Source organism: Pecten maximus, chromosome 6, assembly GCF_902652985.1.
Source record: "Pecten maximus chromosome 6, xPecMax1.1, whole genome shotgun sequence".
Lineage (NCBI taxonomy): Eukaryota > Metazoa > Mollusca > Bivalvia > Pectinida > Pectinidae > Pecten > Pecten maximus.
The window spans coordinates 3,967,062-4,026,774 of NC_047020.1; the positions used below are offsets into that span (position 1 = coordinate 3,967,062).

General features: G+C 35.6%; 4 protein-coding genes across 5 annotated transcripts in view; 2 read left to right on the top strand and 2 right to left on the bottom strand.

Moving 5' to 3' along the window:
* LOC117328762 (transforming growth factor-beta-induced protein ig-h3-like) overlaps positions 1-3,452 on the bottom strand; it is a 6,522-nt gene extending 3,070 nt beyond the window's left edge. Inside the window, exons 1-2 of the mRNA XM_033886289.1 lie at positions 3,160-3,452; positions 591-805 (exon numbers count right to left, since the gene is read on the bottom strand). Of these exons, the coding sequence (XP_033742180.1) occupies positions 591-805; positions 3,160-3,313 (369 nt within the window). The 5' untranslated portion in view covers positions 3,314-3,452. The remainder of the gene's footprint in view (positions 1-590; positions 806-3,159) is intronic.
* A 5,735-nt stretch (positions 3,453-9,187) lies between these two features.
* On the bottom strand, positions 9,188-20,564 carry LOC117328765 (protein PIH1D3-like). 2 transcript variants are annotated; one of them, XM_033886292.1, is made up of 7 exons: positions 20,437-20,564; positions 19,814-19,974; positions 19,293-19,374; positions 19,006-19,099; positions 18,245-18,341; positions 15,343-15,428; positions 9,188-10,096 (listed from the first exon to the last, which is right to left on the bottom strand). In XM_033886292.1, exons 2-7 carry the CDS (start codon positions 19,904-19,906, stop codon positions 9,970-9,972), a joined length of 579 nt encoding a protein of 192 aa, XP_033742183.1. In that variant the 5' UTR covers positions 19,907-19,974; positions 20,437-20,564; the 3' UTR covers positions 9,188-9,969. The 2 variants fall into 2 exon arrangements, with proteins under 2 accessions (XP_033742183.1, XP_033742184.1); XM_033886293.1 differs by having other exon boundaries at positions 19,814-19,990; positions 20,437-20,555.
* Positions 20,565-23,836: 3,272 nt separating this feature from the next.
* LOC117328763 (heat shock protein 70 A1-like) lies at positions 23,837-26,175 on the top strand. Its single transcript, XM_033886290.1, has one exon. The coding sequence runs from the start codon at positions 24,009-24,011 to the stop codon at positions 25,908-25,910; it is 1,902 nt and encodes a 633-aa protein (XP_033742181.1). The 5' UTR covers positions 23,837-24,008; the 3' UTR covers positions 25,911-26,175.
* A 5,080-nt stretch (positions 26,176-31,255) lies between these two features.
* On the top strand, positions 31,256-55,526 carry LOC117328764 (leucine-rich repeat-containing protein 74B-like). Its single transcript, XM_033886291.1, has 12 exons — positions 31,256-32,255; positions 40,139-40,329; positions 42,272-42,379; positions 43,205-43,295; positions 44,421-44,470; positions 48,834-48,915; positions 50,310-50,395; positions 51,757-51,951; positions 52,234-52,329; positions 53,004-53,276; positions 53,672-53,757; positions 54,189-55,526. The coding sequence occupies exons 1-12, from the start codon at positions 32,057-32,059 to the stop codon at positions 54,406-54,408; spliced, it is 1,677 nt and encodes a 558-aa protein (XP_033742182.1). The 5' UTR covers positions 31,256-32,056; the 3' UTR covers positions 54,409-55,526.
* The last annotated feature ends 4,187 nt before the right edge of the window (positions 55,527-59,713 follow it).

Here is a 59,713-nt window from a genome sequence, read left to right on the forward strand (position 1 = left end):
TGATGTCAGTTGTTGTGCTTGAATGATGTCAGTTGTTGTGTTTGAATGATGTCAGTTATTGTGAAATGAATGATGTCAGTTATTGTGTTATGAATGATGTCAGTTATTGTGTTATGAATGATGTCAGTCATTGTGTTATGGATAATGTCAGTTATTGTGTAATGAATGATGTCAGTTATTGTGTTATGGATGATGTCAGTTATTGTGTTATGGATGATGTCAGTTATTGTGTTATGGATGATGTCAGTTATTGTGTAATGGATGACGTCAGTTATTGTGTTATGAACGATGTCAGTTATTGTGTAATGCAATATTTAATTGATAATTCGGCTATCCCACTCCTAGCTTATGTTATTTTGGTTTCTATTTTCCCTTTAGTATTAAAAAAAGAATGGACATATGTAGATATTATTATTTGTAATATACCCATTCGGATACTTGTTAACGTACCGTCAGGGAGAGCGGTATTGACGCCTGGCTGGTTTGGGAGATATGTTTTTGTAACTTACCCCGTTCGGATACTTGTCATCGTACAGACAGGGAGAGTATTGACGCCTGGCTGGTTTGGGATATATGTTTTTGTAACTTACCCCGTTGGGATACTTGTTGACGTAGATTGTTCTGTTGTTGAGGGAAGTGACGGTCATGCCATTGGTGAGGAGTGGTGCGATCAGGATACCATTTGTCACGTGGTATAGAAGAAGGTTGGAAAGTGCTGTCGTGTCAACCCCCTGTAGGTTACTGAGCAGAGCGGGGGGCAGCTTATTAAAGGCATCATTGGTTGGGGCGAACATGGTGAGCGTACCTAAAAATGTACAGTTGGTATAGTGATTCTGACGGATAACAAAGTTCCGTAGTGGTAAAGTGCATTTTTTTTTGTTAAATTGTAGAGGTACATTGTATAGTGTTCAAATCAGGTACTACCTCGCCTGTCTTTGATCTATTTCTACCATCATACAAACATATCATTTATCTAGGTTTATAGACTAACTTCTCTCAATCTGTGTCGTAATGAAATGGTGCACTATAATTTTAGAAATTGGGGACGTAAATAAAACAAAAACTATAATTCTATAAGAATAGATATTTGGATTTATGTGACAGGAATTGTTTGTTTCTCAAAATTAATCACAATTACGGTAAACAATGGATTCAGGACACCATCAATTTAATTAGAATATCGGACACATCTGACACGTCGTTATATACATGTACTCTTCCGTAAACCAAAACTGAGTTGATGTGGTTTGTACTATGTTATCTATGTATACAATACGCTTATATAACTGTCAGGTACGTTACCTTTAATCAAGGTTAATTGTCGACTGGTATTTTATTTAATAAGATATATTACTAAATGTGCATAAAATGTCATATCACTGTATGAAGTATGGGATGTTGTCGCCAGATCCTGACGGGAACATTAAATCCAACTTTCACGTTTTTCTCCCTTTTTATTTACTACATTGTATTTGATTAGTTGATCGAATTCCAACTGATGTTTTCACATTCGACTATATTGTCATTATGATACGATGTTGTGTTTTATCATGTCTATACTGTTATGTAACGACAATCTATATATATATAGGTGTCAGATTTATATAAGTGTCTTAACACTTGTTTGTGATTCCTTTTTGAATAATTTAAATGTTGTATATATATTGTTAAATGTAAATTGACAAATAAAACACAGTTTAAACTAACTATCGTAGTATAATGTTGTCATATTGTCTTCTAGTCGACACGAACTTTACTTTTGTAGCAGTTTAAACAATTGTTACATTATCGGTTATGTAAACACAATCACAAAGCTTATTGTAATAATTTATTTTATTTTTGTTACATTAGCACCGTTATTACATTAAGAGTTGTAACAGAACAAGTTCCTAGTTACACAAAATCTGACACCCAACTGTATCTCATACAGACTGATACATATACACCGTGAAGAACGTAAACAACGATATTTCGTCTCCACTCGCATCATCAATGTGCCTTAGCTTGAGCAAATCGCGAACTCTTCGCTGAAACCAACACCCCACAACGATAGATTAGTTATTGCTGAACATGAAGAATTAATTAAAATTAGATTAGCTATCGATATCTCTCTCCGTGATAGGATAGAAAAAGTTCATGCTCGTACGTATCTCTCGCCATATTCACGCTTCGCGCTCCCTCCGAGTGCGTCGCCGCGCCCCCTAATGCAAGGGGACACAAGTCCTGCGCCCTCCAAGTCAGTTAACCTTCTCCATGGTGATAGAAGTGAAAATGGAAACATTTCGGGGTCTATATGCTATTTTATACACGTAAAATACTCTGAAATGTAAAGTTCCATCGTGTAGAACTGCGGACGGGGAGTTAATCTTGATTCTGATACGACAAAAAATAGACAACCAAATACAAGAACAAAACAACAGGAAAGTGCCAACTATTTCGGTCGACGAGAGGAGCGGAGGTCAATACTGTCAGATTTTGTCACACAGACACGATTGTCGAGATAAGGATTGGACACGAAATATGCCTGAGAGTTTTAATGAAACAACAAATATAGGATTTGTATTGTAAAGACGGAGTTGATATTTATAACGAAATATGTCTGTCAGGAATCATCCGTAGTGTTCCATTGTAGTACTGGCTTCCTCTGAAAATCCTGTGGATTATCTGGGGTCCAGTTAGGGAGACTAAAAGGATTCATGTCAACTATAAGTAAATGTCGGGCATCTTCAGAACATTTTCAGGGGTTACAGTTAAAATACCTATGTATTCATACCAAAGTTCCAGGGTCGTCGGAATCTGTTTTAAGGTGTAGAGGGGTGTCATTTACCAAATATAAATCCATAAAACGTCTCAAAGCTGGGTAAAGGTAGGAAAGGTCCAAAAATACAGAACCTGAAATAAACTGTCAGGCCTTTGTGCAAAAAAGTGTCATGATATCGTGGGCATTATCTATATTTTGAGGTACAGAATTTGAGAATAAAAATACTCTAGGAGAGACAAGTAGATGACTAAACCCAATTTTCTTCTTAAAATGATCACCAACTAGTTTTAGGGCGGAATGTGGGGGTCTGACATCTGATTATTGTGTTGACGGGATATAGATCCACACTTTAACACGATTTTCAGTGTAAGCTTACATATAAAGTTAAAATAGCTTACCGGCGCCGTTGAGTGCAGGACTGAGATTGGCTTGGTTTAGAAGTCCCTCGAGAATACTGAACTCACTGTGACCCTGGATGTACTGGAACAAAGTCCTGTTCTCGGCACACAAGACAATGGCCAGTTGAGAAAGGAAGAAGATGAAAAACTTCATATTGATGCTTAACGACAGTTGTTTCAGTAACTTGGATGCCTCAAAGGGTTCTGTCGCCTGTCACGGTCAAGGTGTTATACCTTATTGGACGAATATGGGAAAAAACAGGTGCTCCTTACATGCAATAGTCGGTCAGACACGTATTATGATTATAAACGGTCGAAACTGCTGATAAACCCACAGGAAGTGTATGAGTACCGAATACAAGAATTTCATAGCTTACGTGGTGGTTACCTACATATGTAAGTGTTCTGTTTTCACACAGATGTCGGGTTTCTAATTATGACAATGAATTGATGTCAAAAAATGAATTATGTTCACGTTAATATAGATTACATAAAGAGAGATCCCAGAGAGATCTTAGCGTCTACCCTTGAATGTTTTTAACTGGTTCTATGTAGGACTGATATTTTCTACTTTCTCATTCTGTCCTCTTAATAATATGATTATAAGGAAAACCTTCATACGAAATCTAAGAAAGATCTAAGAAGTACATGTACTAAGAACTTTCTGAGATATGGAGATTACAAACCAAAACCGTCAAAATTCAAAGTGGCTTCCTGGACATCTTGTTTTCTTGATCAGAATCAAAATTACATAAGCACAACAAGGGACCAAGGGGAAACCTAAATGTGAAGTTTGAAAAATTTCCCTCCAGTACTTTTGAAGAAATAGCGATTACAATCTTCAATTGTCAAAATCAAAGATGGCCGGCGGTCGACAATTTTTGGTTTTTCCAATAAGATCAAAACTGAAGTGGGCACAATGGACAAGGGAAACATACATGTGAAGTATGAGACAGCGATTATAAACTTCAGATGTTTAAAAAATCCAGGATGGCCCCATGTCGGCCATTTTCCTTTCCCGATCAGACTCAAATCTAATGGGCACAACTAGGGAACAAGGGGAACCTACATATACATTTTGAAAAAAATACCTACGGACTGACGACAGACCACGGATGTAGGGAGATTTGGGTAGCTCACCATCATAAGATGATATGCCAAAAACTACCCATTTATAGATCAACGTTATATGATTTGACAAACTTAATTTGTAGTACAATTAAAAAGTACAGTATAGTGTAGAATATCATGTTGAACAAAATGAGTCCTAGACTTCGGTGATGTACAACAAACAGTCTGGTGGACTCTTGTGGGACAAGATGGACACCATACAGCCAGGACTCGAGTGGAAATAAATGGACACCATACAGTCTAGACTCGAGTGGAAATAAATGGACACCACACAGTATAGACTCGAGTGGGACAAGATAGACACCACACAGTATAGACTCGAGTGGGACAAGATAGACACCACACAGTCTGGACTCGAGTGGAAATAAATGGACACCATACAGTCTGGACTCGAGTGGGACAAGACGGACATACCTCAGTTTAGACTCGAGTGAGACAAGACGGACACCATACAGTCTGGACTCTAGTGGAACTAAATGGACACCACACAGTCTGGACTCTAGTGGAACTAAATGGACACCCTGCAGTCTGGACTCTAGTGGGAAAGACGGACACCACATCATTCTTTATTCCTCAAATCTGAGAGTACAAAAGGAAGAAAAGAAAATGAAATTAAATTGAAATGGACATAATAACATTGAATTAAAACGTTAAATGCACATTGTGATTAAGAATCACATCTGACCTGTTCCATTTGACTCATTATGAGTAGCATATCTAATTTCACATCACATCGGCGCGAATTTCAGTCGATTTCTTTAGTAGGTATACGCACAGTCTTTGGTAAACTCTTCAGTTAAATTCAAAATCTTCCCTTTGAATATGGTCTGAAGCAGGAGCTCTTCTGACAGGTTAGAGATTATCAGATAAGGCTGCACGCCATAATAATCAACCACTTTTGTTAAAAATGCATCTCTTAGCGTAAAGGTATGGGTACAGTCTGTAACAAAATGTCTTAAAGTGTCATAAAACAGTTCACTACGCAGCTTACATATAGCATGTTTTTTTCCCCCACAGGAACACATGTAAGCATTTTGTATATAAATAGCACTGTTCTTTTGTCGATACCAGATGTTTTAAGCATGTCATACGGTTTGCTATAAGTGCAATGGACAGACCGAAATCGAATGAAATCATTGTCTCTGTTCATTCTCTCTGACAATATTTGATCCTCATTTATAGCAATAGCTCCGTTTACAAACAGTTTCCATTGAATCTTTGATGTGAAATCCGCGTTTCGAATATAACACTGAATTAAGTCTATTAACCCATACTTAATTAAGATTGACAAGATGTCGGGGATAAATCCCATTTGATTTGTTTCTTGGCCATCTATATATCTGAACAGACAACGGATGAATTTTCCTTTCGGAACGCTGTCGGGTGTGCATTCAATATTACAGCATAAAAAGTAAAATTTCCTCTTTTCAATTTCGCACTGAATCCTGCGTATTCCAATCATACTTTCGCACAAGTCGGATCGATTAGATGGTCTCAGATTTAGAATAAAATTAATTGCATAATGCTGAAATGTTTCTAGCTTTCGAATGTCGGATTTAGTTAGGTTATTCCATAGTTCACATCCATATAACTTTCTTGTAAATGCTGACGGGTGTAAGCAGTTAAGTGTATACGGTTCACATACGTGTGATGGAATGTAGCATATTGCGGCCTTTTTACATACGTTGTCAACGGCGTCGGAGTTTAAGTTTGGAGGACAGGAGTACTCCTAGGTGTATATCCTCGTCTACAGTTTGAATTGGATTGTTGTTGATTATCCAATCTATACATTTGCAGACGGTACGAAAGGTAAGTATTTTGCATTTTGATGTATTAAACTAGAAGTTCCACCTTTCAGAGTAGCTTTGTGCGACGTCTAACAATGTCTGCAGGGCTTTCGGACTAGTAGTGTAACAAGAGCAACATCATCAGCTAAACATGGATTACCACATGCAATAGATTGAACTTTTGCCCCAACTTTAGTCGACTCCAATTTGACGAGAATATCATTAATGTGAAGTAAGTATGGGAATGTTGAGATGATTCCTCCTTGTCTGACTGACCTTTGAACTTTGACCAAACGTGATTGAGCATTGTAAACTACAGCATTATATACATGTATGTCCTGATATGCATTGCGTAGCATTCTAAATATACAGCCGGTCACTCCAATATTATAAAGTTTGTTAAATATACCGTTGTGTTGTACAGTGTCCAAGGCTTTATATGTATCTAAGAAGGCCACATAAACTTTGCTGTTTTGTTCTATGTTTTCATATATACATTCTCGAAGACTGAAGGATGCCGTTGTACAACTAAAACCTTTCTGGAAACCTTGTTGCTGCTTAGAAGGATATTCGTTTAAGAATTACTCTTTTCATAACCTTGTACAGTACTGACAATAAGGAAATCGGTCTGTAATTGTTCGGGTCATTCATTTTCTTAAAATACTCCTTTCCACATTTTCGGAATACGTTCCGCGATTCGAACGGAGTTCAGCAACTTTTATATAATTTCAATGACAGCTGTCCCTCCAAAGCAAATATGTTCGATATATAGTTATCATATCAGCCCCGGGGGCTTTTCTGTTTCATCTGCCTAATTGCTGCTTCAATTTCCTCAAAAGTAAATACGTTATAACAAGGTCTTCTTGCATTTCGAATTGCAACTTATAGTCATCAATGATAATGCTACATGTATCTGCATATAAATTTTCGTATAAGTCAGCAAACCTTTCAACAATGCTTTGCGGGTCACGCGCGATTGTTTTACCGTGCATAAGTTCTGTACAAGCATCTGGTGTTTTGTTCTTCCGATTTCGCATAATTCTCAAAAATAGTCGGATGTCCACATCCACCTTCTCATCTAGCTCACTTTTAACCTCATCCAAATATTTGTCATGTGGTACTTAATGCATATTTCGAAAGACATTTTTTTTGCGTTTTGTAGTCCCTGTATGAAGCATACTGTAGCCCGCGAGGTCTGTTCTCATTAACCCAATTAGTTCTATATGTTAGGGCTGTATTATGTGCTGTTTCCAGCTTCCGTGACCAGTATCAGATACTCTCTAAAACGCTTTGGGAGTGGTTTCGTCGGAGGCCAATATCAGGCATAGAACTAACTGCTCATGTAACGCATCAGTACCAAATTGTGTCGACTTATCAAATTCCCGAATGTTGTGTAGCCTATTTGCCAATGGTAGCCGATATGAAATTAAATGCTCCATGGTTGCTTTATTCCACGCAGAATGAGCGATGTTATTTTCTGGTTGTACTTCGTGATTTGGAATGTTGAAATCAAACACGCACACGATTGGAAGGTGATCTGAAGCAATCTCAATATCGGCATTGTCTGTGATGTTACTATAGGATATATTGTCAAGCGTAGTTTCATTAACAAGAACATAATCTAGAGTAGTTTGGCAAGGTCTAAATGTATACCTCGTTCCTTTACATGATGTTTGATTGTTTACCACACAGAAGTTCAACTCATTTATGACTTCAAGGCATTTCCTCTCTGCTTCTCCAAGGATACGCGCGTTAAAGTCACCAGCTACTACAATTTTCCCTCTTGATGAGTAAAAGGTAAGTATGTCGTAGAGATACTGCATAGTGTCTTTATACTCTTTAATGTTATTATCACTTTGCATATAGACTCCGAAAATGTAAATAGTCTGTTCAGAGACTGTTGTCAATTTCACGGCAACAACACGACTGTTAACTACTTCTACCGAGCAGATGCTGTACTGTAATAATTTCTTTACCAGAAAAGCAACACCGGCCTTACCAGTAGATAAATCTGTTAGTACCATTCATTCGTTCGCTAGGCAGGACGGTCCCGTTAGGAATTTGAGCCATATACGATGGAGCTCCAGGGGTTTTATCGTCACGATGGCCACACACAACATCCGAATAGGACTTCAGGCGGGCGTCAGTTTAATTGGCGAGCTTTGATAATTCATTGTGTAGTTCTACAATAATATCGGTAATATTTCTGTTGTCTTTTTTCATTTCCTTCATTAATTTGAGCATTCGACACTCTCTCACTTGACTGTCTTTTAAGTGCATTCTCTACCACTTTCAAGCGTTCACATACTGAACGGATTAGACTGCTGTTTTCATTTTCAGTGCCAACATGTTTAATTTGGTAGCCTGACAACCGGAACTGACTGCTTTCGTTGCGAGGTGTACCATAGAGTTGACTACTTGGAAGTATCCCATTGGAAGCCCCTACACTAGGTGTTGTGCCTTTACTGAATACAGAGTCTTTCTCGGAGCTATCACCATCAATAAAGGCTGGAATCATATAACAGTCTTAGGCATATTTTATGTAACTTGGGCATGCAGACTCGAGTGGAACTAAATGGACACCATACAGTTTGAACTCGAGTGGGACAAGACGGACATCATACAGTCTGGACTCGAGTGGGACAAGACAGACTCTAGACAGTATGGACTCGAGTGGGACAAGGCGGACACCACAGTCTGGACTCGAGTGGGACAAGACGGACACCATACAGTCTGGACTCGAGTGGGACAAGACGGACACCAGACAGTCTGGACTCGAGTGGGACAAGACGGACACCAGACAGTCTGGACTCGAGTGGGACAAGACGGACACCAGACAGTCTGGACTCGAGTGGGACAAGACGGACACCAGACAGTCTGGACTCGAGTGGGACAAGACGGACACCATACAGTCTGGACTCGAGTGGGACAAGACGGACACCAGACAGTCTGGACTCAAGTGGAACAAAACAGACACCATACAGTGTGGACACTATTTGGACTCCAGATAAAGAAGAAACAATCAGGTTGTTCAATATTTATATGTCATAAGGAATTGACATGGTACCAAGTAATTTGAATAAAACAAGTTATAACATAAGACATCCACATTGACTTTATCAATATTTAATATAACACAACAAAACATTGTACAACATGAGTTGGAATGTGGTAATTTACCATGGACAGTCATATTGTTGTCAAAACATGTATCAGTTAATGTGATAAAATAAAAAAATAAGTTACAGTATTATAAATTCTATCTGTTAAACAAATGTAAATGTCTTTAGCATTTAATTCAGTATAGCTCTACAATGAAACATATTCAAATGGACGGATAGATTGATATGCAATATACACACCACTTTGTAGAATGTTACTTGATCAATATACAGTATCACAATGACGATTTTTTCATTAGATGAGATAAATATATCAGTGTGAATGTGAACACAACGCAAAATATTAAATGATGAAGTAAAATATTTATCTGATATTGACAAGTGATTTCAATTTATTGACCTACTGATCAGCTAAAACACTGTATTTAGTGTATTCTAATAATGAAAACTCTGCTGGTCTTGAATTTGTCAATTTTAACTACAGAATTTGTCATTATATCGGAGCAGCCACAGAAGATCCAGTAGACCCTTGACAAAATGTTTTGACTCTCGAAATGAGTATATCTAGGGTCAATTGAATGTGCAGCCACCAAACCAGATAACAGGTATCTGGATAGAAAAGGATTTCCTTGTCAAATTTATCCTAATCTCTGTGAAATTTAATTTTTCTATGACATAATTTTTGATTCAACAAATAAATTGAAGACCTTCATGTGTTCTGGTGTACACCTTGGACGCCCCAATTGTGTTTTGCATCCCTTAGCCAGGGATCAGAAGTTCATGAAGTCTAGATCCCGCCTCATTCTGAGCGTGACCGACAACTCACTCTTATCTGCATCCCATTTGGCTTTACCAGACTCATGGTCCACTGGGTGAGGCAGGTGGAGCCCCAGCTTCCTGTCAACATAAACAACAGTACATTGGGACCTGAGGACAGGATACTCTATAAATGTATATTTAAACGTGAAATATTAAACAAATCAGTTAATACTGGACATATTTAATTTATATGAAGTATGTAGATAACAAGACAACATGCTATTTGGCTAATTATGTCCTTACAAAGGTCCAGGAACTTAGAGGTTCTATAATCCAGAAACTATGGCCCCTTAACAAGCAGTTTTAGGGTCCTACAATCCAGGCATGATAAGTTCAAGGGTTCTATAGACCCTAAACAAGCAGTTTTAGGGTCCTACAATCCAGGCATGAAGAGTTCAAGGGTTCTATGGACCATTTACTTAACAGTTTTAGGGTCCTACAATCCAGGCATGATAAGTTCAAGGGTTCTATAGACCCTAAACAAGCAGTTTTAGGGTCCTACAATCCAGGAATGAAGAGTTCAAGGGCTCTATGTCCCATAAACTAGCAGTTTTAGGGTCATACGATCCAGGAATGAAGAGTTCAAGGGTTCTATGGACCATTAACTTACAGTGTTAGGGTCCTATAATCCAGGAATGGAGAGTTCAAGGGTTCTATGGACCATTAACTTACAGTTTTAGGGTCCTACAATCCAGGAATGAAGAGTTCAAGGGTGCTATGGACCATTTACTTAACAGTTTTAGGGTCCTACAATCCAGGAATGAAGAGTTCAAGGGTTCTATGGACCATTAACTTACAGTTTTAGGGTCCTACAATCCAGGAATGATGAGTTCAAGGGTTCTATGGACCATTAACTTACAGTTTTAGGGTCCTATAATCCAGGAATGGAGAGTTCAAGGGTTCTATGGACCATTAACTTACAGTTTTAGGGTCCTACAATCCAGGAATGAAGAGTTCAAGGGTTCTATGGACCATTTACTTAACAGTTTTAGGGTCCTACAATCCAGGAATGAAGAGTTCAAGGGTTCTAAGGACCATTAACTGACAGTTTTAGGGTCCTACAATCCAGGAATGAAGAGTTCAAGGGTTCTATGGACCATTTACTTACAGTTTTAGGGTCCTACAATCCAGGAATGAAGAGTTCAAGGGTTCTATGGACCATTAACTTACAGTGTTAGGGTCCTACAATCCAGGAATGAAGAGTTCCAGGGTTCTATGGACCATTAACTTAAGAGTTTTAGGGTCCTACAATCCAGGAATGAAGAGTTCAAGGGTTCTATGGACCATTAACTTACAGTTTTAGGGTCCTACAATCCAGGAACTCAGAGTTCAAGGGTTCTATGGACCATTAACTTACAATGTTAGGGTCCTACAATTCAGGAATGAAGAGTTCAAGGGTTCTATGGACCATTAACTTATAGTTTTAGGGTCCTACAATCCAGGAATGAAGAGTTCAAGGGTTCTATGGACCATTAACTTAACAGTTTTAGGGTCCTACAATCCAGGAATGAAGAGTTCCAGGGTTCTATGGAGCATTAACTTACAGTTTTAGGGTCCTACAATCCAGGAACTCAGAGTTCAAGGGTTCTATGGACCATTAACTTACAGTTTTAGGGTCCTACAATCCAGGAATGAAGAGTTCAAGGGTTCTATGGACCATTAACTTACAGTTTTATGGTCCTACAATCCAGGAATGAAGAGTTCCAGGGTTCTATGGACCATTAACTTACAGTTTTAGGGTCCTACAATCCAGGAATGAAGAGTTCAAGGGTTCTATGGATCATTAACTTACAGTTTTAGGGTCCTACAATCCAGAAATGAAGAGTTCAAGGGTTCTGTGGACCTTAACTTACAGTTTTAGGGTCCTACAATCCAGGAATGAAGAGTTCCAGGGTTCTATGGACCATTAACTTACAGTGTTAGGGTCCTACAATCCAGGAATGAAGAGTTCAAGGGTTCTATGGATTTCAACTAACAGTTTTGGGGTTCTACAATCAAGGAACATAGAGTTTCAGGGTTCTATGGACCATTTAATTAACAGTTTTAGGGTCCTACAATCCAGGAATGAAGAGTTCAAGGGTTCTATGGACCATTTAATTAACAGTTTTAGGGTCCTACAATCCAGGAATGAAGAGTTCAAGGGTTCTATGGACCATTAACTTATAGTTTTAGGGTCCTACAATCCAGGAATGAAGAGTTCAAGGGTTCTATGGACCATTTACTTAACAGTTTTAGGGTCCTACAATCCAGGAATGAAGAGTTCAAGGGTTCTATGGACCATTAACTTACAGTTTTAGGGTCCTACAATCCAGGAATGAAGAGTTCAAGGGTTCTATGGACCATTAACTTATAGTTTTAGGGTCCTACAATCCAGGAATGAAGAGTTCAAGGGTTCTATGGACCATTAACTTATAGTTTTAGGGTCCTACAATCCAGGAATGAAGAGTTCAAGGGTTCTATGGACCATTTACTTAACAGTTTTAGGGTCCTACAATCCAGGAATGAAGAGTTCAAGGGTTCTATGGACCATTAACTTATAGTTTTAGGGTCCTACAATCCAGGAATGAAGAGTTCAAGGGTTCTATGGACCATTAACTTACAGTTTTAGGGTCCTACAATCCAGGAACTCAGAGTTCAAGGGTTCTATGGACCATTTAATTAACAGTTTTAGGGTCCTACAATCCAGGAATGAAGAGTTCAAGGGTTCTATGGACCACTAACTAACAGTTTTAGGGTCCTAAAATCCAGGAATGAAGAGTTCAAGGGTTCTATGGACCATTAACTTATAGTTTTAGGGTCCTACAATCCAGGAATGAAGAGTTCAAGGGTTCTATGGACCATTAACTTACAGTTTTAGGGCCATTCAATCCAGGAATGAAGAGGTCAAGGGTTCTATGGACCATTAACAGTTTTAGGGTCCTACAATCCAGGAATGAAGAGTTCAAGGGTTCTATGGACCCTTAACTTACAGTTTTGGGGTCCTACAATCTAGGAATGAAGAGTTCAAGGGTTCTATGGACCATTAACTTACAGTGTTAGGGTCCTACAATCCAGGAATGAAGAGTTCCAGGGTTCTATGGACCGTTAACTTATAGTTTTAGGGTCCTACAATCCAGGAACTCAGAGTTCAAGGGTTCTATGGACCATTAACTTACAATGTTAGGGTCCTACAATTCAGGAATGAAGAGTTCAAGGGTTCTATGGACCATTTACTTACAGTTTTATGGTCCTACAATCCAGGAATGAAGAGTTCCAGGGTTCTATGGAGCATTAACTTACAGTTTTAGGGTCCTACAATCAGGAATGAAGAGTTCAAGGGTTCTATGGATCATTAACTTAGAGTTTTAGGGTCCTACAATCCAGAAATGAAGAGTTCAAGGGTTCTGTGGACCTTAACTTACAGTTTTAGGGTCCTACAATCCAGGAATGAAGAGTTCCAGGGTTCTATGGACCATTAACTTATAGTTTTAGGGTCCTACAATCCAGGAATGAAGAGTTCAGGGGTTCTATGGACCATTAACTTATAGTTTTATGGTCCTACAATCCAGGAATGAAGAGTTCAAGGGTTCCATGGACCATTAACTTACAGTTTTAGGGTCCTACAATCCAGGAATGAAGAGTTCAAGGGTTCTATGGATTTCAACTAACAGTTTTGGGGTTCTACAATCAAGGAACATAGAGTTTCAGGGTTCTATGGACCATTTAATTAACAGTTTTAGGGTCCTACAATCCAGGAATGAAGAGTTCAAGGGTTCTATGGACCATTTACTTAACAGTTTTAGGGTCCTACAATCCAGGAATGAAGAGTTCAAGGGTTCTATGGACCATTAACTTACAGTTTTAGGGTCCTACAATCCAGGAATAAAGAGTTCAAGGGTTCTATGGACCGTTAACTTACAGTTTTAGGGTCCTACAATCCAGGAATGAAGAGTTCCAGGGTTCAATGGACCATTAACTTACAGTTTTAGGGTCCAACAATCCAGGAATGAAGAGTTCAAGGGTTCTATGGACCATTAACTTACAGTTTTAGGGTCCTACAATCCAGGAATGAAGAGTTCAAGGGTTCTATGGACCGTTAACTTACAGTTTTAGGGTCCTACAATCCAGGAATGAAGAGTTCAAGGGTTCTATGGACCATTAACTTACAGTTTTAGGGTCCTACAATCCAGGAATGGAGAGTTCAAGGGTTCTATGGACCATTAACTTACAGTTTTAGGGTCCTACAATCCAGGAATGGAGAGTTCAAGGGTTCTATGGACCATTAACTTACAGTTTTAGGGTCCTACAATCCAGGAATGGAGAGTTCAAGGGTTCTATGGACCGTTAACTTATAGTTTTAGGGTCCTACAATCCAGGAATGGAGAGTTCAAGGGTTCTATGGACCATTAACTTATAGTTTTAGGGTCCTACAATCCAGGAATGGAGAGTTCAAGGGTTCTATGGACCGTTAACTTATAGTTTTAGGGTCCTACAATCCAGGAATGGAGAGTTCAAGGGTTCTATGGACCATTAACTTACAGTTTTGGGGTCCTACAATCTAGGAATAAAGAGTTCAAGGGTTCTATGGACCATTAACTTAACAGTTTTAGGGTCCTACAATCCAGGAATGAAGAGTTCAAGGGTTCTATGGACCGTTAACTTATAGTTTTAGGGTCCAACAATCCAGGAATGAAGAGTTCCAGGGTTCTATGGACCATTAACTTACAGTTTTAGGGTCCTACAATCTAGGAATGATGAGTTCAAGGGTTCTATGGACCATTTACTTACAGTTTTAGGGTCCTACAATCCAGGAATGAAGAGTTCAAGGGTTCTATGGACCATTAACCTACAGTTTTGGGGTCCTACAATCTAGGAATGAAGAGTTCAAGGGTTCTATGGACCATTAACTAACAGTTTTAGGGTGCTACAATCCAGGAATGAAGAGTTCAAGGGTTCTATGGACCATTAACTTACAGTTTTAGGGTCACACAATCCAGGAATGAAGAGTTCAAGGGTTCTATGGACCATTAACTTATAGTTTTATGGTCCTACAATCCAGGAATGAAGAGTTCAAGGGTTCTATGGACCATCAACTTATAGTTTTATGGTCCTACAATCCAGGAATGAAGAGTTCAAGGGTTCTATGGACCATTAATATAGTTTTGGGGTCCTACAATCCAGGAATGGAGAGTTCAAGGGTTCTATGGACCATTAACTAACAGTTTTAGGGTCCTACAATCCAGGAATGAAGAGTTCAGGGGTTCTATGGACCATTTACTTAACAGTTTTAGGGTCCTACAATCCAGGAATGAAGAGTTCAAGGGTTCTATGGACCGTTAACTTACAGTTTTGGAGTCCTACAATCCAGGAACTTTGACTTCACATCTAGGGTCATGTCCGATATCTTTGTGTCGGGTAACTTAACCTTTACCTGAAATAAATACAGTGAGAATAACATATGGAGACAATTAGAGTAGAGATTGTACTGTTATATTAAGATATCAATAACAAATGTGTGTGACTTTACTCTTCCACTTGATGTGTATTTAATCATATCATTTCACATTAGCACAAAGAACATCAGGCAGCCAGGTGGCATAGTTGATAAATCACTTGTCTTTCATCGAGACCGAGTGAGTTTGATTCTCTATGCTATTCTGAAGTGAAAACGTTTGGGTAGTTTGTGGGTTTTCTATCAGTTACCTAGCAACATATGTTCTGTAACTGTTACAAAGTAAATTAATGAGTTTTTATTTGAGAGCAGTCATACATAACCTTGTATCAGTCACTCATTTACTGTATACATAGGACTACATAAGACTGTATATCTGGTACTGTATTTATCAGATTTCTGGGTCTGTATTTAACAGACCTACACGCTTAATATACCTGAAGACATACACTAACATTAGACTCGTCGGATTCCTGAGTCTGTATTTAACAGACCTACACGTGTAATATACCTGAAGACATACAAGACATTAGACTCTGCCTTCCTCTCTACAAACACGCCATCCAGAATATACAAGTGACTACAAAACCTTGTAGATCACAAACAGAAACTATAGCCCATCTATTATGGGAGTGTCTAGAAGTACAAACATTACTGGATAATCTAGATTCATTAATGGAAGCTTTGATAATCCTATTTTCAGTAAATAAAAAAAATAAAAAATCTTTTTGGCCTCCATCAGAATTCCCTTTCCAGTAATTGAGTAGATAATGAAATCATCATCAATATAAAGCAATATGTTTATAGAATGTGATTTCTACACAACTCACTAAATATAAACTCTCTCTTAAACATAACAAAGGACAACTACCTGGTCCAAAAATACATTGCTATAGGTAAGGCTGAAAATGCTAAACATAAATTTTGAATAAATCTAAGAAATGGGACAGACTAATGGTATAGCTATATTGTTCCATTACATTATTATAATTATTCTTTTATTTCAATTTTAACATTTAAATCAGTTATTTGAATGTTAAATTGCTTCCTTTATTGAATATGGAATCTGTGATAGTCCTCATAGCCGATTTATTTCTTGTTTTGAAGGAATAAAAACACAACTTTTATATTGTAGATGTATACAGTCACCCTGTGTTCAACCACCTCACCCTAACCTATCTAAACTTTTATATTGTACATGTATACAGTCACCCTGTGGTCCACCACCTCACCCTAACCTATCTAAACTTTTATATTGTACATGTATACAGTCACCCTGTGTTCCACCACCTCACCCTAACCTATCTAAACTTTTATATTGTACATGTATACAGTCACCCTGTGTTCCACCACCTCACCCTAACCTATCTAAACTTTTATATTGTACATATATACAGTCACCCTGTGGTCCACCACCTCACCCTAACCTATCTAAACTTTTATATTGTACATGTATACAGTCACCCTGTGGTCCACCACCTCACCCTAACCTATCTAAACTTTTATATTGTACATGTATACAGTCACCCTGTGGTCCACCACCTCACCCTAACCTATCTTAACTTTTATATTGTACATGTATACAGTCACCCTGTGGTCCACCACCTCACCCTAACCTATCTAAACTTTTATATTGTACATATATACAGTCACCCTGTGTCCCACCACCTCACCCTAACCTATCTAAACTTTTATATTGTACATGTATACAGTCACCCTGTGGTCCACCACCTCACCCTAACCGATTTAAACTTTTATATTGTACATGTATACAGTCACCCTGTGGTCCACCACCTCACCCTAACCTATCTAAACTTTTATATTGTACATGTATACAGTCACCCTGTGCTTCACCACCTCACCCTAACCTATTTAAACTTTCTTCCCCTCTGTCTTTATTTCTCTCCCTTTCATAGTCAATGAAAATAAGAATAGAAAGGTTATATCTACAATTGATATATATACTGTAGTATATTTAAGCATTGAACTGCTTTCAGTTGGAAGTTATGGGCTGATGAATGCCAACTGGACAAAGGCAAATTTAATGAAGCGCACTAGCCCTTCATGTTGAATTTGCCTTTGTCCAGTTGGCATCCATCAGCCCATAACTTCCAACTAAAAGCAGTTCAATGCTTATATTTACATTTGACAACGATTTTTAAAGACTATATCCAGGAATTTTGCTTCTACGATGAATGAACAAATTGTTATCGTCAAAGACGGAACAGCCTTTTCAACAGCCATCTTTCGTTATCGCTGACGTGACAATTATGACGTCACTATATTAATTACGTCATAATAATGATTTGGAAGTTATGGACTCATAACTTCCAAGTGAGCTTATAGTTAAAGTAAAGTTATATAGTGAGGCTGCAGTGTAAATGTAAATATTAATTATAAAACATTTTTTTCTGGTATATTTTGTATGTGTGTATGGAGTGATGTGTCTAGGTGGATAATAAAATAATGACATGTATATAGTACAGTAATTAGAGAACATCAATTTCTTAGCTTAATGTGTGTGCATATGTGATGGGGAGTGTGTGAGTTTGTGTATGTGATTGATAATATAGTAATTAATAACTGTAAAGTCGATGCATAGTGTCTCTGAGAATAAATATTTATATATCTATCTGTAACTGACAGGTTTAGATGTGCATGTGTGAACTGTAAATATGAGCAAGTCATATCATATATAACTGAATGAAAAGTGAATTAAAAAAAAAATTAAAATTGTTATTCTAATTTGAGAAGACATGTTAATAATGTGAAATCAGCGTGTTGAGTGGACGTACCACCATGTCCTCACAGCTGGCTGTAGCTGGGTTCTTATTTCCCATCTGTAGAAACATGTCCTCCGACGTCACTGCCTGCTTGTACAGGATATCATACCTGTAGTTAACATAGTGAAAAATAGTTTTAAATTTTGTGGGCAAACTGACCGACTGTAAATCATGTAACACATTAATTATAAGGTAAACCTGCAGAGCTGGATTCTGTCTGTTATAACACAATATAAGTGGTGCTACTTCCATGATAAAATGTGTACCTGGTACAGCTATGTATCAGCAATGTGATGATGATAATATACCAGGGCGAAGACCCAAGACAACATGGTTTTGACCTTGGGGTTAAAAGGGAAATGTATTATCTTTAACATGTTTTGACCATTCAGATTTTTGATTAGTGGTGAGTTTTCCTCTAAAGTGTCTTAAAGTCAAAAGTCAAGTGGAAGCATTTGTTACTAGTGCTAGTATGCTTCACATTGGTCATTGGTCTGATGGAGGTGACAGTGTAGTCATCGAAACTCCGTACTCTTAAATATCATATCAGTGTGTCATATAACTTCTATCATATACAATGAGGTGCCAACCTGAGGTCAGGTCGGCTCCCCCCCCCTCTTTTTTTTGATGGCGGAAGTTCTGATGTTTGTCTACTGATATCAAAGTTTTAAAAGGTTGATAATTATATAAATCATCAGAAACCTTAGGAATTATACCTGACAGAATGATTTCAATATACACTAGTGTTAGTGTACAGGACAAACTATACCTACTCTGGTTGTGGCCGAGGGTCGTAGAGCGATTCAAATTCGGCCCCCTCACCAATCTCTTCCTCTGTCCAGATATCTTTAGTGTTAGTTTTAGTGGCTGCAATTGAGAAATGAAAGCTGTTCAGTTTTTTAATATATTGAGTAAGATTTGAATGAGTAGTAAAACTCAGGATTATCTAATTTACATTAAGAGTTTATCATATAATAATATATTCTAAAAATAGTTTATATCATAATTTCATTTCATTTACGGTATAAAATATACACCTAATGTTAAAATTGGTACGGACCCTGTTTTTGCTCACTACTACTTCCATCATTCTTTTTTGGCCCAATTTCTCCTGGACCCATTTTAGAAAACTGTGTGTTAGGCTGAAAAACAAACAAAACAGATTAGTGTCAAAAAGATTTCAGGTCACAATAATGAAGACAGATAATCCCTATCAACACAGCCACTATCGCCATTTTAAGATATTGTATATCTATAGACAGAGAGCAATCTAAAAGTTTTATACATAACATTTACAATGTATATCAGACATAAGTACAAAGTACTCATTACTAATTTCAGATTTATTCCATGTTATTTTTTATTTCAATATTTATTATCATATATTTTCAATTACGTCTTTATACATATATACATGTATATATAGAAAATACAGATTTGTATCTTCTACATTGTAGCTTCTCTAGATCTTATTCTAATGAAACAATCAAGGTTGCTACATTTCTGTCATATGAAAAGTCCAAAACAACATTTTCTGTGACTTTATTTTACTTATTTAAAAATTTACATATTTATACAAACCGCTTCATCGTCCAGATCACTGTCAGAGTCTGCATTTTCTGGAGGTTTGAGTATCTCAGCTAAAGCTGATACCATATTCCCTGTTAAAGCCATTCTGACCTAAAATATCACTCTGTACTTGGTCGGTATCACTCTCTGATCTACACCTGAATCAAAGGCATCTGGAATTCAAGATAACTATTACTTTTATTTTAAATACACTGTACTCCTCTGATGATAATGGTTAAATACATGCATATTCATATACATTGTACATGTGTATCTTGAAGAATTAAAATATCTGTACATAGTGATATTTAAACTGAGTTTATCACCCTCGAAATTATTTTATATAAAACGTTGTATATAACTGTTGTGTGTTATATCACAGGCACTTGTATCTGGTAATTAACACCAGAGTTAAATTCTGACATTGGTCATTAGCAAGCGAAGTGGTTTCAAACTAGATAGGTCCCTATTGAAAATCAAGCGAGTCTACTCGAAATGCACTTTCATATCATGGGTTGGCATGCGGATAAAAAATGTGTGATTTGTGCATCGAGCAGGCCATATTTCTTAGCTCGACATATATGAATAGATGATATCTTATATATGTGTTCTAAGGAAAAAATTTGCATACTTACAATACTCATTAAATTGCCTAGATATTTCTCGATCGTTCCATTTATTTCAAGAATGCTTCACTGTTTTCAGTTGGCAGGTTCCTACATGTCGATGTAAACTTCCGGTGACGCGTGCGCACTGATATCTAATATCTATTAAGGTGTACTGTATCAAGATTATTTCAGGATATTCTATCAGTTCACTACAATTTAAGTTGACATAAATGCACACATCCAATAAATTCCACTCTACTTTATGGAGCACATACTTATCATATACTTCCAATTATGGACTATATATTGTAAGATACCGAGTATAATCTTTGGAATATTTCATTTTAATTAATTTAATTATTGAAGAAAAATACCAAATCACTTGACTAAATTTACTGAAATATGGTAAAGACAGAATAAACGATTATATTGAAGCTTTTTGTAAAGTAACTGTGTATGTAAATTATTAAAATGTCTGCGGTTTGTTTTAAATGGTACATCATGGTGTAATTGTCTACGGTTTGATTTGTACATGTATAATTGTCTACTGTTTAATGTGTACATGTATAATTGTCTACTGTTTAATTTGTACATGTATAATTGTCTACTGTTTAATGTGTACATGTATAACTGTCTACGGTATGATTTGTATATGTATAACTGTCTACTGTTTAATTTGTACATGTATAATTGTCTACTGTTTGATTTGTACATGTATAATTGTCTAGTGTTTAATTTGTACATGTATAATTGTCTACTGTTTGATTTGTACATGTATAACTGTCTACGGTATGATTTGTACATGTATAATTGTCTACTGTTTGATTTGTACATGTATAACTGTCTACGGTATGATTTGTACATGTATAATTGTCTACTGTTTAATGTGTACATGTATAATTGTCTACGGTATGATTTGTACATGTATAATTGTCTACTGTTTAATGTGTACATGTATAATTGTCTACTGTTTGATTTGTACATGTATAATTGTCTACTGTTTAATTTGTACATGTATAATTGTCTACTGTTTGATTTGTACATGTATAATTGTCTACTGTTTGATTTGTACATGTATAATTGTCTACTGTTTGATTTGTACATGTATAATTGTCTACTGTTTAATGTGTACATGTATAATTGTCTACTGTTTGATTTGTACATGTATAATTGTCTACGGTTTGATTTGTACATGTATAATTGTCTACGGTTTGATTTGTACATGTATAATTGTCTACTGTTTAATTTGTACATGTATAATTGTCTACTGTTTGATTTGTACATGTATAATTGTCTACGGTTTGATTTGTACATGTATAATTGTCTACTGTTTGATTTGTACATGTATAACTGTCTACGGTATGATTTGTACATGTATAACTGTCTACGGTTTGATTTGTACATTTATAATTGTCTACTGTTTGATTTGTACATGTATAATTGTCTACTGTTTGATTTGTACATGTATAATTGTCTACGGTTTGATTTGTACATGTATAATTGTCTACTGTTTGATAAGTACATGTATAATTGTCTACTGTTTGATTTGTACATGTATAATTGTCTACTGTTTGATTTGTACATGTATAATTGTCTACTGTTTGATGTGTACAAGTATAACTGTCTACTGTTTGATTTGTACATGTATAATTGTCTACGGTTTGATTTGTACATGTATAATTGTCTACTGTTTGATAAGTACATGTATAATTGTCTACTGTTTGATTTGTACATGTATAATTGTCTACTGTTTGATGTGTACAAGTATAACTGTCTACTGTTTGATTTGTACATGTATAATTGTCTACTGTTTAATGTGTACATGTATAATTGTCTAGTGTTTAATTTGTACATGTATAATTGTCTACTGTTTAATTTGTACATGTATAATTGTCTACGGTTTGATTTGTACATTTATAATTGTCTACTGTTTGATTTGTACATGTATAATTGTCTACGGTTTAATGTGTACATGTATAATTGTCTACTATTTAATTTGTACATGTATAATTGTCTACGGTTTGATTTGTACATGTATAATTGTCTTCTGTTTGATTTGTACATGTATAATTGTCTACGGTTTGATTTGTACATGTAGAATTGTCTACGGTTTAATGTGTACATGTATAATTGTCTACTATTTAATTTGTACATGTATAATTGTCTACTGTTTAATTTGTACATGTATAATTGTCTTCTGTTTGATTTGTACATGTATAATTGTCTACGGTTTGATAAGTACATGTATAATTGTCTTCTGTTTGATTTGTACATGTATAATTGTCTACGGTTTGATTTGTACATGTATAATTGTCTACTGTTTAATGTGTACATGTATAATTGTCTACTGTTTAATTTGTACATGTATAATTGTCTACTGTTTAATTTGTACATGTATAATTGCCTACAGGTGGATAAATCAGTAGACTTAATCTGAATTTTTTTCTTTTTTGAATTATTCCTTTTTCTTAACGCTTGTTTTTTCGTGAATCTCAAATTGAAATACTGTTTTACCCACTAAATTTTCGCCAGATCAAGTCTATACGTTATCCGATGTGTACACCCAGTTTTGGTGTAAGGAATATCCGAGACAAAAGGCAAGCCAACTTAGCATTTAATCAAGGAGCAACATGTCTACCTATAGTTTCAGAAAGTGATATATCTTAAAAAACATAATGAGATATCTAATATACTATTCTATATAAGACGCATGTATATGAAATATGAGATATTTTAAGATATAGCCTATATGAGATATGTTATACAGTGTAATTTATACTATAATGTATATAAGATAGATTATTTATAGAAATTTAACTGGATTCTAAAGAGCAATGCCTATCCCTATTTTCATAAAGTAATATTACATATGTTATATATATATACATATGGGACATCTTATACATATACTTGTATATAGAAATTAAACTGGATTCTATATTGAAAATCTGATTTGTTATAATAGATATCTCAAATACTATAAACGATATAAGATATCTTATTAACTTAATGAAATACAGGATCAAACATGCTCCTGCATGAATGTTAAGTTGGCCTGTCATAGAAACGTCTTTTCATTAATATCATTTGGTGGCGTCATATGTATGTCAAATTACATGATTTCATACGCTTAGTTATGTAACGCGTGCTCATTCTAATATGTTTGATATGTATCTAATTATGCGGGATATGTACATGCATCTATACATTCTCCAAATAACTCCAACTTAACTACATCATTTGTAGCACATGTTACTTAAGTAGCTTGGATTAAAGGTGTTAAAAAATGAGCTCATGTGCTGTCTAGAACCATCTCAAATAAATGAATGGATTTGTGAGTCACATCAGGCCTGGAGAACATAAAACATCCACATAACATTGAATCTGGAAAATCGCCGAAGGTGGCGCGCGCTAGAACATACTAGAACGTGAGAGATGGACCTGCATAGTTGTACAGCGTGCGTAGGTGCCCAGGGATGTATATAGCTTCCGGGACGGCTTCACTACAATCAGAATTCGCACTGGCGAATAACATACACAAACACGCACGTGACACAGACGGTCTAGTGTTCAGCCCGATACGTTCGTAGTAAGACACCATGGCTGCTCCAGCTATAGGGATTGATTTGGGTACCACCTATTCTTGTGTGGCCGTTTTTCAGCATGGAAAAGTGGAGATTATCGCTAACGAGCAAGGCAACCGGACAACACCTAGTTATGTAGCCTTTACGGATACCGAACGGTTGATTGGGGATGCTGCTAAAAACCAAGTAGCCATGAACCCTAGTAACTCGGTTTTTGACGCAAAGAGACTCATAGGGAGGAAGTTTGACGACGCTTCCGTTCAATCGGACATGAAAAACTGGCCATTTAAAATTATCAACAAGAACGGTACACCTTTAATCCAGGTGCAATTTAAAGGTGAGACCAAGATATTCAGCGCAGAGGAAATAAGTTCAATGGTGTTGACGAAAATGAAGGAAACAGCAGAAGCGTACCTTGGCAAGAAGGTAAAGGATGCTGTCATTACCGTCCCGGCTTACTTTAATGACTCTCAGCGCCAGGCGACAAAGGACGCCGGTGCTATTACTGGTCTGAACGTGCTTCGAATCATTAATGAACCTACGGCTGCCGCTCTGGCTTATGGTCTCGATAAAAACCTGAGCGGGGAGAAAAATGTCCTCATTTATGATCTTGGAGGTGGTACTTTCGATGTTTCTATACTGACCATTGACGAGGGCTCCATGTTTGAAGTCCGCTCTACAGCCGGAGATACTCATCTTGGCGGCGAAGACTTTGACAACAGGTTAGTGACATTCTTCATTAACGAATTTAAACGCAAACACCACAAAGACATGAGCAACAATCCCCGTGCCATCCGTCGTTTGAGAACGGCATGCGAGAGAGCAAAGCGTACGCTCTCTAGCAGTTCGGAAGCAAGTGTAGAAATCGACTCGATGTTTGAAGGAATTGACTTCTATACTAAGATTTCTCGCGCCAGATTTGAGGAGCTTTGTTCGGACTTATTCAGAACTACCATTGACCCTGTTGAACGAGCACTGATCGATGCCAAGCTCGACAAGAGTAAAATCCATGATATCGTTCTGGTAGGTGGCTCAACTCGTATCCCTAAGATTCAAAAGTTGCTGCAAGATTTCATGAATGGCAAAGAACTGAATAAATCGATCAATCCGGACGAGGCGGTGGCCTATGGAGCGGCTGTCCAGGCGGCCGTCCTCTCGGGTGATACCAGCAGCGCCATCAAGGACGTGTTGTTGGTGGACGTAGCGCCATTGTCCTTAGGTATCGAAACAGCTGGGGGTGTTATGACCAACCTCATCGAACGAAACAGTCGGATTCCGTGTAAAACATCAAAGACATTCACAACTTACGCGGATAACCAGCCAGGGGTCCACATACAAGTATATGAGGGCGAGAGGGCTATGACCAAGGATAACAACCTCCTTGGAAAGTTTGACCTTGACGGTATCCCTCCCGCCCCACGTGGTGTGCCCCAGATTGACGTCACCTTTGACATTGACGCAAACGGTATCCTAAACGTGTCGGCTGAGGACAAGAGTACCGGAAAATCGAACAAAATCACCATCACTAACGACAAAGGCCGACTTAGTAAGGCACAAATCGACCGAATGGTATCTGAAGCTGAGCAATATCGTGAGGCAGACGAGAAACAGAGGCAAGCAGTGGCCTCTAGGAACGCTCTGGAGAACTATGTGTTCAGTGTGAGAATGGCAATCAACGAAACAGCCGGGGACAAACTGACACAGGAGGAGAAAACCACAGCCCTAGATAAGTGTGAAGACACACTCAAGTGGCTGGAGGCCAATATGCTGGCGGAGAAGGAAGAATACGACTACAAAATGAAGGAGGTTCAAGGTGTGTGCTCTCCTATGATGAGCAAACTCCATGGTGGAGGTCAAGGTCAAGCCCAAGGTCAAGGCGGTAAAAGTAGTGGTCCGACAGTGGAGGAAATGGACTAATTAAAACTATACAAGTTAAGTATGGGTTTTCAAAGTGCTCGTATCGCATTTAAATCAGTTTTTCTATCGGCGCTGTATTTATGCTCGAATAATTTATCTATGTTACCTTAGCTATTATTGCATCTGTTTGTTATATAATGCGTGAACTGACGTAAAATGTTACTAAAACAGCTTTAATCGTGACAGTTGTTAAGGCAAATTCAGTCATTGCTCAGCAAATTTTATTCGTGTTGTCAATAAAAATACTGTTAAAACAAGCCCCGTTTGTACTAGTTTTGTTCTTTTTAGAAGTAAGTTATCGATACTCACAAAAGGAACAGCTTTAATAAAGAAATTAAACCTACCTGTAAAAAGTACTTTGTCCTTCTAGGGATAACCCATACATGGTGCTTGGTCAAAAGTGGGATAATACAAAAAAAGCTTAAACAAAAATCATGATTTACCTCTATGTTGAAATGTACAGACGTTTATTTACACTGTTCTATGTGGAGTTGTACAGACGTTTATTTACACTGTTCTATGTCGAGTTGTACAGACGTTTATTAACACTGTTCTATGTCGAGTTGTACAGACGTTTATTTACACTGTTCTATGTCGAGTTGTACAGACGTTTATTTTCACTGTTCTATGTCGAGTTGTACAGACGTTTATTTACACAGTTTTATGTCGAGTTGTACAGACGTGTATTTAAACTGTTCTATGTCGAGTTGTACAGACGTTTATTTACACTGTTCTATGTGGAGTTGTACAGACGTTTATTTACACTGTTCTATGTGGAGTTGTACAGACGTTTATTTACACTGTTCTATGTCGAGTTGTACAGACGTTTATTTACACTGTTCTATGTCGAGTTGTACAGACGTTTATTTACACTGTTCTATGTCGAGTTGTACAGACGTGTATTTACACTGTTCTATGTCGAGTTGTACAGACGTTTATTTACGCTGTTCTATGTCGAGTTGTACAGACGTTTATTAACACTGTTCTATGTCGAGTTGTACAGACGTTTATTTACACTGTTCTATGTCGAGTTGTACTGACGTTTATTTACACTGTTCTATGTTGAGTTGTACAGACGTTTATTTACACTGTTCTATGTCGAGTTGTACAGACATTTATTTACAATGTTCTATGTCGAGTTGTACAGACGTTTATGTACGCTGTTCTATGTCGAGTTGTACAGACGTTTATTTACACTGTTCTATGCCGAGTTGTATAGACGTTTATTTACACTGTTCTATGTCGAGTTGTACAGACGTGTATTTACACTGTTCTATGTCGAGTTGTACAGACGTGTATTTACACTGTTCTATGTCGAGTTTTACAGACGTTTATTTACACTGTTCTATGTCGAGTTGTACAGACGTGTATTTACACTGTTCTATGTCGAGTTGTACAGACGTTTATTTACACTGTTCTATGTCGAGTTGTACAGACGTGTATTTACACTGTTCTATGTCGAGTTGTACAGACGTTTATTTACGCTGTTCTATGTCGAGTTGTACAGACGTTTATTAACACTGTTCTATGTCGAGTTGTACAGACGTTTATTTACACTGTTCTATGTCGAGTTGTACTGACGTTTATTTACACTGTTCTATGTTGAGTTGTACAGACGTTTATTTACACTGTTCTATGTCGAGTTGTACAGACATTTATTTACAATGTTCTATGTCGAGTTGTACAGACGTTTATGTACGCTGTTCTATGTCGAGTTGTACAGACGTTTATTTACACTGTTCTATGCCGAGTTGTATAGACGTTTATTTACACTGTTCTATGTCGAGTTGTACAGACGTGTATTTACACTGTTCTATGTCGAGTTGTACAGACGTTTATTTACACTGTTCTATGTCGAGTTTTACAGACGTTTATTTACACTGTTCTATGTCGAGTTGTACAGACGTGTATTTACACTGTTCTATGTCGAGTTGTACAGACGTTTATTTACACTGTTCTATGTGGAGTTGTACAGACGTGTATTTACACTGTTCTATGTCGAGTTGTACAGACGTGTATTTACACTGTTCTATGTCGAGTTGTACAGACGTTTATTTAAACTGTTCTATGTCATTTAATGCTATAAACTATAGCCAGGCGCATAGGAATGGTGAAAAACATGGTCGGTTGGAAAGCCAATTGATGATATCACTTGTTTAGTAAGAAAATTACTTTACGATATCACGCGGTTAGAAAACTACATTATAATATCACTTGGTCAGTTAGAAAACTACATTATACTATCACTTGGTCTGTTAGAAAACTACATTATAATAACACGTGGTTAGTTAGAAAACTAAATTATAATAACACGTGGTTAGTTAGAAAACTAAATTATAATAACACGTGGTTAGTTAGAAAACTAAATTATAATATCACGTGGTTTGTTAGAAAACTAAATTATAATATCATGTGGTTAGTTAGAAAACTATATAAATATATATATAATATCACATGGAATGCGATGAAATATTCCGACGTACAGTATATCTGTATATCTGCCTGTCTATCATAGCTTGCCTTATATTTCATCTCTGAACTGTTTTCCAGAGAATTCCAGAGACACCCACGCATGTTGAACGCCGAATCGCGATCACTTTTTTATTTACCATAGCACCAAATATTTCGATTCAACCAATTTGAAATAACTTTAGAAATGTCTACAGATACACTATAGTAGCTACCACATATAAATGTACAGTAAGAAGCCTTGTACTAGGTGTCGGGCCACACGATCGTGACTTTGATAGGTGTGTTCCCGACACCTGTAATTATTCTCACTCTGAGATCACAGGCCTTGTTCTAGTCGGTACATCATCATGATTTATCTCCGAAACCCTCTGTAGATATGTAGATATCGCTGTAAGGGCCACCAGTAGCATTCTGTATTTCCGACATATTACTTCGGCGAATAACTTGTTCTGAGAAACATACTTGAAAGAAAGATATTAATAATGATAATCATAAATATTAACACGAAACTTTAACGAACATGTTCGATGATGGGGATTTAATCTGACTGATTGTCACGGAAGAGTATGTGAATCCGGAAAAATCTGACTTTCCGGACATTTATGGTTGCTATCCTTTAAACTGTTTTACTCATTACTCCGGAACTTTGTAGTGTTTTAATCAATGGACTTCTGCTGTGATATATACATATGTATATAGCTTATCTATATAGACTTGGCAGTTAAAGACCGTACAACAAAAGATATGAATTTCAGTTATGATCTACGAAATATTTCTATGACATGTTTAATCCGACATATTTAAAAAGCATCATATACGAAAAGCAGCACGTTATTCCTGTACACGTGTAGAACATACCAGATGAAATCGTGAAGCATTTTATTTACTGTAGCTGTAACTAATGGTAGAGTGCCGCAGGGTTGATGTAGTCTGAAGCTATGTCCGCCATGGCAAAGAGCCAAGAGACAAAAAGTTTCTAGAAAATAAAAAATAAAACTGGATTCTGCCCAATTACACGAACTGCTTTGTTAGAGAATGGCTGTTTGTTTTGAGGTGGAGTAAGGTACATTTCACTCTTTTTGATGAGTCAGCCCGGCGCCCGTTACAAACTGTGTCATGCTGATTTGATGCTGAGGGTCCATTTTACAATGTACGCCATATTTTGAAGAACTACGGCCCATATAAATATGTTATATGATACATATTATATATACATATTATCAACCTACGGGCCATATAAATATAATAATTATGTGATACATATTATATATACACGAATTATCAACCTACGAGCTATACTTATATGGTATACAATACATATCATTTATAATATACAACTGTACAGTATCAATCTGAGGGCTATATAACTATATCATACGATACATATCATATATGATATACATCACAACCTAAGGGCTATATAACTATACCATACGATACATATCATATATAATATACATTACCAACCTAAGGGCTATATAACTATACCATACGATACATATCATATATAATATACATTACCAACCTAAGGGCTATATAACTATACCATACGATACATATCATATATAATATACATTACCAGCCTAAGGGCTATATAACTATATTATATACATTACCAGCCTAAGGGCTATATAACTATATTATATACATTACCAACCTAAGGGCTATATAACTATATAATATACATTACCAGCCTAAGGGCTATATAACTATATCATACGGTACATATCATATATAATATACATTACCAACCTAAGGGCTATATAACTATATTATATACATTACCAATCTAAGGGCTATATAACTATATCATACGATACATATCATATATAATATACATTACCAACCTAAGGGCTATATAACTATATTATATACATTACCAATCTAAGGGCTATATTACTATATCATACGATACATATCATATATAATATACATTACCAACCTAAGGGCTATATAACTATACCATACGATACATATCATATATAATATACATTACCAACCTAAGGGCTATATAACTATATTATATACATTACCAATCTAAGGGCTATATAACTATATCATACGATACATATCATATATAATATACATTACCAACCTAAGGGCTATATAACTATATTATATACATTACCAATCTAAGGGCTATATAACTATATCATACGATACATATCATATATAATATACATTACCTACCTAAGGGCTATATAACTATACCATACGATACATATCATATATAATATACATTACCAACCTAAGGGCTATATAACTATATCATACGATACATATCATATATAATATACATTACCAACCTAAGGGCTATATAACTATATAATATACATTACCAACCTAAGGGCTATATAACTATATAATATACATTACCAACCTAAGGGCTATATAACTATATCATACGATACATATCATACTGTAGCAGGTAGCAGTATACCGTAATATCACGTGATGACTTGATTCTCGGCCAGAACAACGGCTCAGCTAAATTGAAAAGTACAGCTAGGGAAATGTGTGGGTAAATGAGGATGTTAAGGAAGGTAGACATATTGGAGTAGTTGTACGTAGGATGTTGCTTGATGGCAATTATGAAAAACTTCTAGGGATGCAATAATTCATCTTACTAAAAAGGGATGACGTCTTAGTCGGCTTCCTCAGGTTTTTTGGTAGATACATGTACAATAAAAAAAAAAAAAAAAATGTATATACGTCTGGCAAAGCAAAAGATTCCGGGCTCGATTCCATGCGGCGGATTTTTTGTTTTGTGTTTTTTTGTTTTGTGTTTTTGTTTTTTGTTTTTGTTTTTGTTTTTAGTTGTTTTTTTTTTTGTTTTTTTTGGGGGGGGGGGGGGGGGGGGGGGGGAATGCCAACATAAATACATGTAGTAAGAATACTGGATGTAGCGACAAAAAAACGTTTTTATTCCTTTTATTTGTTTATCCCCCGTGAACAGCCAGGGTCATTTTGTGGCGGGGTCTCCTTGTGGTAGTTGTTGGTTACTTCATTCACAAACATTGGTGATACCGATGGATAATGGTAAAATCAGGATCTAGAGAACGACTTATTTCCTTGAGGAAGGAGGGGGATCTGGAGAATTTCAGATCTTCGACAGTCTGTGGTCGATCCCAAGCAGAGGCTTGATAATATAATGGCTTTAATTTCATTGGTGGGTAGGGGCTCATATATACATGACATTCATAATCAGAGAGGTACATACAGGGATATGGGAACTGAAAATCTTGTTCACTTTTATGCACACATAATTAGAGGTACATTTGGGGGTATGGGAACTTGGATTCTGGTTCACAGTTTATACACACATAATCAGAGAGGAACATTTGAGGGTATGGGAACTGGGTGTCTGTTCTCTTTGATACAGATATAATCAGAGAGGTACATGTGTAATGCCATACTAGTTAGACAATGTACATTATCCAAAAATCAATACGGATTTTCAGGTGCAGCGCACCATTCTATTGACCTTTGACCGCATACCTGACATATAAACATCTCCAATGGAATGTCAAGACTGTAATGCAATCATCAATACCATTCGAAAATCTCACTGTGGAATCTTAAGCCTGTGAATATTTTCTTTGTTCGGGAAGGTAAAATTCAGAATTAGCTACGGAGGCTGACTATTAAAATGGCAAAAACATCAAATACTTGACATGGGCTGGACAACACCGAAAATGGACAAAATGAAATCCCTTGTGATGAAGAAGGGCAAGAGGGATGACGTTATCAAACAGGAGAAAGGGTTCTCATTGCCGAGGCTTAAAACCAGTGACAAGTTCCACGTAGCTTTCACGCGCTCGGACACAGAATTCCTAACAGTAGCGGTAAAGAAAAGAACATCACAGAACATCGGTAGGTTTTGGTCTTTACACAGAACATCGGTAGGTTTTGGTCTTTATCATATATCATTGGTAAATTTCGGTCTTAATCTGTAACAGTATGTAATATTATATGTGACATAATAGTATCTTACAATGTACCACCAATAATTTAAGTATTATCTTATAATGTACCACCAATAATCTAAGTATTATCTTACAATGTACCAACAATAATCTTGGTAGTATCTTACAATATACCACCAATAATCTTAGTAGTATCTTACAATGTACCACCAATACTCTAAGTTGTATCTTACAATGTACCACCAATAATCTAAGAACATTTTGTATTCTCTTACAATGTACCACCAATAATCTAAGTATTATCTTACAATGTACCACCAATAATCTAAGTATTATCTTACAATATACCACCAATAATCTTAGTTGTATCTTACAATGTACCACCAATAATCTAAGTAGTATCTTACAATGTACCACCAATAATCTAAGTAGTATCTTACAATGTACCACCAATAATCTAAGTATTATCTTACAATGTACCACCAATAATCGAAGTATCTGACAATGTACCACCAATAATCTGTGTTGTATCTTACAATGTACCACCAATAATCTGTGTTGTATCTTACAATGTACCACCAATAATCTAAGTTGTATCTTACAATGTACCACCAATAATCTAAGTAGTATCTTACAATGTACCACCAATAATCTAAGTTGTATCTTACAATGTACCACCAATAATCTGAGTATCTGACAATGTACCACCAATAATCTAAGTATCTGACAATGTACCACCAATAATCTAAGTATCTGACAATGTACCACCAATAATTTAAGTATCTTACAATGTACTACCAATAATCTGTGTTGTATCTTACAATGTACCACCAATAATCTAAGTAGTATTTTACAATGTACCACCAATAATCTAAGTATCTTACAATGTACCATCAATTATCTAAGTATTATCTTACAATGTACCACCAATAATCTAAGTATCTGACAATGTACCATCAATAATTTAAGTATCTTACAATGTACCATCAATAATCTGTGTTGTATCTTACAATGTACCACCAATAATCTGAGTAGAATCTTACAATGTACCACCAATAATCTGTGTTGTATCTTACAATGTACCACCAATAATCTGTGTTGTATCTTACAATGTACCACCAATAATCTGTGTTGTATCTTACAATGTACCACCAATAATCTAAGTATCCTACAATATACCACCAATAATCTGTGTTGTATCTTACAATGTACCACCAATAATCTGTGTTGTATCTTACAATGTACCACCAATAATCTTAGTAGTATCTTACAATGTACCACCAATAATCTAAGTAGTATCTTACAATGTACCACCAATAATCTAAGTAGTATCTTACAATGTACCACCAATAATCTAAGTAGTATCTTACAATGTACCACCAATAATCTAAGTATCTGACAATGTACCACCAATAATCTAAGTATCTGACAATGTACCACCAATAATCTAAGTATCTGACAATGTACCACCAATAATTTAAGTATCTTACAATGTACTACCAATAATCTGTGTTGTATCTTACAATGTACCACCAATAATCTAAGTAGTATTTTACAATGTACCACCAATAATCTAAGTATCTTACAATGTACCATCAATTATCTAAGTATTATCTTACAATGTACCACCAATAATCTAAGTATCTGACAATGTACCATCAATAATTTAAGTATCTTACAATGTACCATCAATAATCTGTGTTGTATCTTACAATGTACCACCAATAATCTGAGTAGAATCTTACAATGTACCACCAATAATCTGTGTTGTATCTTACAATGTACCACCAATAATCTGTGTTGTATCTTACAATGTACCACCAATAATCTGTGTTGTATCTTACAATGTACCACCAATAATCTAAGTATCCTACAATATACCACCAATAATCTGTGTTGTATCTTACAATGTACCACCAATAATCTGTGTTGTATCTTACAATGTACCACCAATAATCTTAGTAGTATCTTACAATGTACCACCAATAATCTAAGTAGTATCTTACAATGTACCACCAATAATCTAAGTAGTATCTTACAATGTACCACCAATAATCTAAGTAGTATCTTACAATGTACCACCAATAATCTAAGTATCTGACAATGTACCACCAATAATCTAAGTATCTGACAATGTACCACCAATAATCTAAGTATCTGACAATGTACCACCAATAATTTAAGTATCTTACAATGTACCACCAATAATCTGTGTTGTATCTTACAATGTACCATCAATAATCAAAGTAGTATCTTACAATGTACCACCAATAATCTAAGTATCTTACAATGTACCATCAATTATCTAAGTATTATCTTACAATGTACCACCAATAATCTAAGTATCTGACAATGTACCACCAATAATTTAAGTATCTTACAATGTACCATCAATTATCTAAGTATTATCTTACAATGTACCACCAATAATCTAAGTATCTGACAATGTACCACCAATAATTTAAGTATCTTACAATGTACCATCAATAATCTGTGTTGTATCTTACAATGTACCACCAATAATCTAAGTAGTATCTTACAATGTACCACCAATAATCTAAGTAGTATCTTACAATGCACCACCAATAATCTAAGTTGTATCTTACAATGTACCACCAATAATCTGTGTTGTATCTTACAATGTACCACCAATAATCTAAGTTGTATCTTACAATGTACCACCAATAATCTGTGTTGTATCTTACAATGTACCACCAATAATCTAAGTAGTATCTTACAATGTACCACCAATAATCTAAGTAGTATCTTACAATGTACCACCAATAATCTAAGTATTATCTTACAATGTACCACCAATAATCTGTGTTGTATCTTACAATGTACCACCAATAATCTGTGTTGTATCTTACAATGTACCACCAATAATCTGTGTTGTATCTTACAATGTACCACCAATAATCTAAGTATTATCTGACAATGTACCACCAATAATCTAAGTATTATCTGACAATGTACCACCAATAATCTGTGTTGTATTCTACAATATACCACCAATAATCTAAGTATTATCTTACAATGTACCACCAATAATCTGTGTTGTATCTTACAATGTACCACCAATAATCTAAGTATTATCTGACAATGTACCACCAATAATCTAAGTATTATCTGACAATGTACCACCAATAATCTAAGTTGTATCTTACAATATACCACCAATAATCTAAGTTGTATCTTACAATGTACCACCGATAATCTAAGTATTATCTTACAATGTACCACCAATAATCTAAGTTGTATCTTACAATGTACCACCAATAATCTAAGTAGTATCTTACAATGTACCACCGATAATCTAAGTATTATCTTACAATATACCACCAATAATCTAAGTAGTATCTTACAATGTACCACCAATAATCTAAGTTGTATCTTACAATGTACCACCACTTATCTAAGTATTATCTTACAATGTACCACCAATAATCTAAGTATTATCTTACAATGTACCACCAATAATCTAAGTATCTTACAATGTACCACCAATAATCTGTGTTGTATCTTACAATGTACCACCAATAATCTGTGTTGTATCTTACAATGTACCACCACTTATCTAAGTATTATCTTACAATGTACCACCAATAATCTAAGTATTATCTTACAATGTACCATCAATAATCTGTGTTGTATCTTACAATGTACCACCAATAATCTGTGTTGTATCTTACAATGTACCACCAATAATCTGTGTTGTATCTTACAATGTACCATCAATAATCTGTGTTGTATCTTACAATGTACCACCAATAATCTGTGTTGTATCTTACAATGTACCACCAATAATCTGTGTTGTATCTTACAATGTACCATCAATAATCTGTGTTGTATCTTACAATGCACCACCAATAATCTGTGTTGTATCTTACAATGTACCACCAATAATCTGTGTTGTATCTTACAATGTACCACCAATAATCTTAGTAGTATCTTACAATGCACCACCAATAATCTGTGTTGTATCTTACAATGTACCATCAATAATCTGTGTTGTATCTTTCAATGTACCACCAATAATCTTAGTAGTATCTTACAATGTACCACCAATAATCTGTGTTGTATCTTACAATGTACCACCAATAATCTAAGTATCTTACAATGTACCACCAATAATCTAAGTAGTATCTTACAATGTACCACCAATAATCTAAGTAGTATCTTACAATGTACCATCAATAATCTAAGTAGTATCTTACAATGTACCACCAATAATCTAAGTTGTATCTTACAATGTACCACCAATAATCTGTGTTGTATCTTACAATGTACCACCAATAATCTGTGTTGTATCTTACAATGTACCACCAATAATCTGTGTTGTATCTTACAATGTACCACCAATAATCTAAGTAGTATTTTACAATGTACCACCAATAATCTAAGTATTATCTGACAATGTACCACCAATAATCTAAGTTGTATCTTACAATATACCACCAATAATCTAAGTTGTATCTTACAATGTACCACCGATAATCTAAGTATTATCTTACAATGTACCACCAATAATCTAAGTTGTATCTTACAATGTACCACCAATAATCTAAGTAGTATCTTACAATGTACCACCGATAATCTAAGTATTATCTTACAATATACCACCAATAATCTAAGTAGTATCTTACAATGTACCACCAATAATCTAAGTTGTATCTTACAATGTACCACCACTTATCTAAGTATTATCTTACAATGTACCACCAATAATCTAAGTATTATCTTACAATGTACCACCAATAATCTAAGTATCTTACAATGTACCACCAATAATCTGTGTTGTATCTTACAATGTACCACCAATAATCTGTGTTGTATCTTACAATGTACCACCACTTATCTAAGTATTATCTTACAATGTACCACCAATAATCTAAGTATTATCTTACAATGTACCATCAATAATCTGTGTTGTATCTTACAATGTACCACCAATAATCTGTGTTGTATCTTACAATGTTCCACCAATAATCTGTGTTGTATCTTACAATGTACCATCAATAATCTGTGTTGTATCTTACAATGTACCACCAATAATCTGTGTTGTATCTTACAATGTACCACCAATAATCTGTGTTGTATCTTACAATGTACCATCAATAATCTGTGTTGTATCTTACAATGCACCACCAATAATCTGTGTTGTATCTTACAATGTACCACCAATAATCTGTGTTGTATCTTACAATGTACCACCAATAATCTTAGTAGTATCTTACAATGCACCACCAATAATCTGTGTTGTATCTTACAATGTACCATCAATAATCTGTGTTGTATCTTTCAATGTACCACCAATAATCTTAGTAGTATCTTACAATGTACCACCAATAATCTGTGTTGTATCTTACAATGTACCACCAATAATCTAAGTATCTTACAATGTACCACCAATAATCTAAGTAGTATCTTACAATGTACCACCAATAATCTAAGTAGTATCTTACAATGTACCATCAATAATCTAAGTAGTATCTTACAATGTACCACCAATAATCTAAGTTGTATCTTACAATGTACCACCAATAATCTGTGTTGTATCTTACAATGTACCACCAATAATCTGTGTTGTATCTTACAATGTACCACCAATAATCTGTGTTGTATCTTACAATGTACCACCAATAATCTGAGTAGTATCTTACAATGTACCATCAATAATCTGTGTTGTATCTTACAATGTACCACCAATAATCTAAGTAGTATCTTACAATGTACCACCAATAATCTAAGTAGTATCTTACAATGTACCACCAATAATCTGTGTTGTATCTTACAATGTACCATCAATAATCTGAGTAGTATCTTACAATGTACCACCAATAATCTGTGTTGTATCTTACAATGTACCACCAATAATCTAAGTAGTATCTTACAATGTACCACCAATAATCTGTGTTGTATCTTACAATGTACCACAATAATCTGAGTTAGATCTTACAATGTACCACCAATAATCTAGTAGTATCTTACAATGTACCACCAATAATCTAGTGTTGTATCTTACAATGTACCACCAATAATCTAAGTTTGTATCTTACAATGTACCATCCAATAATCTAGTAGTAATCTTACAATGTACCACCAATAATCTAGTAGTAATCTTACAATGTACCACCAATAATCTAAGTTTGTATCTTACAATGTACCACCAATATCTAGTATCTTACAATGTACCACCAATAATCTAAGTAGTCTTACAATGGTACACCAATAATCTAAGTGTATCTTACAATGTACCACCAATAATCTTAAGTTGTATCTTACAATGTACCATCAATAATCTAGTAGTATCTTACAATGTACCACCAATAATCTAAGTAGTATCTTACAATGTACCACCAATAATCTAAGTAGTATCTTACAATGTACCACCAATAATCTAAGTATCTGACAATGTACCACCAATAATTTAAGTATCTTACAATGTACCATCAATAATCTGTGTTGTATCTTACAATGTACCACCAATAATCTGTGTTGTATCTTACAATGTACCACCAATAATCTGTGTTGTATCTTACAATGTACCACCAATAATCTAAGTAGTATCTTACAATGTACCACCAATAATCTAAGTTGTATCTTACAATGTACCACCAATAATCTGTGTTGTATCTTACAATGTACCACCAATAATTTGTGTTGTATCTTACAATGTACCACCAATAATCTGTGTTGTATCTTACAATGTACCACCAATAATCTGTGTTGTATCTTACAATGTACCACCAATAATCTGAGTAGTATCTTACAATGTACCACCAATAATCTAAGTAGAATTTTACAATGTACCATCAATTATCTAAGTTGTATCTTACAATGTACCACCAATAATCTAAGTAGTATCTTACAATGTACCACCAATAATCTGTGTTGTATCTTACAATGTACCACCAATAATCTGTGTTGTACATGTATCTTACAATGTACCACCAATAATCTGTGTTGTATCTTACAATGTACCACCAATAATCTAAGTTGTATCTTACAATGTACCACCGATAATCTAAGTATCTTACAATATACCACCAATAATCTGAGTAGTATCTTACAATGTACCACCAATAATCTAAGTTGTATCTTACAATGTACCACCAATAATCTGTGTTGTATCTTACAATGTACCACCAATAATCTGTGTTGTATCTTACAATGTACCACCAATAATCTAAAAAGTATCTTACAATGTACCACCAATAATCTGAGTAGTATCTTACAATGTACCATCAATAATCTAAGTAGAATTTTACAATCCTATATGTCTGTTTGTTGCCGTTTGCAATACAAACGTCATTAACGACAGAACTAGCTATGGTTTAGTATATCGTTTTACCTAACCAAATTATAAAAAGGATATTCTGTACTTTATAGGATACACTATAGATACATTATCAAAGATACTTATGAAATAAATAATGTATTGTATAAAGAAAAACAGATATATTATAAGGTAAATAAGTGAATTGTATGATTGTGTATTGTATATGTATGAATTGAATGAATAAAATAAAGTTTATATATTAAATAAGTGAATTTGAAGAAAATTAAATGAGACATTTTATATTATATTAGAAATCTTATTTATGATATATGTATAACATATCATATAAAATATATCAAATATCTAATTAACTTTAAATAAGGTATCTAATAAAGAAATTATATTCCCTATTTAATTAATATTCTTTTATAATTTGATTAGGTCCTGGATCAACATTCTTTTTTCATTAAATTGTGAAATGATAAAAATCTCTTTTATTTGTCTTATATTCAGAAGGGAAATGTTAAATGCTACACAATAAACAACAGTTTCAGTTTGGCAGACTCGTGGAAACGCCAAGGAGGCAGGGAAACGGAGGAATTATTACGCGAAATTATGTCAAAAGATCAAGGTCATTCCCATCCGAAAGGTTATGGCTCAGATAGGGGGACGGCACATGTCTGTCCGGGACCATTGCCTTGTAGGCAAAGAACTCAGAGCCATCTGTAAAACACTGAGGGTAGGTTAAGAAACGAAAATAATAAATGATAATTTACAATGAACAGCGATTTTCACAATTCGGTAAACTATGCTTCAGCGAAATTGATTTTATCACTGTGATCACAAATTCTCAATTTCATAAACATACATTAATCATGTGGCACGTGTACAGCTTATCGTTAACTGTATGTACGTATCATGTACACCAAGATCAATGAACATGACTTTGCTAAATGGAAATGTAGAAATATTCATTTCCGTTCACAACGTTATCGTCAACAGAAGCACCTTTAATTGAATATAACATATACAATATAGTTTTTTATACACCTCAGAGGTAACAATATCTAAATTTACGGATTAATGGTAATTTCGGACTAATGGTAATTTACGGACTAATAGTAATATACGGACTAATGGTAATTTATGGATTAATGGTAATTTACTGACTAATGGTAATATACGGACTAATGGTAATTTATGGATTTATGGTAATTTATGGACTAATGGTAATTTACGGACTAATAGTAATATACGGACTAATGGTAATTTATGGATTTATGGTAATTTACGGACTAATGGTAATTTACGGACTAATGGTAATTTATGGGTTAATGGTAATTTACGGACTAATTGTAATTTACGGACTAATGGTAATTTACGGACTAATGGTAATATACGGACTAATGGTAATTTACGGACTAATGGTAATTTACGGGTTAATGGTAATTTACGGACTAATGGTAATATACGGGTTAATGGTAATTTACGGACTAATGGTAATTTACGGACTAATGGTAATTTACGGACTATTGATAATTTACGGACTAATGGTAATTTACGGAATAATGGTAATTTACGGGTTAATGGTTATTTACGGACTAATGGTAGTTTACGGACTAATGGTAATTTACGGATTAATGGTAATTTACGGATTAATGGTCATTTACCGGTTAATGGTAATTTACGGACTAATGGTAATACGGACTAACGGTTATTTACGGACAAATGATAATTTACAAACTAATGACAATTTATAAACTAATGACAATTTACGGACTTATGGCAATTTACTGACTAATGGCAATTTCCGGATTAATGGTTATTTACGGATTCATGGTAATTTCCGGATTAATGGTTATTTACGGACTAATGGTAATTTACGGATTAATGGTAATTTACGGACTAATGGTAATTTACGAGTTAATGGTAATTTATGGATTAATGGTAATTTACGGACTAATGGTAATTTACGGACTAATGGTAATTTACGGGTTAATGGTAATTTACGGGTTAATGGTAATTTACGAGTTAATGGTAATTTATGGATTAATGGTAATATACGGACTAATGGTAATATACGGACTAATGGTAATTTACGGGTTAATGGTAATTTACGGATTAATGGTAATTTACGGATTAATGGTAATTTACGGACTAATGGTAATTTACGGACTAATGGTAATTTACGGATTAATGGTAATTTACGGACTAATGGTAATTTACGGATTAATAGTAATTTACGGATTAATGGTAATTTACGGACTAATGGTAATACGGACTAATGGTTATTTACGGACAAATGATAATATACAAACTAATGGCAATTTACAAACTAATGACAATTTATCAACTAATGACAATTTACGGACTAATGGCAATTGATAAACTAATGACTATTTATAAACTAATGATAATTTACGGACTAATGGCAATTTACTGACTAATGGCAATTTACTGACTAATGGCAATTTACAAACTAATGAAAATTTATAAACTAATGGTAGTTTACGGACTAATGGTAATTCATGGACTAATGGTAATTTACGGATTAATGGTAATTTACGGACTAATGGTAATTTACGGACTAATGGTAATTTACGGACTAATGGTAATTTAGGACTAATGGTTATTTACGGACTAACAGGATTTTACTCTGCTGACTGAAACTAAAATTTTAGGGGGACGACTCACTCGGCACACTTGACCTGTCCGGAAACACGTTGTCCGGTCGAGAAGGCCGCTATGTCCAGGAGGTGCTGATCTCTACTCCTAAACTGACCTCACTGGTAAGGATGCAGACTGGCCACCAATAGCTAATTATAAAGCCTGTGTGAAGAATTCTCTAAATTCTCATACAACCTTATCCCCCCTAGTTAATTTCAAGCTTCTTTTAAAATCAAGAATTAAACTGATATCTAAAGTTCAACGAGGTTACAAAGGCGAATTCTGTTTTGTCAACTTTCAACATATTATATTTCAATTTCTACTCAAGTTTGACTCAATGAAACTACCAAACTTAGTCTGTTTCATTTGCTCATGAATTTGACCAGATTAACACTGATCAGTGCGTATGAATACATGGTTAAAATCCTTCCGCGGAACGATTTCACTTGTTCTACATTGTTGTTATAAACATGGAATAATTATTAAAATTATCAAATTTATAATGTATTCTTGTATTTTATTAAAGACCAGATATGCTAGATACTTCTATTTTGACAAAATAATGCTGTTTTTAATCCTAAAATGGCGGACTATTTTACTCGACCGACTGGACATGTACAATCCGGAACTCCTCGGGCTTTTCCGTATTTGGACTTATACAAGCTTCGAGACATTTAATATCTTTTAGACCGATTTTTTTATTCGAAAAAAAAAACAATTTAAATATAAGGATTGAATCTTGATTTGGTCGATTTCATGGGGTCATGAATTGAGTTGCTCTTGAGACAAATTCAACATGAACTGCTTCGCAGTTCATTAACTTTGTCTCAAGAGCAACTCAATTCATGACCCCATGAAATCGACCAAATCAAGATTCAATCCTTAAGTGCATTTATTTATTGAAGACAATATTTTACCTTCAACATACAATGTCTGAATACATTTAGACTTTAGATGAGTGTGGGCTGGACAGTGAGACTCTAGAGGCCCTGTCCAGATGTCCAGGGGTCTCCCAGCTCCAGCAACTCAGTCTGGCAGGTAAACATGCTTATAAAAATAAAGATGTTTTAGTAAACTTTACAAATAGTTGCACAAAATATTGTTGTAATTCTAGATTTTAGCCACTTGACATGTTCTTTGATTAGTAATGACTATTGTCCCTATCATTGAGGTGCTGACAAAACGCAATGGACATACAATACACATACAATATACAACCGATGAACAACATGGTGCTGGTGTTGTTATAAAGTCTTGCTGTTGTCAAAAGATAAAAAATCTACCTTTTTATTTCGTTTACTTGATCCTTTTTGGTAATTAGGAAAAAGAGAAATACTTAATGGGCCCTAGAAGTTATTTCATTAGTCGCCCAGACACATTAAAATGCGTAACATGGATTTCCAAATACTAAACAAGCAATACAATACGTGGCAAGATGGACGAATGAAACTATTGACATTACATTTATCGCTATTATAACTAAAATCAAATTGATACGAAAAGTTTTCTTCAATAACACAATACGAAAAACATTGCAACAATGATATAAATATCTATTGAAGCCTTTATTTGAAATTGTTCGGATTGAAACTTAAAAACTTGTATCAGGTGAAAATAATTACTTGCATATAAATGCATGAGAAATTTTCTTATCGATAAAGAAACCCCCCTTTATTGATCATAATCATAGACATACCATTCTATAAATAGACATAGACATACCATTCTATAAATAGACATAGACATACCATTCTATAAATAGACATAGACATACCATTCTATAAATAGACATAGACATACCATTCTATAAATTTCATCAGACATTATTACACTCTGCGCGAGCTTATCGCATAGTGAAAATGACACCCCTCTCTGTTGATCCTAACATTACATGATTGCGTGCGGAAATAATAATCAACTATAAATTTTCAACGTTATCAGCACCACAAAGAGAAATATCCCTCGCAGTTAACACTGCATCTTGACTACATTAATTTCATTAGCTTACTAAAAATACAACATTAGATTTAACAAAAGTACTTGACATAAACCTATATATCATCAGCAATATATTGTCAACAAAACAAATGTGATATAGATATATAATTACAGGAAGTAATCAGCAATACTAACAATAATCAATATTGTATACTCATACAACAGGTAATCGTATCCAGGACAAAGACAGTGGATCTATAGCCACCATTTTACAGGTAAGTGGTCACGGTATGTCAACTACAGACCATACATTTTACAGGTAAGTCGTCACGGTATGTCAACTACGACCATACATTCTACAGGTAAGTCGTCACGGTATGTCAACTATAGACCATACATTCTACAGGTAAGTCGTCACGGTATGTCAACTATAGACCATACATTCTACAGGTAAGCCGTCACGGTATGTCAACTACAGACCATACATTCTACAGGTGAATGTGTTGAACGTTGTTTTTCACCTGTTCCGAATATTCTTGGATTGTGCTATGTATTTCGTCGAACTTACTTCTGAAAATCCGTAATGCGTCACTGCAAGAGATTGCCGGACAGGTGGTGTTGGAGGTTTGGTATTTTCTCAACTGTAAAGTGCTTTTGTCGATGATTTGTTACTGTTCAGTTATTGCTCACTCATCTTGTTTACGTGTGATATACCTGCGGTATGTGCTATAAATAGATTTCTACCTGTTGCGCTCAGGTAAGGTGGACTCATTACCTTTTTTTCGTCACGGTCTACTGCGTTACTGTCAATATGACTGATGTACCAGCGGATGTACCAGCAACAGAAAAATCAGTACAGGAAATATTACGTAACATAGACACACTGAGCCTAAGACTTGACTGTATCGAAAAGCATGTGAAGGAAATAGACAACATTGAAAGTTGCTTGAATAGTTTGACAGGAAGAGTCCGGGTATTGGAGAAAGATATTCGTGAAACAAAAGAAAAAACAGTCGAGTTTGAAAACAATGCTGAATCAATCAACACTTTTTATGAACAAATAAAGAAGACAACAGTAGAAAACACGACAGAAAATAGGTGATTAAAAAAACAAAAGGAGACTGTAGAGTATAACGCGAAATGTGCGGAAAATAGATTGATGGAGGCATTGGAGACACAGGAGAGATTGATAGAGAAAATAGAGGATCTACAGTGTAGGTCGATGAAAAGAAACCTGATTTTCCATGGCATCCCAGAAATATACCACGAGAATACAGAGTCTCAACTTAGAGACTTTTTTTTAACCCTAACCTGAAAATCACGAAATTGTAGATCTGACCAATGTCCAAAGGTTCGGAAACGTAGATAAGGGCAAACCAAGACCAATAGTGGCAGCATTCCTGTTCCATAAAGATTTGGAAATGGTTCGTGACAGTACTGGTAGACTGCTGAGGGGTACAGGATACGGTATCAATGAACACTGGAAGAAAGACGTAAACCTCTCTACCCAATCCTTAAGGACTTGAAAAAAGGGCTGGCCATAAAGTAAGAATGGTAAGAGACAAGCTATTTGTAGACGGACAATTGTACAAACATCCAACCAACCATAAGCCACAAATTCAAAGAAGAGCATACAGTGAAGTGGTTAACACACCGGCACCCGTTATCCCCGTACCCGGTAATGGAGGAACCAAAATACTACGTACCCTTTCTACTCCATCCAGACCGAACCAACCAAATACCACACACGCCCCTATGTCTTCTAGGCTACGATATGAACCACCACGACATGACCCGGTGAGAGGTGACCGACAGTCCCCAGCCCCCCAACAGAGAGATAACGATGACACTATAGTTTTCGGGAACGGTGCTGACTGTCAATTTCCGGTATTCATACCGGACCTTTTTCCAAGTGGCTGAGCGTTCCCCCCTATTACCCCGGACCATGGTGGCGAGAATACATGTATGTCAGCTGAGGTACAGATGAGCGCCGAGTTTAGTCCAGAACAGTCAGTTTCCGAGCATTTGGCCAATGTGAGAGAAGTATTGGAGATGGAGTCTACTGTCGATAGCTGTCCGGCAGGTGACCACGACCAACCCAGGCAGGTCGATCAACAACACGTGTAGGACAGTGTGGAGAGTGTATCATTTATTTCATGGAACAAAAGCTTTATTCAAAGGATTTTGTAAATATTATAAATGAATATGACATAGTATGTTTGTACGAATGCTGGAATGAAAGTGAAAATGATATTATGATAAATGATTATATATGTTAATATTTCCCGAGGGAAAACGGAAAAGGAGGGGGTATTGTGATATTTGTAAAAAAAAGAGCTTGCGAAATATTGCCATTTTGTTACCAATGTTTGTGATTAATTATATTGTAGTGTTTAAAATATCAGACAACTTATCAAGAAACGGAAAAACTAGTTCTATATTTGCTTGCTATTTTCCACCTAGCAATAGTACATACTATGATACCGGTGATGTAGATTTATTTGCATGTATTGAAGATTTGATAAGTCAGTACAGAAATGGTGATGATGATATAATAATTATGGGTGATTTAATTCTCTGGTACCAACGATGATTTTATTCACAATGATGGAAATCAGTTTGGTCGACAACTGCTCGAGTTTTGTAAAACAGTGTCTGTAAGAATTGTAAATGGTCGACACAAAGATGACCCGGGTGGAAGTATTACATTTTACAATGCTCGAGGGTCTAGTCTTATTGATTATATCTTAGTAAACGAATAATCATTTTCTAATATTACCAGGTTCAAGTCAGGAGTCTTCAACTCATTCTCTGATCATTCTCCGATCTGTTTGTGTATAAAGATAAGAATATCAAACAAAGATAATGTTAAGACCAGTGAGATAACCGAAGAAAATGTTCGTTTTAAATGGAAAGATGAGAATAAGGTGGATATAGTAAAAGTTTTACGTAATGATTTTGACAACTTGCTTAAATTATGTTACCCTGTTAGTCATAGTATAGAGAGTGTTAATTGATGTGTTGAAGGTTTTACGACTCGATTAAATCAATTAATTTTACCATTGTGTAACAAAATAACTAATAAACGAACATATGTGGGATGGTTAGTTGCTGAACAAGATAAGCCGTGGTTTAATATGGACCGTAAACATAAATATATACAGTATAAGAATGCACTTCATGATTTTAATGTATCTAAATGTGATGAGACCTATCGCCATCTTGTAATTAAAAAGAAGGTATACAAGAAAACAGAATTGAAATGTAAGCGATAGTATAAAGGGCACCAATATGTACAACTATTTAAGGAAACATAATCCAAAATCATTCCATAGTCAATTCAGGAAACGCAAGCAATTTGGTAAATGTAAATTGAACAAGAACAATTTCTTTGTACATATCGTGATCTTATGATGCCTACGATCAACATTGATGTAACTGTGTTTTCAAATGAACATGATGAAAGTACACATGATGTGATGTTTGATGAATTGGACAAGGATATTGTTGAAAGTGAAATAAATACCGCTATAAGGAATTTAAAATTAAGTAAGGCACCTGGACATGATAAACATTATGAATGAGTATTTCATAAGGTGCAAAGAGGTTCTGATGCCATGTCTAATAGTACTTTTTAACAATATTTTTAAATCTGGAAATTACCCATTACTCTGGTCACAGGGAACCTTATACCTGTTTTAAGAAAGGAGATAGAAATGATACCAACACATATAGGGGCATTACACTAGTCAGTTGTTTTGGAAAGCTTTTTTCTTCTATCCTAAACGAAAGACTGGTCAAATTTGATATACATTATAACAAGATATCGGACGCCCAGTTTGGTTTTAGAAAAGGAATATCTACAGTTGATGCAATTTTTGCCCTGCAGTCTTTAATTAACAGAACGTTAAAACGCAGTAAAAGACTTTATTGTTGCTTCATAGACCATAAAAAAGCGTTCGATTTTGTTAGTCGTCAACATTTATGGTATGAATTAATTAAGGAAGGAGTTAACGGGGAAGTGTTGAATATTATTAGGTCTATTTATAAGAATGTGAAATGCTGTGTTAAGGCTGAAGGGTCTCTATCAGATTTTTTTACTATAATAATGTTATGGCCATTCTCTACACTAAACGTTATATATCACGTTCATTTTTCGGTGTGGGAGGGGTGCGAAAGTGATCAATGATTTCGTTATAATATGTATATTCACATGTCTAGGGATGAGCCGAAAGGCTTAAAGTAATACAGAACTTAAACTTGAACAGGTAAGTCGTCACGTCACGGTATGTCAACTACAGACAATACATTCTACAGGGAGCGTATTACCAATGCATATAAAGAGAAGTATACAGATATATATGCTATATTACACAGATTTGTTTGTCAAGAGTTCATTCTGCGTTGATTATTGAAGAAGAGCCAGTTTGTGCATTAGGTATGTGCCAATGGTTCCATCAAGCTGTTTAGTACCTGCTTCAGATACAGTGACGCGATGATTGATGTAAGTGAATTACTACACCTACTTTGTTACGTAATCCGTGTTGGCACAGACAGCCTGTTATATAACACACAACAGTCAATTAGAGCGTAAGGAGGTCTGTAATTGTTTACTAACAAACAATCTTTAAATTCCAGAGCTGTAAGACACTGAGGCACTTCAACTTGAGTCATAATGCATTTGAGACAGATGGCTGTAAATTGCTGGGTCAGGCAATCGGTAAGAACTGATTATATAGACGGGTTGAAATCTACCAAGATGCAAGTACAACCTGAATGGCATATAAATAGATGGTCGCCCGTTATTGTATGTGTGGTCGGGTTGCGCAGTGATAACACACTTGCCTTTCACCTAGGGGGCCGGGGTTCGATTCCCCAACCGGAAGTGAAGAGGTATGGGGTCACCTGACCGAACATGTCAGTCGTGGGTTATACGGTTTTCTCCTACAGAAGACCCCTCACGCTCCATCCGAGCCAGCTAGTGTGATAAATATCAGTTGATATAATCTATTTTACAATTGCTGTAAAAATAATGTTTACAATCGTTTTGCATAATCTGAAACAAAAGGGTCGTTTCAATTCCTCGCTAATGCAGAACAAAATCTGGAAGAAATATTATATATATGTAGTTCCTCGTCTAATCGTAAGCAACACGCGCAGAAATTGTTCAAATACATTTGTCTTTGACATTTGTTTTAAATTTCAGATTATTGATTATTTCAAACTCGTTAAAAATAGCTGTATTGATTGGTTGTTAAAACGCCGTTAACCCCGCATTGATTTATAATTCAGAAGTGATGCATATTTATCAAAAAGTCGCGGCCCGTCACAAAAATTGGTTTGAATTGGCATTGCTGTTAAACTGTTTTGAAACGATAGACTGTGACTGGAAGCTTTGTTTGTTTACAATGGAGACACCATTGTATTATCAGATAGTCTGTAAACATGTGGGTTTAAACACGGGGATATGACAGTTACATGTTACTTTGAGATTTTTCTGGATGTGTGAAGGTGAACTAACTGTTGTGTGGCGTGATCAGTTAGATTGCCTACATTCAAAATAAAGAAACAGTTTTACTTATATTTCATATAATGCAATTAAACTTTCTGGAAGTTTTTAAACGTACACAACAATATCGATAGATAAACCTTTCAAACTATTCCGACATCTTCAAAATTATATTGTAAGATTATCCTATATTCATATAAATCTACACATGACGTTGTTGTCCTAATGTCTACCAAACTGTTATTATGAACGATACTTTGAAAGCTTACATGTACATTCCGGCATATCGTCTTGTCTTGATAAAACCTACAACAGTCAGCACTCTCCAATACGGGAGGTCGATACCTTGTAATCGTCAGCATCTGTATTGGTATGTCGGTGATCCTATTAAGAACAACGCCACGTGGATATAGTACTGATACGTCATTCAATAGATAATTAGTTATAGAATAACACCTTTTGTTCAGTGTAGTTATTATTCAGATTATACGTCATTTTCTCAGTGTTTACAATTATTATTGTAACAAACAAAAAACCAAAAAGAGGCAAAATTCCATTCTAATATACTCTTTGATTAAGGTTAAATTTTTGTGATCAAATTTCAGAGGAAAACACCAACATTAAAGAACTGGACCTCAGTTGGAATCACATCCGGGGGCGTGGCAGTATATACATATCACGTGGTATACAGGTAAGGGTGTCAAGTCGGATCCCATCAGGTATGACAGTACCAGGAAAAGAAAATTTACAAACAACAAATAAAACAATCATGTTCGTCATACAACTTAGTAGTAAAGTTAGGTAGGATTCAGTCTCTGTAGGGCTATATATCGTATATATGATTGTCATGGTCGCTAAATACTTTTGTTATTTTATAACAACACATGATCAATATATGTCGATGTGAAAATGAATGACTTTGAAAGATCCTGGGCACATGTCATCGTTGACTTCGATAAAGTCATCGTCCTAAAGAACGACATTTTGTCTCCATGGTTTCGGTGATAGTCTATTGTCGCAGAAATTGTAAACCTCTGGAGATCTTGTCAGTCTGGAGATGACATCGTCTACAGTATACAATATTTTGTCCTGCGACTTACATGTAGCAGTGTTATCTCTCTCCAAAATTATGCTCAAACCTTTCTCACTTCGTTAACAAACAAGTCGTTGTTTATACCCAAGTTACACAAACTTGTGGTTTGGACTTCAAGGTCTAAGTAAATACGTGTGCCTGATCTCAAAGGATTGATTTTTAAAAGCATGTTGGGTGTAAGTGATTTACTATTGTAACACATTTGACCGACTGTGGAATATAATCCATTTCAGCCTGCTGCCTGGAATAGAATCCATTTTAGCATGCTGTCTTGTTTTGACCTACTCTGGAATAGAATCCATTTCAGCATGGTGCCAGGTTTACCCATTCTCTGATGTAGTAGACCACGGTGTCCGTCAGTATGTTGACAGGCTCTCCCTCGTCGAAGAAATGTCTCGATGTTTTGAACCTTTGATACTTTTTAATTTCAAATGAACTAAAGTTTGAATAATGCTGAGATAACAGTTATATTGAACAAAGAATATATTTACTACTTGTAAAGCTGAACCATAGCGGTATGAAGTCGTAGAGAAGGAGAGAAGGAAAGCAAGTAGGAGTTGCTCCCAGGTCATTGAAAGCATCAGAAACTTCAGGATCGAACAAAGAACAGGAAGAGGAATGATCGACGTGGGAGTCTATATTGTGTCATGTTATACCACATGTTCATCTATTGTCTCTTTCCTGTTTATTTTTACAAGGTTAAAACACCGTCTGCTTACTAGTATTGTGCCATGCCTTAAGTAGTTGATGGTGTCCACATTAGGTATGGCTGTTTCATCAGTGCCACCTAACTTAAGGAATTTTTCAACTGGACACTTTCCATAGAAAAACACTATTAAATTTAAGGGACAGTCTTAGTTAAGAGGCTTTCCTTTAATTCAGTAATTTTCTAAATGTTGTTGATAAAGGCGGGGGTCTGGAATGCTCCAGTATGTTAATGACATACCTCATGATTTCAGTGTAACACCTGTATTACGGATATAAATCTGGCATGGAACGGTTTTGGTTTCGAGGGATGTTCCGCCATGTCCGAGGCCTTACGCCACAACACGACATTGACCAAGTTAAATTTGGCCTGCAGCAGAGTCCATCCTCCCGCCATGCTGGAACTTACCAGAGGCCTATGTGTGAACAAGTGCCTTCTCGTACTGGACGTACGTATGGACGTTTATCCAATTTTACTGAACTCTATTTTCGCTTTAGCACTGATGACTTGGAAATAACGGAAAGTGATATTTGATATAACTTTACCAATATATCCAGACATCTTGTATGAGGAATATTGTCGTTATTAATAAATTTTAAGACAGGGATCACTCGTGGTTATCGGGTAACTGTTATTACACGAGGTACAAATCAATACAGTATGGCACCATGAACATTCGGAAGAATTAGATATCTTTATTAACGATATAATTTTTGTATTGTACTTTCAGCTCAGTAACAACCCTATCACTCCCATATATACAACCATCCTCATCAACGCCATCAAGAAATCTCCGGAGATGTCCTTACAGTTCCTACGTCTTGAGGTATGTTCAATTCTAGTGTTTTGACGAATAAAATAGTTTAAATCAAATCTTGTATCTGATACAAGTTTCCCCATTTTTTTTCTAACTTTGAAGATTTCATAGGCGAACATTATGGAGTTAACTAAATACGGGGTTTTCTCTATCTCTCTCTCTAAAATCAATTAATGCTTTCCTCTATGTAACTTTTTTAAGTTAAGGAACACAGTCTTGTATACTGTATTTCAAACCTTTGCATACTAGTTAGTGTGTCATTTGTCAGTTTGAACAATATGATACTGCTTCATTATGAACCTGAAGTTTAACAATGTCCTCCTTTGAACCTTGGATAAATACAAAACATGGTGATCGGCCATGTCTGTTGTTGAATTGACCATGGTGAAGGTTGTCGACACGACACATTTCGCCCGGATTTCAGGATGATTCCAATGCGGTAATTCTCAACATCATCACTATGTTTCTGCGCCTGTAAGTGGTGTGGTAATAATTTATTTTCATATTCCTCTTGTGTTTATATCTATTCCTTTATAAACTGAGTCAGGCGTATTGGGTCAGTAATTGTTTGGGACGATTTCCTTTCGTCAACACTTCCCTCTTGTCTCATTATCTCTCACACGTCATCAGTATATCTTTGTGCATGCTTCCTTTGAAATATTTTTGTCAATTTTTATCTCCAGAAAATTGTTGTTGATAAACCATTTGTGGACACATTAACCGAGTTGAAAGACCAACGTGGTTTCGAGGCCGTGTACGAGTTAGCACTCCCGGTAAAGAGTATCTCGGAGGATAAGATGCGGAAGGAAATCCAAGCCCCATCTGTGTTCAACATGGATCCGCTAAAATTATTATACATGCTCAAAGAAAAGAACCGCGCCCAGGATTTCTTTAGGCGGATCAACAAAGATAACGATGACTCGGTGTCCCCGGAGGAGATCAAACAACTGTTCAAAGTGAGTCTTTATTCTTCTACGTTAAATGAATTTAACCAATAGGATGAAGCTTTACAAACGTATCAAGGTTTGCTGATCATTTGTGTTTGACTAAATGCGGTTATGAAGCATGTAGGCTATTTTCGTGGAGGTTAGATAGATGTTAGTTGTATTCTATTAGATATATGCATCCATTATATGATTTCTCTCTAGGATATCATCACCGTGCTATGAACTTTGTATATCTTGTTAGTCTGTAGCATTTGAACCAGGCTGATTTTGATAACAATTCAGTAATACATCGGGCCAGACTATTACTGATGACGTCACTCTTCATCACCGTATTGTCAGAACTGTGAAGTGTCTCTCTAGAAATCAATACACCATGATGTACACACACCTTTATTATAATCCAGGAATCCGGGGTGCCTGTTTCGGATATGGTCATCGACAAGATCGTCAATTTCCTGGATGAAGATGGAGACGGAAATATCGACATGAGGTAAATTTGGAATCTTTTGGTGGTCGTTTTCAGTCATGAGGAGATTATCAATTAACCTAGCACTAATACTATATATGACTAGGATATGGGTAGAAACATTCAAAGCTTTTATATTAACACAAGTGTAATGTGTTTCTGAATCATACCGATGTCTTTGTTATACTTGTATGGAAACTGACTTTTCACATTTCATAGTTTTGGTACAATCTTTCAGGAAATGGACATTATTTCACCCGTTCGGCACACTGTTGCTTAGTGAATTGATTTCAGCAGTTTGTGAATGAACAGGTTTTCGAAAACTGCTAAAATGTCGTTTTCAAACATTGTTGTTAAGAAACTAAATTCAAATGTATTGCATATAGATAATAGCTAAGTGATAACGACCATAGCGGAGAAAAGAATATTACTCGTGTTATTATCTTTGTTCCAAGGGAATTCCTCGCGGGAGACAAGAAGATGAGGAAGATGTCTAGAGATACCAGGCGGACCGGAGATGAGGACATGAACAAGTATTCACGTTCCTTTAGGAAAGGAAATATAGACCCGATGACATTCCGGCTCAAAGTGTCGAACGCGCCTAATCTCCTGTCACCCGTTATGTCGCGAGAGCCATCCCCGAATGGCGAATCTCCAAGGAAACTGTCAAGTTGATTATATTATTAATCATGAATTCATTTATGTAAAGACAGCAGACAGAAACATTGCCGCTTTAAACTGTATTTTAGAATGAACAGTTAGCATGGACAATAATACAGTGTAAAAGGGAAATAACTCTGTTATACTTGGTTTTTGCATTGTCTGGTAAGTTGTGACTATCTGTATTTGACTGTCTGTAAGGTGGAAGCTGATTCGTCTGTTTATTTGTGACTGTCTGTAAGGTGGTGGCTGATTTGTCTGTTTATTTGTGTCTGTCTGTAAGGTTATTGTTGATTTGTCTGTTTATTTGTGACTGTCTGTAAGGTTATTGTTGATTTGTCTGTTTATTTGTGACTGTCTGTAAGGTGGAGGTTGATTTGTCTGTTTATTTGTGACTGTCTGTAAGGTGGAGGTTGATTTATCTGTTTATTTGTGTCTGTCTGTAAGGTGGTGGCTGATTTGTCTATTTATTTGTGTCTGTCTGTAAGGTGGTGGCTGATTTGTCTATTTATTTGTGTCTGTCTGTAAGGTGGAGGTTGATTTATCTGTTTATTTGTGTCTGTCTGTAAGGTGGTGGCTGATTTGTCTATTTATTTGTGTCTGTCTGTAAGGTGGTGGCTGATTTGTCTGTTTATTTGTGACTGTCTGTAAGGTGGTGGCTGATTTGTCTGTTTATTTGTGTCTGTCTGTAAGGTTATTGTTGATTTGTCTGTTTATTTGTGACTGTCTGTAAGGTGGAGGTTGATTTATCTGTTTATTTGTGACTGTCTGTAAGGTTATTGTTGATTTGTCTGTTTATTTGTGACTGTCTGTAAGGTGGTGGCTGATTTGTCTGTTTATTTGTGTCTGTCTGTAAGGTTATTGTTAATTTGTCTGTTTATTTGTGACTGTTTGTAAGGTTATTGTTGATTTGTCTGTTTATTTGTGACTGTCTGTAAGGTTATTGTTGATTTGTCTGTTTATTTGTGACTGTCTGTAAGGTTATTGTTGATTTGTCTGTTTATTTGTGACTGTCTGTAAGGTGGTGGCTGATTTGTTTGTTTATTTGTGACTGTCTGTAAGGCGGTAGTTGATTTGTCTGTTTATTTGTTGATAAAATGTTGCCATTTTGAAATAAATAAGAAAATTAATGATATTATGGTAAGCGTTGAAATGCTTCCGAGAAGAACACCTAGATCCGCTGTTGTTTGAACCATATCACATTGATACATATATAGATATGATATATCTTCCATGTCGTTGTAAATTAATTTAATATTCATTTTAATCACTGCTGTATCATACTGTGTGTGATATTCATGAACTTTTCATTCGTAATTATATTTCTTATTTTTTATTTTAATATTCAATTTCCTAAAAGATATATAAACTAATGTTGGCACTTCTGTAGTTGATTTGAAGGTTTTAAACCCAAAATAATTTTACATCACGGCTTCAATGTGCTATTGAATAAACGGACGTTAGGGTGCTACCATTTAAAGACAGTATATTTATGGCTAACAATAATTTAGGGACAAAGTATGTTTCTGGCCAACACTTATTAACGGACAAAGTATGTTTATGGCCAACACTTATTAACGGACAAAGTATGTCTCTGGCCAATACTAATTAACGGACACAGTATGTTTATGGCCAACACTAATTAACGGACAAAGTATGTTTATGGCCAACACTAATTAACGGACACAGTATGTTTATGGCCAACACTTATTAACGGACGCAGTATGTTTTTTGCCAACACTTATTAACGGACAAAGTATGTTTATGGCCAACACTAATTAACGGACAAAGTATGTCTCTGGCCAATACTAATTAACGGACACAGTATGTTTATGGCCAACACTAATTAACGGACAAAGTATGTTTATGGCCAACACTAATTAACGGACACAGTATGTTTATGGCCAACACTTATTAACGGACGCAGTATGTTTTTTGCCAACACTTATTAACGGACAAAGTATGTTTATGGCAAACACTAATTAACGGACACAGTATGTTTATGGCCAACACTTATTAACGGACAAAGTATGTTTATGGCCAACACTTATTAACGGACACAGTATGTTTATGGCCAATACTAATTAACGGACAAAGTATGTTTATGGCCAACACTAATTAACGGACACAGTATGTTTATGGCCAACACTAATTAACGGACACAGTATGTTTCTGGTCAACACTAATTAACGGACACAGTATGTTTATGGCCAACACTTATTAACGGACAAAGTATGTTAATGGCCAACACTTATTTACCGACAAAGTATGTTTATGACCAACACTTATTAACGGACACAGTATGTTTATGGCCAACACTTATTAACGGACAAAGTATGTTTATAGCCAACACTAATTAACGGACACAGTATGTTTATAGCCAACACTAGTTAACGGACACAGTATGTTTATGGCCTACACTAATTAACGGACAAAGTATGTTTATGGCCAACACAAATTAACGGACACAGTATGTTTATGGCAAACACTAATTAACGGACAAAGTATGTCTCTGGCCAACACTTATTAACGGACAAAGTATGTTTATGGCCAACACTAATTAACGGACACAGTATATTTATGGCCAACACTTATGAACGGACACAGTATGTTTATGGCCAACACTTATTAACGGACAAAGTATGTTAATGGCCAACACTTAGTAACGGACACAGTATGTTTATGGCCAACACTAATTAACGGACAAAGTATGTTTATAGCCAACGCTAATTAACGGACACATCATGTTCCTGGCCAACAATTATTAACGGACACAGTATGTTTATAGCCAACACTAATTAACGGACACAGTATGTTTATGACCAACACTTATTAACGGACACAGTATGTTTATGGCCAACACTTATGAACGGACACAGTATGTTTATGGCCAACACTTATTAACGGACACATTATATTTATGGCCAACACTTATTAACGGACACAGTATGTTTATGGCCAACACTTATTAACGGACAAAGTATGTTTATGGCCAACACTTATTAACGGACACAGTATGTTTATAGCCAACACTAATTAACGGACACAGTATGTTTATGACCAACACTTATTAACGGACACAGTATGTTTATGGCCAACACTTATGAACGGACACAGTATGTTTATGGCCAACACTTATTAACGGAAACAGTATGTTTATGGCCAAAAGACCTACCTGTGATATAGTGTTGTTGTTTTTCACCTGGATGACAGGAACAGTTTTTCGTACATTGTTAATAACCAATTTGTTTTAGGTTCAACAATGTATATAAGGCAACAGCGGACAGTCGTGATGTCACCTATCCATAGATGGTTTGGAACCACCAACTTAAAAAATGTAAAGTTAATATCAAAAGTTCATGTCAAGAGCGAGGTCACACGGGTATTAGGTTTTTGTATCACGAGTTTATGAACTTCACATAGTAAGTGCAAACAAGTGTACCCTCGTTTTGTGGGGGCACTATAACATATATCACCATCTTGTGCATGAATAGTACTAATTTCGTATGTTTTAGTAGTTCAGTGAAGAATATTGCACATGCTAAAACGTTTTTTTTATGATACAATATAAATTTCCAACAATATTATTTACAGAATTAAGTACCTTCCAACGAATCTACTGATATATGATGGCGTTATTGTATAAAAGGACTTTTAGATGACCATATTTGTTGACCCTACAAATGGTGTTACCAATGATATACTATTTTCCGGCTAAATTTTTCGTATCTTAACAATCTTATGTAATTATAAACAAAGGTTATTCAGATAAGGTAAGCGGGGTGTCACTACACCTCAGACACCCTTACGCTGTATGTTAAGGTTTATGTTATCTGCTGTTAAACATTAGTGCGATCCGATATATCCATAAACTTACCGGGACATTTAATATCATTTAATCAGGTCGACCTCGCAATGTGTTAACCCGATTATAAATAATACCTTACACTTGTATATTACCAGCCAATACTTAATGTTCATTTGGTGAAAGCTTTGTAAGCTCATCGATTCGATTTTTTTTGCAAAGGCAGCAGGGACCAGTTTTTATGCTAAAAATGCTTATTTTGGTTCTGCCCGCCTTTGATTTCTGTTTCTCAATGAAATGCAATGATTAATTTTTAAATCAATAACACCGATTATCCTATTGTCATACATGTATAAAAATTAATGTTGCCTCTCGTAAATCATGAATAGCTTGTAAAAGTGAATGCGAAAACGTTATGTTTGGATAGATAATTTGAATTTGTACATTGTTAATACTGTATAATGAAGATATAAAAACATCATGTTGAAATAATATAATTATGAAACGGCATGCAGAGATTTCATAAATCGACTGTAAGTATGACACAGTTACGTACGTATATCGTCAGCAGTGATTTGATGACACACTCGTATAAAGATACACCTGAGACACGAAGTAGCGGGTAGAATGTGGCGTACTGGAATAGTTACATGTAACGGTTTTACACTACACCACACGGTATACAGTTTGTATTCTAACCAGCCATGACCTGATTATTACCTATATTAACGATATGGTAGTTATATAAGTCTGCCGTTTAATACCCCTACCTGTTAAATATCGCCATAAACAACAGTAATCCTGTAAGGATCAGGCCTTTCTCCGACAAAAATACTTTGTTATAGAAATTGATTGAAATAATGCATATACAATGTACATACTACTTTGCTTACATATTGATACACGAAACAGTAGATATGTATGATACTAAGGATGAACACGTTTGAGAAGTAAAATAAAAATCTTGTATCATATAGATTTGTGGAAAAGGAAGTTAATGACCTAGTAGAAAACGGAAGAATAATTATATGATCGAGTGCTTGCTTTTTGCGCTATAGTCGGTCAAATATACCACTTTGACATAAAATGAGATTTTAAGCGAAGTTGCTGTTATGACCGTTTGCAGAACACAATCAAACAGTATCTTCCAATCGTGTTATCAGAAATATATAGATCTTTGTAGAAATGATAAAACTAGTGCGAGGGCTGATTGATATGCGGTGTTAAAGGGCATTCATGCAACTTTTATATAACCTTTCTTTGCTGTTCAGAAAGTTAACCACTGCATGTATGACGTCATCATCGGACTAAAAGCGGATGCCTGAAATCGCTGTTCTCAGTTTTGGAAATAGATGAAAGTCTGATGGAGCGAGATCAGATGAATAAGGCGGATGCTCAATCAATTTAAAGTCACAATCGTGAATGGCAGACTTGTGAACAGGAGCATTGTCCTGATGGAATAACACATATTTAGTGAGCTTTTCGCGTCGCTTAAGTTTAATATTTCCCCGTAAC

Bases quoted from the DNA above. Each gene is read 5' to 3' on its own strand.
- LOC117328764 (XM_033886291.1), top strand. From the start codon at position 32,057: ATGGGCTGGACAACACCGAAAATGGACAAAATGAAATCCCTTGTGATG. The intron at 42,380-43,204 runs GTAAGGATGCAG...GAATACATTTAG, and splicing joins CTCCTAAACTGACCTCACTG to ACTTTAGATGAGTGTGGGCT. The intron at 48,916-50,309 runs GTAAGAACTGAT...ATCAAATTTCAG, and splicing joins ATTGCTGGGTCAGGCAATCG to AGGAAAACACCAACATTAAA.
- LOC117328763 (XM_033886290.1), top strand. From the start codon at position 24,009: ATGGCTGCTCCAGCTATAGGGATTGATTTGGGTACCACCTATTCTTGT.
- LOC117328765 (XM_033886292.1), bottom strand. From the start codon at position 19,906: ATGGCTTTAACAGGGAATATGGTATCAGCTTTAGCTGAGATACTCAAA. The intron at 19,100-19,292 runs GTCCGTACCAAT...TCTCAATTGCAG, and splicing joins TAGTAGTGAGCAAAAACAGG to CCACTAAAACTAACACTAAA. The intron at 10,097-15,342 runs GTAAGTTAACGG...TTATGTTGACAG, and splicing joins GATTGTAGGACTCCAAAACT to GAAGCTGGGGCTCCACCTGC.